Source organism: Aulonocara stuartgranti (genome assembly GCF_965226115.1).
Source record: "Aulonocara stuartgranti genome assembly, chromosome: 9".
NCBI lineage: Eukaryota > Metazoa > Chordata > Actinopteri > Cichliformes > Cichlidae > Aulonocara > Aulonocara stuartgranti.
Window position 1 is genome coordinate 4,096,053 of NC_138960.1, and position 72,089 is coordinate 4,168,141.

The 72,089-nt window shown below is 42.2% G+C and overlaps 2 protein-coding genes and 2 long non-coding RNA genes across 4 annotated transcripts; 3 read left to right on the plus strand and 1 right to left on the minus strand.

The window, feature by feature from the left end:
* Window positions 1-22,242: 22,242 nt before the first annotated feature.
* LOC309714890 (histone-lysine N-methyltransferase set-1-like) lies at window positions 22,243-25,458 on the plus strand. The gene is made up of 6 exons (XM_082547618.1): window positions 22,243-22,788; window positions 23,482-23,602; window positions 23,686-23,848; window positions 23,967-24,159; window positions 24,312-24,365; window positions 24,455-25,458. The coding sequence occupies exons 1-6, from the start codon at window positions 22,750-22,752 to the stop codon at window positions 24,563-24,565; spliced, it is 681 nt and encodes a 226-aa protein (XP_082403744.1). The 5' UTR covers window positions 22,243-22,749; the 3' UTR covers window positions 24,566-25,458.
* A 3,736-nt stretch (window positions 25,459-29,194) lies between these two features.
* On the plus strand, window positions 29,195-31,699 carry LOC309714550 (uncharacterized protein; the record flags this gene model as incomplete). Its single annotated transcript, XM_082547094.1, has 5 exons — window positions 29,195-29,224; window positions 30,106-30,177; window positions 30,346-30,447; window positions 31,331-31,402; window positions 31,571-31,699. Exons 2-5 carry the CDS (start codon window positions 30,121-30,123, stop codon window positions 31,697-31,699), a joined length of 360 nt encoding a protein of 119 aa, XP_082403220.1. The 5' UTR covers window positions 29,195-29,224; window positions 30,106-30,120.
* Window positions 31,700-31,776: 77 nt separating this feature from the next.
* Window positions 31,777-37,807, plus strand: LOC309714050. The gene is made up of 6 exons (XR_014278790.1): window positions 31,777-31,987; window positions 33,677-33,747; window positions 33,848-35,811; window positions 36,110-36,268; window positions 36,347-36,403; window positions 36,833-37,807. It is a non-coding gene; the product is annotated as an uncharacterized lncRNA (long non-coding RNA).
* A 30,277-nt stretch (window positions 37,808-68,084) lies between these two features.
* Window positions 68,085-71,790, minus strand: LOC309714312. The gene is made up of 4 exons (XR_014278898.1): window positions 71,708-71,790; window positions 69,539-71,588; window positions 69,267-69,455; window positions 68,085-68,510 (listed from the first exon to the last, which is right to left on the minus strand). It is a non-coding gene; the product is annotated as an uncharacterized lncRNA (long non-coding RNA).
* Between the last annotated feature and the right edge of the window lie 299 nt (window positions 71,791-72,089).

Here is a 72,089-nt window from a genome sequence, read left to right on the forward strand (position 1 = left end):
TGCTAACTTTTAATCTCGCGACACTGCAGTTGGAACTTCAGTGTCTCTATCTGCAGAGCACATGGTGGTCAGACTAGGAGGAGTGGGGGAATAACAGATAGCTGAGATTTTGCCGTTTTGTGTTGCTGGTGAAATTGTGCATAAAGTTACACAGAGGAAGAAAATTGTCAATGAACTTGTAATTCTATAGTGCTTTCCCTACTTGAGCACTCAAAGCATATCGCATTTAATTTTTCTACCTACTTACCTATGCTTTCTATCTAACATTAACACTATAATTATTTCATGGTGCAACTTTGGGTTCAGTATCTTCCCATCCATCCATCTTCTTCTGCTTATCCAGGGTCGGGTCATGCGGGCAGCAACCTAAGCAGAGAAACCCAGACCTCTCTCTCCCCGGCCACCTCCTCCAGTTTATCTGGACACCAAGGGATTCCCAGGTTACCCAAGAGATATAATCTCTCCAGCATGTCCTGGGTCTGCCACTCCTCCCAGTGGGACATTCCCAGAACCACCTCAACTGCCTCCTTTCAATGTAGAGGAGCAGCAGCTCTACTCCGAGCCCCTCCCGGATGGCCTGAGTGGTGGGATGTAGATGCACCATAAACTGAGAGCTTCGCTTTTACACTCAGCTCCCTCTTCATAACTGTTACGACCCCCTCTGCTAGGCGTCAGGGAGGGAGTAACATACACGAGCCCCCCAACACAAAACTGAGTAAAGCAAAAGGTTTTAATTCCAAACTTTAAACAGAAAACCGACAGGGCTGTGCAACAGACCACTGGGCAGACAATTATTACATAAAGAAAGAACAGTCACGAGTAAAAGTTAAAGGGTAACTAAGGCAGGCTGGCCGCACACAAAATAAAAGCTAGGGTTTTAACTAAGGCAAGCCAGCTTCACGCAATCCTACTCACAGCCAGCTAGCAGCTCAAAACTCTAATCAGGCTAGGTTTAAAGCATGCACCAAGGTTCGACAAAGGTCAGCAATATGAATAAGTTCAACAAAGATCGACGAGGGAGGCATGAAGGGCAAACTGCATGTTCAGTCCTAAGCAGCCGCCACTGAGTGAAGGACCTCCAGCCTTTTGTAGCCACAGGTGGGTACGATCAGCCACTGATTGCCTCTTGGAGCATCATGGGATCCCGGGGCAGCCAATCGTCCGTGTGGTCTGGCACACTTCATTCTGCATAAGTGAGGGTTGGCACGGGTCTCCCAGTAACCAATCACACACGAGTCCTGGAACACATTGATTTAGCTAGAGGAAGGCGGGGCCACCTGAGGCCGGAGGCCGTAACAATAACGACGGACCAGTACAGCGTGGGCATCACTGCAGCCGCAGCACCAATCCATCTGTTGAGCTCCTGACAGGGGATTTCTTTAAATCACCCCGTAGTTCTTCAGCTAAGACACCTGAGTTAGAAAACACAAACACTGCAGTTGTCTTTACACGCGTGGGCAGTGACGCACACTCTGCGACCTGCGTCTCATCACTGCCTGCGTTCTTTATTTATACTTGTCTTATGTCTCTGTGTGTGTGTGTGTGTGTGTGTGTGTGTGTGTGTAAAAATAACAACGTCACTCAGAGCAACGAGTTTTTTCCCTTTCTACATCTGCATATTCTTGGAAAGAGCTGAGGTTTCTCTTCTCTACATCTAACTGTTCTCTGAAAACAGGAAGTGGTTTAGTAGCTGAATAAGTTCATCACAAAAAGTTATTAGGTGAAAAGTCACATAGACATGTAGATTGCTTAGTGATCAATAAAAAGCACATTTCATGAAGCTGATCACATTACAGTATATAAAAACAATTTCCCCTTGACAGCTCCCAATCCCTTATCCACTCACACGTGAACAAGACCCTGAGACACTTAAACTCCTCCACTTAGGGATGAGATTCTGAGACCACCTAAGCCTTCCGCAACTTGGCTACGCCTAGAAATTCTGTCCTTAAATATTAAGAACAGAATCGGTGACAAAGGACAGCTCTGGCAGAGTCCATCACCCACTGGAAACAAGTCAGACTTATTGCCAGCTATGTGGAACAAGCTCTTGCAACAATTGTATAAGGATTGAATGGTCTGTAGCAATGGGCTATGGGCTAGCCACCCCATACTCCCGAAGTACCTCCCACAGCGCAGTCCGAGGGACACGGTCGAACGCCTTCTCCAAGGCCACAAAACACATGTAGGCTGGTTGGGCAAACTCCCATGCACCCTCAAGTATCCTCAAAAGGGTAAAGAGCTGGTCCAGTGTTCTGCACCCAGGACGAAAACTACATTGTTCCTCCTGTATCTGAGGTTTGACTAACGGACGGACTTTCCTTTCCAGCGCCCTGCATAGCTTTTCCCAGGGAGGCTGAGGAGTGTGACCCTCCTATAGCTGGAACACACCAGGACCAATTCTCTTTACATTATACAGCCTTCCCTTAGGCAGTATAATTTGAAGGCATAGCATACATTTGATGATGCTATGCAGATGATACCCAAATTTATCTATCCATGAAGTGCAGACCAATTAGTTAAACTGCAGGGATTTCTTAAAACATAAAGACCTGGATGATCTCTGATTTTCTTTTAAAGTCAGATAAAACTGATGTTATTGTATACTGTGGGGAATCCTGAAGTCAGTATGTCTAACATTAGAAACATTCTGTTTCGTTACTATCAGGATGTTCTAAGAAGTCCCTGAAAAACCTTCGGTTGATCTGAAATGCTGCAGCAAGAATACTTACAAGGACTAGAACGAGAGCGCATATTTCTCATATACTGGTGTTTCTTCATTCCCTGTTGAATCCAGAATTGAATTTAAAATCCTTGTCCTCACATACAAGGTCTTATATAATCAGATCCTATCTTTTCTTAAATAGAGCGCTTTACTCTCAGACTTCAAGCTTATTTGTGGTTTTTGGGGTATTTAAAAATAGAATGGGAGGCAGAACCTTCAGCTTCCAGGGACTGGAACGGGCTCCCAAGATAAATTCAGAACACAGACACCCTCTCTATTAGATTATGCTTAAAATATTCTTATATGACAAAGCACATTGTTAAGGCTGGATTAGGCGGATCAGATCCTGAACCCTCTCTTTGTTAAGCTGCAATAGATCCGAGTGTTTCTTTTTCACTCAATATGTGTTTATACACCACTCTGCATTTAAGCATCCATTATTATTAATCTCTGGCTCTCTGTCTTTGTCCTGTCTTCTTACCCTCACCCCCCTCCAACTGTGACAGATGGCTGCCCCGCCCTAAGCCTGGTTTTGCCAGAGGTTTCTTCCAGTTAAAAGGGAGCTTTTCTTTCCCACTGTCGCCAAAGCACGGTTGTCTGGTCATTAGGGGTCATATGATTATTGGGGTTTTTTTGTATTATGGTCTTTACCTTACAATATAAAGTGCATTGAGAGAACTATTTTTTATTTGGCGCTATATGCATACAATGTAATTGAATTAGATGGAATTTTATGATTAGATCATCATCAAATCTATGACCATGGGAGGGATTTGACTTATGTGGGACACTAGCTTGTCTACAAAGCGAAGGTCAGTGTATTGTTCCTCGACTCCATTGGGATGTGTGTGAATGTGCAAATGTTAAATAAAAGCTCTATATAAAGGTTACTGGATGAATGAGATTTGCTGTATAAAGTGAGACAATAAGTTCTCATGGAACAACTGTATCTCCTGGCCAAAGGTCGTTGCTTTTTGTATGATCCTTTGGAGTCGTTCACTTCCTAGGCTTCTGTCTCAGTATCTACTCCATGCTTAGTATGTTGTTAATGTCCCCAGTTGCTTAGGGGTTCACTCATGGGATCATCCATGCTAACGGCCCTTCTGGCTTCTTTCAATCTTCTGGGACATGTCAAGCTCTTGACATATAAGCTTCATATACCACTTATTCCTTGATAGAAAGTCAATACAACATGGGCATAGCTTTGCCATGCGTTTATTTCTGTGATTTTGGAGGCTGTAAATAGCAGAGCTCTTAGCAAACCTCATTATATTACCCTGAAGCATTTTTATTTTATATTAAATTTCAACTCAAAGAACATGCAGTGAACTTAACAGAACCTGGAGTTTTAGTATGACATATCATTGTTAGATCAAAAAGACACTGAAAAAACAGCCTAATTGCCAGACCTGGTTTAACTGTGATTGATTAGATCTATTTTTGAAACGCTGAGGCAATCCTGAAGTCACAGCCAAGGTCAATAACTAACAGCTGTGCTTGTTCTGAATATTTATTTTATGTCAAGAGCTACTCACTGTCATAATTTGTCTGTAATTTGAGTGTTATTTATTATTATTTATTTATTCATAATTGCACTATCCAAATGAAACAAATTCGCAATTCCCAATTTAACACCTTCTATGTCCTTTTTAATCCTTTTTTATTTTATTTGTTCTACATGCTGCTGTGAAAAAGACTGCAGTCGAAAAGAGCTCAGTTGTACAAAAATGCGCAATGGGAATAAATGAATCCATCTAGCTAAATTAGACTCTTATGCAGCAACACATACTAACAGTGATGTGAATAAAAACATTCCTTTAAAGTCTGACTGTGAGCTGATCAAGTGCCAGTACTGATGTGGGATATATAATCTTGTTTATAAAATTACTTTCACAGTTATTTTATACCTGGTGAAAGTACATCACAAAGCAGGAATACCAATACCAGTCCTAATGATGTTCACTGAATCCAAGGTCCACTATTGACGATGTGTCCCAAATTTTAAAATGATAAGCTAGATCAGATCTCTAATCCCTAAACCTAACCAAGGAAGGAAAATGGCATATACCTTGGATAAAAGACCGAAAGTTGAGGCACACAACGATGCATGCTGCCGACAAAGTTTCTGGGCTGCCATTCCTCATAACAGCCATCCCTCAAGAGTCTCTCCATCTAAAGCAATGCACAATGCATTATCGGGGACTGTAACATCTAGTCCTTCTTACTGAGTACTCAAAATGGAGCTGAGTGACATTCAGCTGAAGCACTGTTAACTCTTCATAACAATCCAGAAAGAAAAAGAACATTTTGAAGACCTGGATACATACATTGGTATTTGAATACATGTAAAGTGTGCTGCAGCATTAGAACGGAATGAAAGGGGAAAAAAATGAATGGGAACAACTTTGAGAAGTGTATATACTGATAATCCAGTTACAGTACGTGATAAGCCCGTTAGTTACAATGAAAGCTCAACCATTATTCATGTTACTTTGAGACACACTACCCGAAGACGAAGACGTGCCAGAAACTACAGAACAGCTACCAAAATCTCAGTCCTGCCTAGGGATGGGTATCGAAAACCGGTTCTTGTTGAGAACCCGTTCCCACTGTTTCAATTCCTTGGAATCGTTTGCCATATTCAAAAACGATTCCCTTATCGATTCCAGTTGCCCCGAATGACATCATCACGTTGAGTAGCGTCTTTTACCCAGTAGGAAACATGGCGCCTAAGCAGCTCAAAGGCTCAAAAGTTTGGTTATACTTTATGAGACAGGATGACAACAGGGCAATACTTGCAAAGTACAGATTTCATCAAAGGGAGGAAACACTACGAATATGCAAAAGTATTTGCTCAAAAAACATGCGATTGCTTTTAACGAATGTTGTGTTTTTGATCCGCTCCGGACTAGCGAAGCTCAACGCAACAGCAGCGGTAGCGTTTCCACGTCCTCTCCCGTTAATACTGCAGGTAACTAATCAACTAGCATTGCATATTATGTTAGCGCGATTTACCTTATTACAAAACCTGCTATTCCCATATGGAAAAGATATATATAAATCTTATAAAGTTTTTATCTGTCTTGTATGAAACTTGTATGAAAAGCATACAAGAGTGAAAACACATATAATATCCCTTGAAAAATTATATAATGAAACTTGTATGTTTACTTATCATAGTTATCATAGTTCTATTTCTCTCTCTTCGAGGAGTTCTCAGACAGCTCTCGATCTGATAATGTGTAGCTTGCTCATCAGCTCAGAAAAAAAAAAAACGCAACGCAACCTCACAGTGGTCGCATGCTTTGCCACACAGTGGCAAAGTCTTGCACTTTCATATTCAAGTCAGCTTCTCCATCATGTACTTTTAGATGTTTCATACAGGGTTCAGCATATTAGTTGTTTTCACAGGTGTGCTCTATATCTCAACAATGGCTCATAATAAGACGACAGGCTTTCACACAGGTCAAGTGCCTCTATGCACATTATTAGTTTAAATATTTGCCTATATCGCTTCACCTCATATGTCATTATACTGAATTTGAGCAACCCCTAAGCTTAATGCAGATTACTTTTAGCAATTATCCACCTCAATTAAATCTATGGTCTGGCACACAGGCTGTTGTCGATCAGGGCAAGCTAAAGAATAAACATTGTGTCAGCAAGGGGTGGGGGGAAAGCCATTCACCAAAGCACATCTCAAGTGCTGCTGATGTGGGCTGGCCTTCTCCGCACGCTCTTCAAGGCTGGTGTGTTTTCTGAAAACTTCTAACATTTGAATCTCTTCCATTTATAAGCCTGCGATTAACCGCACGGCTCAGGTCCGCGTGAAACCCGCGCGACCGTGCTCGCGTGAACGCGCGCAGCTAAGGAGCCGTCGCTCTCTTTCGTTTTTATTTAAATACTTTGTGCTGCCAGGAGCAAAGTCCAGCAACGTCTGTCTCCCTCCGACTCACTCTTGGTTGCTTAGGAACCCATGATAACAACAGACAACAACAACAGCTGCTGACGTCACAGACCACGTGTTCTGCTCCGCACACACTCACACAACAACAACAACAACGACAACAACAACGACAACGACAACAACACAAAATAGGCCTAATCCGGACTCGCACCGGACCGCTCGGGACACTAACCCAATCTTTCGGAACCCTCACCCAATTCTGGGACCCTCACCCAGTTCTGAGACCCTCACCCAATTTTGGGACCCTCACCCAATTTTGGGACCCTCACCCAGTTCTGAGACCCTCACCCAATTTTGGGACCCTCACCCAATTTTGGGACCCTCACCCAGTCGCGCGACAAAACCCAATGAAGGGACGCTCGGGACACACACCCAGGGTGATTTCAAAACCGGACACACACCGGACGCTTAGGCCTTTGGGCGATTTTACCAAAAACTCTTTTTCGGGACACTAACCCAGTTCTGCGGTTATAGATTCGCTCTCTCAACTTACTTGGTGTTGCTTAGCGTGTAATATCAGCCTCGGATCCCGCCGATCGTCACTTATCGAGGAGAAAAGACAGACAGTTAATCCACAGGAACTTCCTGGCTGACGTCAGTCTTTCGACGTGTCCCTCCTCCCCTCGGTGAATGCCGATTCCAGGGCTCCGGCATCGAAGGACCAATTAATGATAGGTTTGTAGCTTGAACCTATTCGCTGGAACGTTGAAGACAATATAATTACACCGCAAGCAAGACACGAAGTAGGCAAAGTTCTTCATGTTTCTCGTGCACGGGAGAGAACCGGACAGACGCCGTTCCTTCGCTTGACCCCAGTTGCTCTCGACCGTTCTCCCGTAACACCGCTCTTTTATTGAGGTTACATGAATATGCATAGGTTCATTAACATATGACGTCTACATACACACAAAGAGTACCGTGTGTGTGTGTGTGTGTGTGTGTGTGTGTGTGTGTGTGTGTGTGTGTGTGTACTGCTGATCAAAGGGTCCTATAACATAAAAGCACAAACGCAAACATCCTTGGTCAGGAAGAGGGTAGCCTCCCCCTCACCCTAGATGGTTCACCCTAGATAACATGGTGAGGAAGTCCAGCAGTTAAAGCACTTAGACTAGAACAGACGTAGCTACGTTAATCCTACCATAAAACAATAAGACAAGGTACGACCTCTCTCGTGCTCCCAGAGTGCTCTCTAATACACACAAAGTTTGCAGACTATCACTACACAATTGATTATACACCTCTAAGCATATATGGTTAAATATTTCTGACAATGACAATCAACAATACAAAACCTAAGAGTATACTTACTAAAAAAATATATGAATGTAATGAGAAAGTGGCCACTTTTATGAGTAAATCATGTAAGCCTTATGTGATTTATATATGATTTACTCATGAAAGTGGCCACTTTCATGAGTAAATCATGTAAGCCTTATATGATTTATATATGATTTACTCATGAAAGTGGCCACTTTCATGAGTAAATCATATATGTTTTTACTATTTCTTTTCCATATGGGTTACTTTGCGTTGCATTTAGATAACCATGACGAGTCTGTCTGGCTCAGATGCTGGCAGTTCTCGCTGCAGTCTACGGGTGGCTTCTCCTTTCACAGAGGCAGGGAAAAGTAAAATGACACAGGCCAGGATAGACGAATGTCACCGAGCAGTGACTAAGTTTGTTGTAAAAGGCTTGCACCCTTTTGCCACAGTAGATGCCCCCGAGTTTCGGTAAGTGAATGTGTTTAATTGTAGGCTAAGTCAGGGAATGTCAAAGTTGCATTTTATCCTCTTACCAGATGTTTCATCCGTTTCCATTTCTATATCTTTTAGAGAAATGATAAAGACTCTGAACCCTAAGTACAAAACCCCAAACAGAGACAGTTTAACCAACCACTTGATCCCTGCTTGGTATGCAGTCAAAGAGGCAAATCTGATTTCTCTGCTGAAACACGTTGAAGGCAGCCATCACTGCAGATGGATGGACAAGTTTTTGTCAAGATCATTACCTCACAGTAACGCTGCATTATGTCAGGAATGGCCAGACTCATGAAAAAGTCCTCAAAACCAAACCACCGGGCACAGACAGGGACAGCTGTAGCAGAGGAGATTGATGAGATCTTGGAGGAGTATGGTATCAAAGACAAGGTTGTGGCAGCCACTGTTGATAATGCGGCCAACATGGATGTAGCTGTCAAAAAGCTACAAATTCTCAAGTTTCCATACTTTGCACACACCCTGAACCTTGGAGCTCAGAAGCTCTACAACTGTCCTGCCATTTCCAACTGGGCGGCAAGAATTCGCTCTGTGATTGTATGGATGAAGAGGTCCCACATGGCAAAAGTGGTCCTGAAGGAGAAGCAAGAGTTGCTCAGTAAGCATAATGAATATTTTTTTTAAGATTGTGTATATTATAATCATTAGATCATGATCAAATTAAATTTATAAACTAAGATATGTGGGACCATATGGGACTTTACATTAGCATTTAAGTTGAGAACGCGTTACCCCTCAGAGCTGCCCAAGCATATGCTGCTCCTAGATGTAAAGACCAGATGGAACTCTTTGTATTTGATGATGGAGAGATTCTGCGAGCAGTTTCCTGCCATCCAGGCTGGAGCCATCGATCCACGGATAAGAAAGTCCATAGAAAAGGAAAGGTGAGTGGTATTGAAAAATAATCATAATATGGCTTAATTTGGACTCAGGTTTTATTTTTGTTTGTTTTATGCAACATATCTGTTGTATTTTTGCTTTGTTGATATTGCAGACTGGCTACAATGGGCAATGATGACTTAAGAAAATCAGAGGAGTTTGTGGTACTCTTGCGGAAGCACTACACCTCCACACTAGCAGTGTCCAGTGACAAAAGTCCGACCTGTGGTGAGATGTTGCCCATCCTGCAAAAGCTACAGCAACACTACACCGTACAAGAAGATGACTCTGCCTTCACAAGGAGCATAAAGTACAACATTTGGAAAGATCTTTCCAAACGATACCAGGTACAATTGATGATTTATTTATCATAAATAAAATAACAGTTATAAATACTGAAGGATTGTCATGATGTCACATTTTCCTCCCTCTTAAAAATTTAAGAATGCTGATATCAAGAGCTTCCTGGAGGAGGCCACAATCTTGGACCCCCGATTTAAATCCAAAGTGGATAAGGATGAAGTCTGGTACAGGATCAGGGAAGCAGCAACTGCAGCAAAGACAGAGGCAGGAGCAGATGAGGTATTTCAATATGACGGTGTCTGTCACTGTAGCACATTTCCATTGTGAGAGTGAGACCTTTCATCTATGGATCTGTGGTACTTAGTTTGATTTGTTTGTTTATTTGCCACTTTCTACTCAAGCACCTGGAGCAAGGAGACACACAGGGAGAGCTGTTCAAAGACGAGGATGAAGAAGACTGTGTAAGTTTAGTTCATTGTGATGATAATTTAAATGTCATCATCATCATCAACTTTTATTCGCCACATGCAGTGAAATGAACCCGGCCCCAACCTTACACACACAACACAGACATCACATGTGGATACAAGTCAGAGAGTGGTTGCATTACAGAAAAACCACTGAAATGTACACTACAATGGGAAAGTACAAGAGGAAAAAACAGAGACCTCTACTCATGCTGGGCTACAGGAGGACAGCATGAGAACAGGAAACAAAAAAACTCCTCTGCACAAAAAAAGCACATAAATGGCCACAGCACAACATTATAGAGCACGTGACCAGCAACAGGGTTGGGTAGGGAAAAGGAGTAATCCCAGGCAACACAGCAGCCATCCTGCCACTGCGCTGACTCACCAGCACGGGCTCAGACCCGCTGTGTTCCCAGGAGGCAACAAGCATCGAAGGCATTGGAAGGGGAGGGGGGATGTGTGAGTGCTTATCAGTGTAAGTGTATGTGTGTGCGTGTCCATAGTTCAGCTGAGACAGTGTCCTTCGCCCTATCAGGCTAAGTAAACAGTCTGCTAGCCAACCCAGGTGGCGTTGCATGGAATGGGAAGAATAGTCATCACACAGTCGTTATCAGGGAGTTTTTGTTCGGCTCCAGCCTTGGGCCGTGCAGCTGGCGCCGTGGTGTTCGCATGTTGATGTTGTTGATTTTTCTTTTATGTGAGCAGCTCAGGAGAATTTCAAAGCTGATCTTTAACACTCCGACACTGGTCTCTCAATTTCCCGTTGTAGAGCCGCGAGCCTCCCCATGATGGCATCAAACTTCTGGTCCGTGGTGTTGTCATTCTTCTGATTCTGAGACCCCACAACTGCAGTGAGCCGTTCGGTGATGTGATCCAACTTTCGCTCAAGGGTCTCATTTTGAGCAGGCCTCTCTCTGATGTATCCCATCATATGCTCAATGGTGTTATTTTGAGTCTTCACGGCAGCTGTAAGCGTCTCCAAGGTGTTAACCATGCTGCGTTCGTTGTGAGAGGTCGCGCCTCGTCCCATCGCTTCAATTCCAGCGGGCAGCCTTGGGGGGGTTTGAACAGCCGGTTCCGCTCTCTTAATTCTCCGATAAGCCAGGGCCAAGCCAGCTCCGATCAGCAAGAACCCTGTTATCATGGTTCCGAATAGATAGATATCTTCAGCGTCCTCAATCGACAATCCCGCCAGGCACATGATCCTCCAGTTCTGCCACCCGTCCATCGTGTATCCAGCAGGGAAAGTCCCTCCAGGGCACTCGGGCTCTCCCGAACCCAGACTTCTCGTTGAGAAAAGGGTGTCAATAGCATTCAGAGACCAGTTGATCAAATCCATAATTCTCTTTTAGGTTTTAGAGAACGACAGTGAGAGACTGTTCGAGGGAAAGTAATACACACGAGACAAGACAAGGACACAAGAGGCTAAGCAGGGAAGATAAGGGGAAGGAGGAGGAGAAAAGTGCGACCGCCTTCGCCAAGAGCCAAACGGATTGCTCATTTTTTGCTTAATTTTTTATCATGTCCATTTAATTTCAGGCGCCACCAGTAAAGCAAAAAAAAAAAAAAAAACGGCCTTGGAGGAACTCTTTGAAGAAGAGGACAATGAGCTGCAGTCATTCCAACAACGACAGCCCGTTCTTTCCCTGGCCCAGAGAGTGGATCAGGAGATCCAGCTGTATAGAAGCCTAACCCCCATCCCCTGCAAGGATAACGCCGCCCTATGGTGGTGGAGCAAGAGAAAGACTCTGCCCCTGCTGTCAGCACTGGCTGGAAGGTTTCCGTGTGTGCAGGCATCCTCCACCCCATCTGAGAGGGTGTTCTCCACAGCTGGAGAGACCATAAGTCCAGAAAGATCACGTATCCTTCCTGAAAAAGCAGATATGCTTATATTTCTGCAAAATAATTTTTAATTCTCCATAGTTGATGGATGCAGAATTGCACAGTGCACAGTTCCATTGGACTTGAGTTGATTGTATTTTTTGCTGGCTGATATAGTTTTATTTTTGAGTGCCCAGCTCATATATACTTTTAAAAAGGAGAGTGTGAATGTTACTGGACTTTCTTGTGTAATTGCCACTGAATAATTTATGTTATACTTTGTTATTGCTATAACAGAATATTTATTTCATTATTATTTGCAACTTCTTTTTTTCTGGGGTCCTTGTGGCCCCCCATCGAGGAGCAGTAGGCTGTGGATCGCTTAAGATCTCACTGTTGGGTTTGTAAGGTCATGCTACTCCTACATTTCTGTCTTGTTCAAAGATAAGATATAAAACAAAGTTCAAAGCTAATCGACCTGTGTGTTCTCCTCTTTTTAAAAATAAGAATCGATAAGAGAATCGATAAAGAATCGAATCGTTAAACAGAATCGAAAATGGAATCGGAATTGTGAAAATCTTATCAATACCCATCCCTAGTCCTGCCCCAGTGGCTCAGAGCTGCTTTCAGGGGGTACTTATAAAATAACACGTGGTTATAAAATGTCTCATAATCTGTGTTTATTAAGGATAACCTGTACTGTGAGGGAAGGGTTGTATGTTGTTTTTAGTTTGCTGGAACTTTTTTGCATCCTTTAGTGCATCCTCATGACCTACTTCATGTTTAGGCAGTGTGTTAACCACTACACTATGGAGTCTATGGCTGAAATGTTTTTCATTGTTCATGTCAACTATGACCATCGTCCCATAACATTTATGCACTATCCGATAAGTGTCACAGCCAAAAACATCACAGCATTAACTTATCGATACTGAGTGCTTACATTTTTCACACAGCACCAGAGTTTTCGAAAGAATCATCCAATTAATTTTGCAGCTGTTAGCCTTTAATGATCCAAACACATATTGTCAGAAAGAGCTGTGAGAAACAGAAGTGACAGAAGTGACGGGAAAAGGTAAGCAACCCATGTTGTAGGTGACGTCAGACGCCGGAGATTTGGCGGAAAAAAAAGCCAATGGTAGCGTAGAATTTAACAAAGTTTCTTTAAGCTTCAGTATTACCAAATATATTAACCAATTGTCATATAACTAACAACATCTGTCCTATCATCTCTAACACCCTGGAAGACAACGGGGAGAGTTTAGACCCTCTCCAAGATTACATCAACCGCTGTTTTCAAGATTTAGTAATGAAGAAGGTTCAGAGTGCATCTTCCCCGGCCAAAATTGAGACACCGTCATCGAAGAGATGTCGCCCGGCAGACTCCCCCGGCACAACATCGCCTGCCGGCAAAGATATTGCAGACATCCTGGAGTCAATCGACAAGTGATTGTCCAGTTTCGATGCGAGGCTGTCCCTGGGAATTTAAATCCTTGCGAGAATCCCTAGAGTTCAGCCAGCAGCAGGTGGAAACGCTCGCTGCTGAAAATGCCATGCTTACGGGAGTCGGTCAAATCTCTCACCGATAACGTGACCCAGTTAAACATAGAAAATAAAAAAAATAAAAGAATCCGTTATCGATCTACAAGCCCGTAGCATGCGAGACAACCTTGTGTTTTCTGGTATTCCAGAATCTGCCGGAGAGGACGCAGAGGCAACGGTGAAAAGCTTCATTAAAACCCACCTGGAGCTGCCGGAGGACACCATAAAGCACATCGCCTTCGAAAGAGTGCATCGCTTGGGAGCCATGAGGTCACGTCCAATTGTGGCCAAATTTGGCCAATTCAAACAGAAGGAACAGGTGAAGAGTCGCAGCAGGGAGCTGAAAGGAACGGACTTCAGCGTGAACGACCAGTTCCCCAAAGAGATCCTGAAACGACACAAGGTCCTGTTCCCAGTTCGACGTAGCATCATCCAGAGAGGCTCCCGCGCTGTCGTCGCCGCTCTACATGGACGGACAGCTCTACCACGACCCCGGCACCACACCGTGGTTATGTTGACTGCACTCCAGACAAGAACCCGCTACACTCTTTTCTTATTAATTCCCACTCTCTAAATAAAAATAATCTTAATTTTAGCCAATATAGAAACCATCTAATAGATCTCGTTATTCTCGAGACAGCCTCTGCCACCACATTAGATCAATCCCTCTGGGCTCCTTTGATCGGCTCCATCACCTAGCGGGGGTGGGGGGTTGTGGTTTGGTCCCGCCTTCGCCATTGTGGTTGATGTGGAGGTAGGGACAGGCTTAGGGCGTCTGGAGAATCCCTAGGGACGTTATCCCTGGAGGGCTTAATCCAGGGGTTGTGGTCATAACCTGGTTAGTGGCTCTGGTTGCTCTTAGAGGGTGTTCTCCTTGTGGCTGCATGCAGCAGGGCTGGGGGAAAGTCTGTGCTGGCGGATATAGGTTACTGGCCTGGTAGCCTGGCTGCCCCTGAGTGGATCTGGGGCAGGTGTGGGGGCTTGGGGTTCGGGGGTGCTTCGCCTCCGCGCCTTCCACATTACTCACACTCTCATAACACATACATATAGGGCCTTGAGGGTGGGCACGTTAACGGTGTCCAGTGGACGGTCTGTGTATTCAACTCCACCTCTGGCGCCGGTGCCCACCTCTGAATTTTAAATCCATGTAGACATTGAGGGTTCTTGGGAGGGGCCGTGCTAACACCTGCTGCTCTCTGGCAGCAGCACCATGCTCTCCCGTGTTTTAAATGCACCTTAGAATAACACGCAGCAACACTACACATGAGCGAGAGGAGGGAGGTCTGCTGGCCATCGGGGCGGGGGGGCTGGGAGGAGAGTTCGGCCGTCCAATTGGGGTCCGGGATCCGGGGCCTCCCTGCTGCTGTGGAGCCTGGGGCGGTCTGCTTGCCTCCACCCCGGGGGAAAGGGTAACATCTCCTGGGTCTAGGTGCTGTTTCCCCCTCCAGGGGCAAGGGTACCTGGACCTGGGGTATAGAGTTTGTTTGGGGAGTGTGATTTTGTGTCCATCATCCATATATGTCCATCCCTACATTTGTATATGTGTGCATGAGGGTGGGAATGCATGTTTGTGTCTGTGTGTGCCTGTTTGTCTGTGTTTATATGTCAGGTCGGGTCTTAGACTCCACCTCTCTGGGAACTCCCAGGCCCTCCAAGGCCTGTCTCCCTTCACCACACTCCCTGCCGGTAACTGATGCCCTCAGGGGTTGTTGCATTGGTGGTTCTTGGTGTCCGGGGCTGGGCGCTCAGGTATGTACCAGCTCACTCCCGGTGACTACTTGGCGGGGCCTGGTGCCTGTTGCCTGGTCAGGCCTCTTCCGGGGCAAAGGGGGCCCTCAGGCCTCTGGGCCTCTGGGCCTGCAGCTTGGTTCACTCTGGCACAGCTGGCTGCCGGCAGAGCCAGCGGGCACACCACTGCAGCCCCCTCTGGCTTCTGCTCCGTGGCTACTGGGTGACCCCTCATCTGTGGCTCTCCTCAGCTCTTCCCAGGAGGGTGGCACAGATGCCCCTCTGGTGGTCTTCCTTGGGCTCTCGCACTCTGGGGGCCTCTGGATGTCTGGAGCCTGGATCTCCTCCATGCCTGCTTCATGCCCTGGGGGACGGGGCTATGGCTCTCTACATCCTCTTGCAGACCATTACATGGGGAAACCTTTTGAATACAAGCGCGCTGATCCACACAGATGTGCACATGGGTGTTCACTGTTCATAGACGTAAACTACACCTTTATTGGCTGCTATTTCCAAGCACATTGTGCGCTGTTGGTCCTGCTTGCTACACAAAAACATTCAATATTTAGTAATTACTGCTGTTTACACTTAGCTAGATTAATGTGATGGTGTTGTGTTTAGTATGTTGCTCTGGGTTTTTTTTTTGTTGCTTGTTTTCTTTTCTTTTTCTCTCAACAGGCGATCCAGGATATTTTTTTTCTCTTCTTTCTCTTTTTAAGTTTCCTTTCTCACTGTCCCTCTTCCCTTCTGTTTTTCCCTTCCTCTTTCTTTCTCCCTTTCCTATCCCTCAGTCATGTCTGTCCCGTCTGTAACAACTGAAAATAAAATAAAATAAATAATAACAACAAAGGTTGATCAAATGGACCAATACGGCAAGGCCGTGATGATCCATTTGGCAAAGTAAATCCATTGTGTATCCTTGTTGGTCTTCAGACAACAATTCTGATGGCTAAAGAACCAAATTGGACAGGCAAAAAACAAAAAAAGAAAAGAAAAAAGAAAGAGCTGTTACGACCCGTGCACGGATGTGGGTCGGGAGGGGGGACACATTGAGCATTTGTCAGCATTGTAAGTTTTGTATGTGAAACTTAAATTTAAATTGTGTAGTTTAAAATTTCAAACGGGCAAATATGGATACATCCTGTACATTCAACATCTATTTAGACAAGTGTTTTGGGATGGATTAGGGAGAACCCACACCTGTCAAAAATGAATTGAAAACGATTAACTATGAATTACATCACAGTTTCTGACATCACCAATTGATTTTAATGACATTGTTTTACACACATACACTCTCATTTTGTCTGATGTTGTGCGTGTACTTATTTCTGAAACCTGTAGAGGCCGCTAGCAGAATTTAACGAATCATTTTAAACAAATCTCTTGTTAAAGTCTTGAGTCGAACAACAAACAAGGCTCTTGGCTATTGTTTGGGAACATCAGCAGCCCCTGAGATATTTTTTGTCGTATCCCTGTCCAGGTCCATCTCTAATATGGTTAACAATGACAGAAAGTTGTTTAGTATTCACTTTACAGCCTTGTCAGACAATCGCTCACTGATTGCAATCCAAACCTAGAGAGATGTTTCTTAGCTTGAAACTGAAGATGAAAAGTTTCCTTCTAAGTAATCAAGATTTCCATCAAAACACCACCTTAAGTACATACAAAGTAGTGTGGTGACAGGAGGAAATGGAACAGAAGTGAGAGAAAATGAGCATAGAGCTTCTATAAGTGTTTGTAGAGTGCAGCTTTCCTTCAGCTTTCACCTTAATGAAAACGGTTTTAATTTAATTTTCTAATCATCCATACTATCTCGTTTCATTTTCACCTTGTCATGTCTTGATTTGCACATCTTATACCTATTAAGCAAAGATTAACAAGCAAGCAGCAGTTACCACAACTAAATGTTGCTGTCAGTGCCCAAAGGCATTAGCCCAATCTACACAGCACTTAGAAGAGCATGCTATCAAAACATGGAACATTTCAGCTTCCTACAATATATTTCCAAAGGTATTCATCCGCCCATCCAAATCATTGGCCACAACCACAGCATCTTAGCCATGAAAAAGTAGGCTGCATAAAATCACAGAGTGGAGTGAATAGTGTGCAGAAATCCCCAACTTTCTGGCAAACATTGCCATTGGACACAAACTGGTAACTAGAAAAAGGCCCATAAGACACAGAATGAATGGAAGGAATAGAGGCAGGAGAAAACACGCTAGCCACTAATTCAGAGCCCTCCAAACAGCAGAGTTTCTAAACACAATTTATAACCATGACAGTCCTGATTTTTTTTTCTAAAGTGTTTTTCATTAATTCTTTCTTCACCCAAGAAAATCCTCAAGGTTGGGGAATTCAATTAGAGCACAGATCCTAAATTAGACTGATCATCTAAAATGGACCTTTCTCACACTCAGAGCAGGAAGAAACTGTTACAATATGTAAAGCATTTAAACCTATTCAAGGATTCAAGGAGCTTTATTGTCATTCACATCACATGTTAACATGAGGTGGAACGAAATTATGTACACATGGTCGTGGAGCAAAAAGAAACAAAATAATGAAGACACAGATGTTTTTTTTAAAGTAATAAGTAATTTGAGAATTGTTTTTGATTTGGTTTTTTTTGTGAATTATCATAAGTTCTTTTTTTTTGTGATATATTGATTAACTTATCCTAACAAAATTGTTTGCTATGTGAAGAAGCTTTCTGACATGGTTATCACTCACAATCATAAAGGTTGTTTCACTACGTAATAGTTACTAAGATTATTGCTTCCTTGCGAGAAGACTGTATCCTGTCCTTCTGGCAATGATGAATCTAGATCAGGACGGTTTTGTAAAAATGTGCCTCATCATGTTAGATGATTATTGAGTGTTTGAAGACACTGAAGTTTCAGATGTTGAAAAGCCATTTGAGGGCTACAGATAATTTACACAACCCCATAAGCCAGGTTTCCACTAATAATCTGATGTCACTAGCATTGATGCTTTTGAGCGACACATGCCAGGGGTGCCCACTTTCACCACTGCTCTTTGTGCTAGCTGTATAGCTGTATAATAGCATATGATCTCATTAGTGAATTTCTAGTGAAGAAATAGGGAACGTAGAAAACCTTATCATAATTTATGCCGAGAGTAAACTTTTACTTCTGTCAGTATTTATCAAATCAATCCTCCATCAAACCAAGCTAACTGACACAGCTGCAGGATTTTCATGTTTTAAACTAAATGAGACAAAATATTCTTTAATTTCTTCTGAAAAAGACAATCAAAACTACCTGTTTTAATGTACAATGCAGTGCGTGGATTTGAATTTTTATGTATGAATATTACTTAGGTGATACAAGATGTAGTCCCCTGTAACTATTTGCTTCTAATGACCTCATCAAATTTACTACAAGAGGTGGTCACGGTCTGGACTGAAGCATATCCTATCACATCATTAATCACACATCTGTTTTCTGGGTTGTAAGCAAATAATTATGTTTTGAGTGTCAAGAACAGAGTTTATACACATGATCAATACAGAGTTTATCAGCGGCCATGCTCAGGAGATAGAGTAGGTCATTTATTAATTGGAAGATTGGTGGTTCGATTGCTTGCTGGTCCAGTCTGCATGCCAAATATCATGTGAATGTGTCTGGATGTTAGACATAAAGTACATAAGCATAGAAAAAAGTGCTTGAATGAATGGGTGAATGGGGCATGTTGTATAAAGCACTTTGAGTGCTGAGGTAGAGTAGAAAAGTGCTATATAAGAGTTCATTTACCATTTAGTCCAGGCGTCACTGGAGCTATTATGGGTGCTTTCTAACTCCTAACTATATAAAGGTGGTATAATGGCAAGCGGTCATATTTAAATTCATGATTTCGACCACTGACCTAACCTAACAGTAAGCATGGACGCCACAGCCTGCTCTGCATCAGCAAAACATAGTTCATTAATGTGAAATCTGCAAGAATATCGTTAAGTTTACTTATGCGAATAACACAAAACTATTAGAAATTAATTTGTTTTTAAAGATATTGCATAATTTTGAATTCGGAACAAAGGCATCCTCTGTACTCTTAAAAACAGCCTTAAAACTTTTCTTGTTGGTAAAGGTCATAGTTAGAGCCCTTAGTTATGCTGCAATAGGCTTAGGCTGCTTGGGGGCTTCCCATGATGCACTTAGTACGTCTCCAGTTTTTCCACTCAGCTCTTTTTACTCCCCAGGTGTTTATATACCAATAAACTCCATCTCTCTCTCTCCCATGGTGTGTCTTTTGTGTTGTTTCCATTTTCACCCTTTCCCTTCACCCCATCTGGTCATGACAGGCTGTCAATCCCTGAACCTGGCTCTGCTAGATGTTTCTACATGTTCAAGTCTTTTCCTTACAAAGATTGCCAAGTGCTTGCTCATAGAGGACTGTATAATTGTTATGGTTTTCTCACTATGGTAGTGCATTTACCTTACAATGTAAAGTGCTACATAAACAAAGCTGAACAGAGGACTTTGGTATAGCTTACCAAGTTGTCCGGAGGACCCATATACTGTATTATTATATTATTATATTAAACTATGTCTAGGACTTAATTACTCATTCATTTAAGGTTGCTGTTATGCATCATTTTGCCCACTATACACCCTGCAAGTCATTACCTGATTAATCCACACACGAACACACAGTCACACACATTTACAACCATCCCTACAACATGTATGACATCACACTACAGGAGACACTCACACAGGTATTTGTTCATTCCACTCAGAGAGGCCCGAGGAGACCGACGACGCTGTTCAAACCAGGAACATTGCTGTTAGTTAAGTGCTAACCACAGTGCTAACCACTGTCACTGTGCCACTTGTAATCCTATTTTTAATGTTGTTTAGTACATAATGCATTTTTCTTGTCACAGCAAATGTAGAACATACTGACCCCAAACCAGCCTTTGTGTTTAAGCTGAAAAGCTGAATAAAGCTTTAGAGATCAACCAGAGAGGTAATGATAGTTGCATCAGCCTTGCTGCCTCGTCGTGACACTAATCAGCTCTGTGAAGTTGCTGAACAGCGTGACGTGATGCAGAGCGCAGCTTTCTGCAACTGAAAATGAGTGTGCGACTAAATCGCTGCTTCCTATTCTGCTCCAATACTGAAGCTGCATTGTTTTCTCAGCCATGGTTAATGTCTTTGACAGTGAGGCAAATAATTACAACGTCTACCTGTTTCCTCCCAATTTCCCATCCTCTAATTCTCTGTGTGGAAGAGGAGATGGGGGGGGGAATGAAAGCTGATTATCTTCACTCCAGCAAATCTAAAATCAACCAGAAACTGCAAGCATGCTCACTCTGTCATGTTCACTCTCTCTACATCTTTCTCTCTGTGAGACAATCAGTGCTTTTTGTTGACAAAGATAGGAATCTGTGCTATGCTGCCTTTGGCTGGAGTTGCAGAATGCCGTTCAGGCTAAGTGCTAAATGACTGAGTTACATAGAAAAGAATGGAATTCTGGTTGCTGTCACTCCACCTCAATTAGTTAGAATAATTGCAGGCTACAATATATGTGTGGACACTACACAAGCACAAACACAAGTTGATAACACAATTCATACTGTGTATGTAAGATAAGGAGAGACAGCCTGGAAGGTATGGTTCCACTGGCTCGTGCTCAAATCACACTCTGGTAGAGGTGAAGGAAGACGGAGAGAGAGAAGTGAACCTGTGAGTGGAAACAGAGTCCGAGCTAGAAACGGGTAGGTCTCTGTATGAGTGTGCTTCTCAAACCCTCTGACAAATGTGAATCTTAAATCTTAACGCCTTAATTCCCACTGTGTCATATTTGAGACATTGAGACATATCCTACTTTGACAGTAAGACTTCCAGGCCACTATAAGGTGCACTTAAAATCCTTTAATTTTCTCAAAAATCGACAGTGTGCCTTATGATGAATTCTGGTTGTGCTTACTGACCTCAAACCGATTTTATGTTTTAGTACGACTTTGGTAAGCTAGGAAGCCGCACCGCTTGATGGATTGTCTGAGGATTACGACTGCCATAGTCAGGAGCCTCACGGAATAATCTGGGTCCTTAACTCCGTCCGCTTCAGGTCCCAAAGTCAAACTGTCTAAATTCTTTCATCTAATAAAATGAACAGTGTTGCTGCTTTACCAGGTGTAACAATTAAGTTTAACATCCAGGCATCCATGAAAACAGAATTTATTAAATTTAACAGAGTTAGAAGTTAGCAGGAAGTTAGCTCGCTAGTTTCCACCTAAGCATGATGTAGCATGTTCTGACTGAGAGATTTCTGAACAATTCAAACGTACAGCTCTGCTATCACTTCCAACATAAATGAAGACAGAAAACTAAACAGCAGTGACGTTTGTAGGGTTACTGAAGTTGGGCTAGCTGCTATATAATGATGTGCTATGTGATCGCTAGCGACACAGCTATGTTTGCATAACATAAACACAGTGAAGCAGGAGGATGAATGCTAAATTTTTTCACTCACTAATGTGAGGGTTCCCGATGGTTAGGGACAAATGCAATCGCATGGCAGGATGCTGTAAACGGACCAAACTCCAGTCAGGAGAACAACTGAGATAATCCATCCACAATACGAGGTTAGTCATTAATGTACTGCAACAACGTGGAAATAGAGCAGCAGGGGGAGAATTCATAAAGAAAGCAGAATGAGTTGAGTAAAGTTTGACTTATCTGACTGTTTTGTTTCACAAAATGCGCCTTATAATCCGGTGCACCTTATGGTCTGAAAAATAAAGTACTTCAACGTATGCTTTTAATCATTCTCAGGGAAACAGTTTATGCACCCACAAAGAACTCAAGAAAAAAACTGATAGAGTCAGGCAGCTGCCCGAGTAAGGTGTGTAGGGGCCACGCCAAGCACACATTTGCTGGCACAATTAGACAAGGTACTGACAAAGTAAAACCACTAAAACGTTCAATTTGACTGTGCCATATATTTGTGTTCTTACATTCACCTCTAATGGTTGGGTATGTTGAGAAAAGTTCACGGCTGCCGTGTGTGTGTGTGTGTGTGTGTGTGTGTGTGTGTGTGTGTGTGTGAGTGCGTCTATGTGGTATGGATTGACATTTGACCTGCGCTGTACCTGGGCTCCGGGGACATTTCGACTTTTTGCTGTGTATTCATGTGTCCCCCTAAAACATGACTTGTAAATGCATTTTTAAGTGTCTAAATAATAATTTTTTCTACTTCTTATGAGGTCATTATTTATCTTTTGACCTGTATTTGCTTAAACTGTAGTGTAAATTCATTTATTAAACTATAATTAAAAGATTTTCTGATTTTCTTAAAAGTCCACCTATACCCCTCACCTGATTTTTGTGTATTCCAGTGTATTGCACAGCGACGTTTCGAGTTAGAGTGGATGTGTGTAGGTACTGCAATTTAATACACATTTTCAATACACACGGCCGGAAGTCATTGTGATTGGTAGGCTATATATATAGGCGGTACCTACAGGAAACGGCGCCACAACTTTCGCGCGCGTGCCCTTTAACAAGTGTATGTCGACGGCAATACGAAGACGGATTAAAAACACAAAGGTAAGCCTTTTTTAATGTAAAATGCACCATGACTTTAATACTATATGAAATTATAGGTGCACAGGCCTATATTAAACTGGTTTAATTTATGCTTTATGGACTGTTAGTGAGTCTTTGAAGAAGTAAAACGGCCCCAGCGTTTGTCATTGAGTAAATAAAATAGGGCTGACGACTAACCGCGTCAACGCGATAAAGCGGGCTAACCCGTGTTAGGATTTACTCGGTGTTAAAGCATTATTGTGGCTTAAACGTGTTAATGCCGACATCGCGACTAACGCGATTAACAATTAAACCAGCGCAGTCTGAGTCAAAATCCCTGATGTCGCTGTTAGCTAATTTCGGGCAGTTTGTCCAATGTCTGTCATTCTGCTGACAGCCCTAAAATAAAAGCAAGGGTATAAGTGTATTTAGTCGTGTATTTATTTATATGCCTGAAGAAAAAACTTCTTACAGTTTTGATCCCTGAGCTTTCTCAGTACTTGTATCACTCTCTGCAGTCGCCATTACAGAAATGTCACATGTCGCCATTTTGAGTACTAGGCCTTTAACATTTTAAAAGAAGGCATAAATTAGCACTATGAATAAGTCAGCTGTGTTTATGCTGTAAACTACACTACTGCTAGTTCTGCTACTACTGATGATGATGACAATGATGACGATAATCGTAATACTTTATATGCTTTGGTAATACAGCCAATCGTACAGGAGAACATGCGAAGGAGACGCATTCCTCCACGGGAGGATGCAGTCTGTCATGTTTCTGCTGGAAGGGACAAACTGGGACTTGATATCCACTACATAAATGCCTTCAAAGGTAAGTTGGTCTTTAGTTTGGATTAGATTTGGAGTTTGCCACTTTGTCTTTTGTCACTCACTTGGTATGCCTCTGCAATTCAGGTCGGGGCATTTTCACGACTGTTCCATTCCAAAAAGGAGACTTTCTTTTGGAATACAGAGGTAAACTCATAACAAAAGAAGAATGTGAGCGGAGACACAGAGTTTATCATGACAGCCTGAAGGTGTTCATGTTTGAATTCAAGTTTGATGGAAAACTCTGGTGGTGCGTATTATATCAGTGTAGTTTGATTAAGATTAAATGACACATTGCTTTTGATTTATGAAAAAAAAAGCTTCCTAACTAACTAGTTAAGCTAATACTTTTTTGCCTAACCCCACAGTGTGGATGCATCTCAAGAAGATGGGTCATTAGGCAGACTTGTCAACGACAACCACATCAGTCCAAGTGCTAAGATGAAAATATTAAATATCAATGGAAAGCCCCATCTATGCTTATTTGCAAGCAGAGACATAAGTCCAGGCGAAGAAATAGACTATAATTATGGTGACTCGGATTGGCTCTGGAGATGCAAGGTATTTCTACAATTGTACTTTTTGGAACTGATAAATTGCATACCCTAAGCCATTTTTACATTTGTACCTACTCAAATTGGCTTAACGTGACTTAGGGCATCTAGTTTTTCACTGAAATTGAGTATCACCTACTGTGCCTGGGGTAACTATAGCAATGCAGCCGAGCATCCAGTGATATAAATGCCACAGCAAGCATGGACGTCAAGGTGACAAAATGCCTGCTGCTCAGTCTATACTTTAGTGTTCAATTCAGGGATCACGCTGTTAATTTTGGTCGCTATTTCAAACATTTCAGAGTTTCAAAAATGATGGCTTGGATTTTCACGAAGGAGGCGCACTCATAACTTATCGAGTGACACCATTGACCAGCCACCTGGTGGCATTCAGTCTATGTCAAATTTTCTGATCACTTTGGATCACTTGGAACCTTGGTGCAGTAGTTACTGAAAAACTACATGGTACTATAACCTACTGGAAAAACAGGGGTAGGTACTAATGGAAAACAGGCAATTGTGATGGCTGCCACATCAAAGCCCTCTAAAAGCACTAAAAAAATATCAGCAGGTATGCAGAAATAAAAAATGGCTTTCGGTTTCTAAATTTTAACAGTGATTGATGTTTAATGTGATTCTACACAGCAAAATCTCCAGTGTTAAATTAACACTGGAGAGTGTCTATAAGGGTCCACACCTCTGAGTGTTAAATACAACACTGTTGAGTGTTAAATTAACACTTTTGACAGTGTTATATGTTTAAAAGTAACCTAGTCAGTTTTGAAGATTAACAATGGCTAACACTGAGCAGTGCTGATTTTCTAACACTGGAAAATAACTCAAAATGTTAGAAATATTCCAGTGTTAGAAAATCAGCACTGCTCAGTGTTAGTCTTTGTTAATCTTCAAAACTGACTAGGTTACTTTTAAACATATAACACTGTCAAAAGTGTTAATTCAACACTCAACAGTGTTGTGTGGACCCATATAGACACTCTCTAGTGTTAATTTAACACTGGAGATTTTGCTGTGTAGCCTCTTTAGTTAGATTCATTTTAAATTTTGTCCCTTGAAGATAAATGGGCCCTAGTGACAGTTCGTTGCTGCTACAGGTGATTGTTTTACTCCTTTAGCAATGGCTTAAAAAATAAAGAAATCACACTGACTATTTGTCTCTTAATCATAGGGCCTTAAATTCTCTATACATGACAGTGAATATTTTAAAGACAATAGCTTGAAACTTATCTTTCTCATACAGTTTATTTAATGTTTCAAAAGCCTCTTCAAAAATGCACTGTATATTCATTCTCTATCTGTTACACACGAAGACTGAGACCAGCCAGATTCAGAAGACTGTGAGCTGCCTAAAGCCGCAACCAAACAGCTTTCCAAACAATGATCTGGACCTGAAACATCCAGAGCCTGAAAGGGTAAATATAATCCAATGTACCACTTAATGAACTAATAATTTAATCTATCATCATTCTTTATGGATGCTGTGTGTGTGTGTGTTTGGCAGTCACCTGGGTGTGATGTGATTTACATGGACCGTGGCTTGTAGGTCCTTTTCATTGTTTCAAAGTGCAAGTCTGGATAACATCTGAGTGTGTGTGTGTGTGTGTGTGTTAACCACCCAAATGTGACTTAGGAGGACCACACTGTTATTGGGGGACTCCGTCAAAGTTTGCTTCATGGTGACATCACTCTGGTTTTAGGAGGGGTCTTCTCGTATGTCTTGACAGTTTGACCTACAGCATGCAGAGCTGACTGCATGTGCTTTGTTTCTATGTTGAAATTTTTTGAAACTCAGGCTTGAACATTAAGATAGATAGTACTATACAACTTCTTAACTTGTTTTAGGCACTTTTTACTGCTGTAATGCATGGGCTCTCTCTGGCTGTGTACTCTGGCTTCTTCCCACAGTCCAAAGATGTAGCTTATGGGGTTAGGTTAACTGGTGATTCAAAACTGCCCTTTGGTGTGAATGCAAATGCTTGTCCTTCCATGTTAGACTGGCGATCTGTCCAGGTTGTACTGCCCTATGGTAGCTGGTATAGGCCCCAAAACTGCTACCCCACAATCCTGATAAGGATAAGTGGAAGAGGATGGATGATTGCAAAGGAATCAGTTGTTAATTATTGTAGCCAGTATTTTTTTCAGAAGAAAACATTTCTTGAGTGGAAAGCCCCCCCCCCCCCCCCCCCCCCACACACACACACACACACACATGCAAATTAAAGACAGAAGCACAGGACTGCCCAGTACAGTTGCAAGAAGAGCACTTGGTCTAATCTTTGTGCCATCTTTTCTTTGTTGCAGGATCTTGATGAAGAAATGCCTCAGCAAGGCTCAGAAGCCATGCATTCTTCTTCAGTGCAAGATTTTGAAGAGGTAACATTGACCTAGGACAGATTTTAATGAATGTTTCTCATGCACGATGTGTACCTTACGCTATTTGCCGATAGTGAAATGGTCTATTCATCCTCTTGAGTGATGCATTTTTAGTAACTGTCAGATTACTGTTCTTTTGTCTTCATTCTCTATCTGTTACACACGAAGACTGAGACCAGCCAGATTCAGAAGACTGTGAGCTGCCTAAAGCCGCAACCAAACAGCTTTCCAAACAATGATCTGGACCTGAAACATCCAGAGCCTGAAAGGGTAAATATAATCCAGTGTACCACTTAATGAACTAATAATTTAATCTATCATCATTCTTTATGGATGCCGTGTGTGTGTGTGTTTGGCAGTCACCTGGGTGTGATGTGATTTACATGGACCGTGGCTTGTAGGTCCTTTTCATTGTTTCAAAGTGCAAGTCTGGATAACATCTGAGTGTGTGTGTGTGTGTGTGTGTTAACCACCCAAATGTGACTTAGGAGGACCACACTGTTATTGGGGGACTCCGTCAAAGTTTGCTTCATGGTGACATCACTCTGGTTTTAGGAGGGGTCTTCTCGTATGTCTTGACAGTTTGACCTACAGCATGCAGAGCTGACTGCATGTGCTTTGTTTCTATGTTGAAATTTTTTGAAACTCAGGCTTGAACATTAAGATAGATAGTACTATACAACTTCTTAACTTGTTTTAGGCACTTTTTACTGCTGTAATGCATGGGCTCTCTCTGGCTGTGTACTCTGGCTTCTTCCCACAGTCCAAAGATGTAGCTTATGGGGTTAGGTTAACTGGTGATTCAAAACTGCCCTTTGGTGTGAATGCAAATGCTTGTCCTTCCATGTTAGACTGGCGATCTGTCCAGGTTGTACTGCCCTATGGTAGCTGGTATAGGCCCCAAAACTGCTACCCCACAATCCTGATAAGGATAAGTGGAAGAGGATGGATGATTGCAAAGGAATCAGTTGTTAATTATTGTAGCCAGTATTTTTTTCAGAAGAAAACATTTCTTGAGTGGAAAGCCCCCCCCCCCACACACACACACACACACATGCAAATTAAAGACAGAAGCACAGGACTGCCCAGTACAGTTGCAAGAAGAGCACTTGGTCTAACCTTTTCTTTGTTGCAGGATCTTGATGAAGAAATGCCTCAGCAAGGCTCAGAAGCCATGCATTCTTCTTCAGTGCAAGATTTTGAAGAGGTAACATTGACCTAGGACAGATTTTAATGAATGTTTCTCATGCACGATGTGTACCTTACGCTATTTGCCGATAGTGAAATGGTCTATTCATCCTCTTGAGTGATGCATTTTTAGTAACTGTCAGATTACTGTTCTTTTGTCTTCATTCTCTATCTGTTACACACGAAGACTGAGACCAGCCAGATTCAGAAGACTGTGAGCTGCCTAAAGCCACAACCAAACAGCTTTCCAAACAATGATCTGGACCTGAAACATCCAGAGCCTGAAAGGGTAAATATAATCCAGTGTACCACTTAATGAACTAATAATTTAATCTATCATCATTCTTTATGGATGCCGTGTGTGTGTGTGTTTGGCAGTCACCTGGGTGTGATGTGATTTACATGGACCGTGGCTTGTAGGTCCTTTTCATTGTTTCAAAGTGCAAGTCTGGATAACATCTGAGTGTGTGTGTGTGTGTGTGTTAACCACCCAAATGTGACTTAGGAGGACCACACTGTTATTGGGGGACTCCGTCAAAGTTTGCTTCATGGTGACATCACTCTGGTTTTAGGAGGGGTCTTCTCGTATGTCTTGACAGTTTGACCTACAGCATGCAGAGCTGACTGCATGTGCTTTGTTTCTATGTTGAAATTTTTTGAAACTCAGGCTTGAACATTAAGATAGATAGTACTATACAACTTCTTAACTTGTTTTAGGCACTTTTTACTGCTGTAATGCATGGGCTCTCTCTGGCTGTGTACTCTGGCTTCTTCCCACAGTCCAAAGATGTAGCTTATGGGGTTAGGTTAACTGGTGATTCAAAACTGCCCTTTGGTGTGAATGCAAATGCTTGTCCTTCCATGTTAGACTGGCGATCTGTCCAGGTTGTACTGCCCTATGGTAGCTGGTATAGGCCCCAAAACTGCTACCCCACAATCCTGATAAGGATAAGTGGAAGAGGATGGATGATTGCAAAGGAATCAGTTGTTAATTATTGTAGCCAGTATTTTTTTCAGAAGAAAACATTTCTTGAGTGGAAAGCCCCCCCCCCCCACACACACACACACACATGCAAATTAAAGACAGAAGCACAGGACTGCCCAGTACAGTTGCAAGAAGAGCACTTGGTCTAATCTTTTCTTTGTTGCAGGATCTTGATGAAGAAATGCCTCAGCAAGGCTCAGAAGCCATGCATTCTTCTTCAGTGCAAGATTTTGAAGAGGTAACATTGACCTAGGACAGATTTTAATGAATGTTTCTCATGCACGATGTGTACCTTACGCTATTTGCCGATAGTGAAATGGTCTATTCATCCTCTTGAGTGATGCATTTTTAGTAACTGTCAGATTACTGTTCTTTTGTCTTCATTCTCTATCTGTTACACACGAAGACTGAGACCAGCCAGATTCAGAAGACTGTGAGCTGCCTAAAGCCACAACCAAACAGCTTTCCAAACAATGATCTGGACCTGAAACATCCAGAGCCTGAAAGGGTAAATATAATCCAGTGTACCACTTAATGAACTAATAATTTAATCTATCATCATTCTTTATGGATGCTGTGTGTGTGTGTGTTTGGCAGTCACCTGGGTGTGATGTGATTTACATGGACCGTGGCTTGTAGGTCCTTTTCATTGTTTCAAAGTGCAAGTCTGGATAACATCTGAGTGTGTGTGTGTGTGTGTGTGTGTTAACCACCCAAATGTGACTTAGGAGGACCACACTGTTATTGGGGGACTCCGTCAAAGTTTGCTTCATGGTGACATCACTCTGGTTTTAGGAGGGGTCTTCTCGTATGTCTTGACAGTTTGACCTACAGCATGCAGAGCTGACTGCATGTGCTTTGTTTCTATGTTGAAATTTTTTGAAACTCAGGCTTGAACATTAAGATAGATAGTACTATACAACTTCTTAACTTGTTTTAGGCACTTTTTACTGCTGTAATGCATGGGCTCTCTCTGGCTGTGTACTCTGGCTTCTTCCCACAGTCCAAAGATGTAGCTTATGGGGTTAGGTTAACTGGTGATTCAAAACTGCCCTTTGGTGTGAATGCAAATGCTTGTCCTTCCATGTTAGACTGGCGATCTGTCCAGGTTGTACTGCCCTATGGTAGCTGGTATAGGCCCCAAAACTGCTACCCCACAATCCTGATAAGGATAAGTGGAAGAGGATGGATGATTGCAAAGGAATCAGTTGTTAATTATTGTAGCCAGTATTTTTTTCAGAAGAAAACATTTCTTGAGTGGAAAGCCCCCCCCCCCCACACACACACACACACACACATGCAAATTAAAGACAGAAGCACAGGACTGCCCAGTACAGTTGCAAGAAGAGCACTTGGTCTAATCTTTGTGCCATCTTTTCTTTGTTGCAGGATCTTGATGAAGAAATGCCTCAGCAAGGCTCAGAAGCCATGCATTCTTCTTCAGTGCAAGATTTTGAAGAGGTAACATTGACCTAGGACAGATTTTAATGAATGTTTCTCATGCACGATGTGTACCTTACGCTATTTGCCGATAGTGAAATGGTCTATTCATCCTCTTGAGTGATGCATTTTTAGTAACTGTCAGATTACTGTTCTTTTGTCTTCATTCTCTATCTGTTACACACGAAGACTGAGACCAGCCAGATTCAGAAGACTGTGAGCTGCCTAAAGCCGCAACCAAACAGCTTTCCAAACAATGATCTGGACCTGAAACATCCAGAGCCTGAAAGGGTAAATATAATCCAGTGTACCACTTAATGAACTAATAATTTAATCTATCATCATTCTTTATGGATGCTGTGTGTGTGTTTGTGTTTGGCAGTCACCTGGGTGTGATGTGATTTACATGGACTGTGGCTTGTAGGTCCTTTTCATTGTTTCAAAGTGCAAGTCTGGATAACATCTGAGTGTGTGTGTGTGTGTGTGTGTGTTAACCACCCAAATGTGACTTAGGAGGACCACACTGTTATTGGGAGACTCTGTCAAAGTTTGCTTCATGGTGACATCACTCTGGTTTTAGGAGGGGTCTTCTCGTATTTCTTGACAGTTTGACCTACAGCATGCAGAACTGACTACATGTGCTTTGTTTCTATGTGGTTTGAAACTCAGGCTTGAACATTAAGATAGATAGTACTATACAACTTAACTTGTTTTAGGCACTTTTTACTGCTGGTAGTGCATGGGCTCTCTCGCTGTGTACTCTGGCTTCTTCCCACAGTCCAAAGATGTAGCTTATGGGGTTAGGTTAACTGGTGATTCAAAACTGCCCTTTGGTGTGAATGCAAATGCTTGTCCTTCCATGTTAGACTGGTGATCTGTCCAGGTTGTACTGCCCTATGGTAGCTGGTATAGGCCCCAAAACTGCTACCCCACAATCCTGATAAGGATAAGTGGAAGAGGATGGATGATTGCAAAGGAATCAGTTGTTAATTATTGTAGCCAGTATTTTTTTCAGAAGAAAACATTTCTTGAGTGGAAAGCCCCCCCCCCCCCCCCCCCCACACACACACACACACACACACATGCAAATTAAAGACAGAAGCACAGGACTGCCCAGTACAGTTGCAAGAAGAGCACTTGGTCTAATCTTTGTGCCATCTTTTCTTTGTTGCAGGATCTTGATGAAGAAATGCCTCAGCAAGGCTCAGAAGCCATGCATTCTTCTTCAGTGCAAGATTTTGAAGAGGTAACATTGACCTAGGACAGATTTTAATGAATGTTTCTCATGCACGATGTGTACCTTACGCTATTTGCCAATAGTGAAATGGTCTATTCATCCTCTTGAGTGATGCATTTTTAGTAACTGTCAGATTACTGTTCTTTTGTCTTCATTCTCTATCTGTTACACACGAAGACTGAGACCAGCCAGATTCAGAAGACTGTGAGCTGCCTAAAGCCGCAACCAAACAGCTTTCCAAACAATGATCTGGACCTGAAACATCCAGAGCCTGAAAGGGTAAATATAATCCAGTGTACCACTTAATGAACTAATAATTTAATCTATCATCATTCTTTATGGATGCTGTGTGTGTGTGTGTTTGGCAGTCACCTGGGTGTGATGTGATTTACATGGACGAAGTTTATTAGTTGATATCTGCAACTGAATTGAAAACACACCTTTCCAACTGTCCAAAACAAATAAATGTTGCAATATTTTGCTAACAGTGTCACAATCATCGTCTGGTGTGCACAACAATATCATCTTTGGACAAGTGCATTCAGTGTGTGGGACCGGTTTCCTCCCTCAAGTGGCTTGGCTTTAAGTGCAAAGGTGAGACATTTAGTGAATAGGTACAGTGTATAGTAAAAAGCATTAATAGAGTTCAACAAGTTAAGACGTGCTGAAATGAACACTGCTCCCTTTTTAATTAATGGGTGGTCACGTCTAATTAAAGAAATGCAGTATTACCTCATTGGTGCAGGACCTTGTAAAAATGGTATACTTGGGATTGTCCTCAATTCCCCATTCCATAACATAAACTGCTCAAAATAATAAAGGGAACACTTAAACAATGCGATGTTACTCCAAGTCAGTCACACTTCTGTGAAATCAAACTGTTCACTTAGGAAGTAACACTGACAACCAGTTTCACATGCTGTTTTGCAAATAGAGTAGACAACAAGTGGAAATTATAGTCAATTCACCATAATAAAGGACTGGTTCTGCAGGTGGTGACCACAGACCACTTCTCAGCACCTATGCTTTCTGGCTGATGTTATGGTCACTTTTGAATGCTGGCGGTGATTTCATTTTAGTGGTAGCATGAGACAGTCTACAACCCACACAAGGGGCTCAGGTAGTGCAGCTCATCTAGCGTAGCACATCAATGTGAGCTGTGGCAAGAAGGTTTGCTGTGTCTGTTAGTGTAGTGTCCAGAGCATGGAGGTGCTACCTGGATGTGGAGTAGGCCATAGGAGGGCAACAACCCAGCAGCAGGACCGCTACCTCCACCTTTGTGCAAGGAGGAACAAGAGGAGACCTGCAAAATGACCTCAAACAGGCCACAAATGTGCATCTGTCTGCTCAAATGGTCAGAAACTGACTTCATGAGGGTGACTTGAGGGTCCAGCATCCACAGGTGGGGATTGAGCTTGCAGTCCAACACCATGCAGGATGTTTGGCATTTGCCAGAAAACACAAAGTTTGCCAACTTCAGCACGGGCACCCTATGCTCCTCACAGCTGAAAGGAGGTTCAAACTGAGCACGTGACAGTCTGGAGATGCCGTGGGGAATGTTCTGCTGCCTGCAACATCCTCCAGCATGATCATATTGGCAGTGGGTCAGTAATGGTGAGGGGTGGCATTTCTGTGCCTGCCAGAGAGCCTGACTGTCATTGGGTAACAAGATGAGGTCCTCGGACCCTTTGTGAGACCACATGCTGGTGCATTTGGCCCTGGGGTCCACCTAATGCGAGACGACACTGGGCCTCATGTGGCTGGAGTATGTCAGCAGTTCCTCCATGACAAAGGCATTGATGCTATGGACTGGCCCGCCTGTTCCCCAGACCTGAATCCAATTGAGCACATCTGGGACATCATGTCTCACTCCATCCACCACAAACTGTCCAGGGGTTGGCAGATGCTTTAGTCCAGGTCTTGGAGGAGATCCTTCAGGAGACCATCCGCCACCTCATCCCGAGCATGCCCAGGCATTGTAGGGAAGTCGTACAGGCATCTGGAGGCCACACACATTCAACTACACACTTTCATGCCACTCAACTACCTAAAGAACAAAGTATTTAATAAGAATAATTCCTTCATTCACATCTGGGATGTCCTTTTTTGGGGGGGGGAGGGGGATTAGCAGTGTATGTGTAGTCATTAAAATATCCTTAATGTGAACAGTTTTGTTTTTTTTTGTTTTTTCAGCATTTGACATTACTGCAATGCTTTGACAAAAAACTACTTCACTTAAATAGAACTGCAAAGCTAAATTAAGTCTATCAAAATGTGTTTCAGTTTGTTTAGGGGTCTGGCACAAATCTTGCCTTGCAAAATTGGCAAATCAGAATTGCCACCAGTCAACACAGGTGTGTATCCCATTCATATTTGGCTTGACTTTTTTTCAGTTTATTTTTTACCTGTCTAAAGTATTGATCAATTAAAAAAACTTTTGTTCTTACATTCCAGAAAGAAGAAATTTCTGAATATTCAGGGGAGGATGGATTGCCACATTCAGTTCTGGATCAAATATCAAGCGATGATGATGGCAACCACAGCATATCAGAAGAAGAATATGTGCCAGATTCAGAGTCATATGATGAAGATTCAGATGAAGACATCTCATTATTGCCAAGCACATCAAAAGGTCTGCTATGCCAAGATGACATCTCCAAAGCGCATGAACAATCAGATTCAACGAATTTAATCCACAACTTGACAAAGGACAAGCCACAAGATAAAAGTGAGCTTTGCGAAACTGAATCAGAAAAAATGACTTTAAGTAAAAGAAATTACTGCTATTTTTGTGGCAAACCACAAGCTAAAATTTCCCGCCACCTGAAAACGCACAAAACGGCTCCTGATGTTGTGCATGCATTTTCCCTGCCTAGAGACTCAAACGAGCGTAAAAGTCTGTTAGAGAAATTGAGAAATAAGGGAAATTTTAAGCATAATGCTGCAGTTTTGCATGGTGGAGTGGGACCACTGAAAGTGAAGAGAAGACCCAAGATTAAAGCAGTAGAGGGAAAGTTTGCTCATTGCTTTTATTGTCAAGGGATGTATGTTCGCAAGGATCTTTGGAGACATGTCCGCAGATGTCCTAACAAACCAAAAGATGACACGGATAAAGAACCTGGAAGAACCAAAGTACTCGGCCTGGCTTTAACTCTGGAGTCTCAGTGTTATCCGCAGGTGTCAAGTGGAGTCTGGAAGGTTCTTGCTGTTATGAAACAAGATGAGATTGCCTCAGCTGTGCGAAATGACTTTACTGTTATTCAGTTTGCCCAGTCCCTCTACAATAAACATGGACAAGACCCTACAAAGTATGATTATATACGACAGAAGCTTCGTGAAGCGGGACGTTTGTTGTTGTGTCTGCGCACAGAATTCTCAGTGCATAACATGGAAGAAGCTATTAAGCCTGCTAATTTCCAGAGAGTTGTGCAAGCAGTAAAGAAAGTTTCAGGTTTTGATGAAGAGACACTGTCATACAAAACTCCAAGCCTTGCGCTGAAACTGGGACATACACTGCATAAAATGTCTGACATTATCCATTGTCGTGCCCTCATGACAGAGGATGAAGCCCTAATCAAGTCCACTGATGCGTTCAAGAAGTTGTATGTCTCCAAATGGTCTGAGATGGTGTCTCACCGTGCCTTGAACACATTGAGTGAGGCAAAGTTTAACAAGCCATCAACATTGCCCTTTACAGAAGATGTTCGGATTCTCCATCACTACCTTCAAAAATCTGCAGAAAGTGCCTTTTGCAGCTTGGAGAACGAAGCCACAGCTCAGAATTATGCCCAACTTGCACAAGTTACACTCTCACAAATCATTGTGTTCAACCGAAGACGTTCTGGAGAGGTTTCAAAGATGCGCCTCAAAAGTTTTCTTGAAAGAGACAAAACAGCACTCCACACAGATGTTGCCATGGGGCTCTCAGAAATGGAACAGAGACTCTGTAACTATTTCTGTAGAATAGAAATAATGGGAAAAAGGGACAAATGTTCCAGTTCTGCTAACACCAAGCATGCTGGATGCTCTGTCACTACTGGTTAGTAGGAGGCCTGACTGTGGTATTTGTGCCACTAATATCTACCTCTTTGCAAGACCCCGATCAATGAGTCATTACAGAGGAATGGACTCCTTGCGTGTTCATGCACACCAGTGTGGAGCAAAGCAGCCTGAGTATCTAAGATCGACACAGCTCAGAAAACATGTTGCCACACTCTCACAAGTCCTTAATTTGAAAAACAACGAACTTGATCAGGTTGCAGATTTCCTGGGTCATGATATCCGCGTTCACCGCGAATTCTACAGATTACCAGTTCCCACAACACAGCTGGCCAAGATTTCCAAACTGCTTTTAACACTGGAAAAAGGACAACTTTCCCAGATCCAGGGGAAATCACTGGATGAGATCAAAATAGAAGGTTTGTATTGAAAGGAGCAAATATTAGGGCAGTAGTTGAATATTATGCTTTATCAACCGAATTAAAACCTAAAAGCACAGACCATTCTGTTAAATGTCCATGATTTAAGGTTCTTGAAGTCTATTGTTTCATCACTTTGCAACATTTGGCAAACTGCAGAGTGGTGGCCTTAAATAGTAAAACTATGTACTATAATTTCCAGTATTTGTTCTGTATTTTGTCATATCTCGTTGTTAATGTGAGGTTTTTGGGGGGTTTGTGTTTGGTTTTTTGGGGGGGTTTTCCCACAATTTCTCAGATGAAATTGCATTAAGTGATGCTGAAACAAAGGACAGTGAGAGTGAATCAGATGATGATGACACAGCACTCACAATGTTGGCGTGTGGCACCAGTGAGCCTGTACATGCAGTAGCTGATTCCACAAACACAGCGCAGCTCCAAGACACTGTAGATTGTGGTAAGTTACCACTAGCTTGGTTTCTGTGGATAAAATGTTTGTTACAAATATTAAAACTTAATCAAATTGTGTAATCAGCAGATGAAGGACCACTCACAATGCCTGCAGCAAGTGAGACTGCTGCTCCCTCTGAAGGTAAGGGGTGCAGTTGGTTCTCTAAGCTTATTATTGTTTCATCACTTTGCAACATATGGCAAACTGCAGAGTGGTGGCAAAAAGTCACTTGGATGAGTGACAAAATGTTTCTCCCACTGAAAACGCTACGTCCAGATTAACAGAATCAACGTTTTGGGATTTACTTACCTGGATGATTGAGCATGCATCAAGAGACTTTTATTCAACTTTTTATTCAGTCTTTTATTCACAGCGGAACACTAAATGTCTCATTTTAGAAATTTGATAAATTTTCAAAGAGAATTTTAGCTCGTTTTGATATTGATGGTAGCAACACATTTCAGAAGTTAGTACAGGGTAGCATCCATTCTTTTAACCACCAAATGTTTTTTGTTTTTTTTGTTTGGTTTTTTGTTTGTTTTAACTACTACTACTTTATATATCTTCCAGAGAAAAATGCTGCTCAATCCCACAATTCCCGAAGAGCTCCCAAAAACATGTGGTCCAAGGCTGAGGTTGCTGCAGTGATGAGGCATTTTAAAGACCACATAAACGAAGGGAAACTAGCCACCAAAAATGAATGCAGTCATTGCAAATTGGTAGAAGATCCGGTGTTGGCAGGAAGAACAGTTCAAAACATAAGAGATTTTGTAAGAAACAGAGGATTAACTGCAAAAAGGCAGAAAAAAATGAACTAAAATAACTGTTTAGAGAGCTGTGGTTTTACATCTTGGTCAGATTGCCAATTGTTGTTAACACTGATGTTCTGTTTAAAGAAAAAAAAGTTCTTGTTAAATACAGAAGTAGTTTGTATTTCATAATTTTTACATTTAATTTATTTAGGGTTTTTTTTGACGGGTTATATTTAAAATAAAAAATTATAAATGCATATTTTCTCCCCTTAATATTTACCTTTAAACTATTAAAATTCATTTTAAATGTTTTTAATTTTTCTGTTTTCTATATTTTTATATTTCTGTGGGAAGCGTGGGCATTTTTGTCCATAGATTTCTTTTTTTATTTATGGTTAAAATTAATGTTCAGATCCAAGAACACTAATAAAATGATGTTCCAGTAATCCTGTGTCCTGTCAGATGTGTATTCATGGTAATGATGAGCTATTTACATATTACATCATTGTCCCTTTAAAGACCCAATATTGTTTTTTTTGGACCTCATAAAACACATTGTTGTCAAGTGGACAATGTCTCCAGAAAACACAATAGAGTCTGGTTGGTGTGTATCAGTGTATCTAGACTTCTATAGGGAGTGTATGAGGTCTGAAGTGACCCAAATTTTTTTCAGATTTTTTCGAACACTTTAACCTCGCTCCCTTGGCTCTAAGTCCTTTCAAAAGGGTAGTCCACTTAAACCACCACCGGGCGGATTGACGTAGTATAGTCCCGCCATACCACATAGACCCGTATGTGTGTGTGTGTGTGTGTGTGTGTGTGTGTGTGTGTGTGTGTGTGTGTGTGTGTGTGTGTGTATGTTAAAATGGCTAAAGCCTGCTCTCAGCTGGCAGTGATGCAGTATGAGTAAGGTCGTCTGAAACTGACTGAAGGTGCTGGCCCACTTTAATCTAAGCGACAGGCCGAAGAAAAACATTTGGCATTGACAGAACACATGAACTTCCCTCCCACCCAGGCAGAGACTTGCAGTGGCTGTCTCCAAGCTTTAACACAGCCTGTTCCCTACGCTGGCACTCAAAAACCACACGGTGAGCGAAGCAAAAGATTTCCTGTCAGAGAGAAGAAAGTGTGTGTGTGTGTGTGTATGTGTGTGTGTGTGCAAGCATGCATTTCTCTGCACCTTTTTCTCACCTCACGCTTCCCTCTCCATCCACTCCAGCTTCTCTGGGATCTCTTAATGACATTCCACTTTCAGCTTTGCTGTGTCTCGTCAATCATGAAAGTTAAAACAAAAGCTCTGCGTACTTGTCGTTTAACAGCAGGGCTCTTCAGTTAATGTTTTTCTCTCCCCTTGCAGAAACAATTTCCCAACAGATAAATTTCTCTTTCAACTGAGCAGAAGCATTCTGCAGAAATCACTTATCTGTCATTCTTAAATGGTTATCCCACTCTCATATTGAGCATTTGGCATCTAGCTCTTATTTTTTTTTCTCCTCCCCTCCTTCTTTGCCCCCTGTGGACCAGCAAAGGCTGCGACAAATGTCTTAATGGCTGCGTTTGTTCATTTTTCCCCTCCACAATGTTATGAATTTTAAATGGCTCCTGTTTAATTTACCGCTCTAGAATATCTGGCATTTTGCAAAAAATGCTGAGGGCAAGCAGTCTGTCTCTGCGGAAGGTGAGAGGCACCGCTTGATTTGGAACGCACTTTATCACTCGGCACATGCAAAAGTCTCTTCTGTTCAACAGGTAATCAGAAATGCTAAGAATACCAGAGGCGGGTGGCTATATCTCAGAGGCAAAGTCACCTTGGGACCTCCATCTGTTGGAGCATATGTTCAGAGTGCAGCTGTCTGCATAGAAAACAGGCAAAGCCCCGAGTGCTGCTGCTGCTGCTATCGTTTCCTTGGAGTTTTTCATTCCTTCTTGCACTCGTCTCTCTTCTACACCTGCTCTCTGGACTCTTGTGATACAGTTCACTGTATCACTGCTCTGAAACCTAGAGGACAATTCAGTTTTGTTGTATTTATAAGACTCTTTAGCAAACATATGGTCAGCATCTAACTTAATTAATTAGTTAATTTAATTCATATTTCAGTTCGCTGTACAATACAGAGCACACCTAGTCTCCTTGGGGTTCACATTCACCCATATATTTAAGAATTTATCACAAAAAACCCTGGAACTGTGACATAACTTTCACTCTATTAGTATGCTTGCATGAATAGCAGAACACTTGTTTTAGTTTATCATCCACTGAATTAAGAACTAATCGGGCTTCTTCTTCTGCATAACTTGACATTTTTTATTTGTATTTTTTCTAAGTGTTGTTTTTTAAGATCATTTTATGCAGCACATATCAAATGATCGTGCAGGACTCCAGATGTGACAGAACAAGCGAGAAAGCATCAGTCAAAACTGAAGTAGGAACATATGCGGAGCATTTCCTTAAAACAGCCGTTGCCCTTTGCCATCTTAAAGACAGTGTAATCAGTAATAATGTGACAATCTCCATTTCTGGTTCATGGTTTCTTGCTCTATTATGTTAGCTTTCCTTTGTTTCTACACTGTGTTCCTTATTAGGTTGTGTCTTCATTCTCTGTCCTTCCCCTTTTGTGTGTGTGTATGTGTGTGGACATATGCTGATTGATTCGGAGGAGTTCCCTGCCTTGCGAAGCAAACACACCCAATGCAACGGGTGATCGACTCTAGCTGCTTCGCAGGATTATTGTACTAGTAGCAGTTAGTGAAGCTCCTCTCCAACTCTTTGGATGTTCTGCAAAGTTTATTCACCTTTTTGTTCCTTTGTGCAGGACGCCGAGTGGTGAGCAGACAGGGCAGTGTGTTCTGGGAGAATAGTGTCACTGTTTGGATCCAGACTCGAGGAGACTGGACCCTCAAACTGCTCTGACCATCAGAATTATGTTTCACTGTAGTTCACTGTAAATAAATGCACCGTATTCACTTGGAGCCCTGCGTATGAGTCCTCCCTGTTAACAGGTCACCTTGACAATGCAAGTCAAATGATCAGAATACATAATTACTGAAACCACAACTCCATAGTGAAGCACAAAAAGTTATTTTTATATTCTCAGAAAAGCTACCATTAAAAACATTATAATCTGCCATAAAGATAAAGATAGCTCCTGTCTCGATGAAAAGTTACGTCTGTGAAACCATAAGGTCTGAGGTGTACAATTTACTATTTAAAAAAATCAGGGTTTTTTTTGCCTTTTTAGGTAAAGCTATAATTTTAGACACGTTTCAAAACACTGCCAGGTAAACATCTGTTAAAAATGTGTCCAGGTGAATAGCAGATAATCTGTGTGAAAGTAATCATCCACTGATAGGCAAAATTCACTCAACTATATCTTCTTTAACCTTTTCAAACACAAACGAACGTGTTTATTGTCTGTAATCCCATCAGTGATATTGCCAGTAATGTTAACAACTACTGCTTGCAAACAAGATCTTAAACGTTTAGCATCGTTGCTGATGCTACAGTCACATTATCCAAAACGGTGTGTGAACGACCACGACAGACCTGATGACATTTTACTGCTTTTCGGCATCTTTCTTCCACACACTACTTGTTCGGTTGCTGCTATACGTGAACAAAATACACGCTAACAACAACCACAGGCAAGAACAGCTTTTTATGCCGGCGAGGCGTGATTGCAGGTGCCGCGCAGGTGCATCCATCTCACCTGCAGCAGCATCACAGACCACGCCCTGCCACATGGTGGTTGGAGACAATTGCCCGACCAACATCACTGAGAGTGTGTTCAATGAATTTGCAGTTTAGTTGTCTTTGATCTGCAACCACTTGAAATCAGTTGCTGTCTTCAAAGCAACATCAGGACTGTTAGACACTAATACGATCGAGTCTGCTGTTAGTTCAAGTTTGCAGTTACATGTATTATGTCTGGGATAATGTGCCAATTAATTGTGATAATCTGCAAACCAGTTGTTGTTTAATTGCACAGATATTAAACCAAAATTCAAGTATTCAAGTTTACATTAAAGAGAAACATTATTTACATTCAGAGTCCACCCAAAACCTCTTAGATGTGAAACAGAATTTTTCAAATTCCTCCACAAATAGTGATGTAGTTGCTACAGGATGGCAGTTTACCTCAAAATGATAAAGGCACTCAACTTTGCATTTATATAGGTATAAAACTAGAAGACTACCAGTTTGCAGCTGGTCAAGTAATTAGATTGCTAATCACACTTTTATCAATATGTGATCAATTAGAAATGACTGTATATATATATCATGTCCACACACACACTGTCTTCAGTATTTAATACTGTTGGAGACAGTATCCCTCACAAACTTCTTTCTTTTTCTGGATGGAGAGATAGATTCGACAGTAATTGTTTTCTTGTGCTGTTGTACACCATTTTGGAATAGTTGATTGATTTTGGTTTTCACACTTCTGAGAGCACAACTTGCTTGGCTCCACTCACAGAGGCTTGGCATTAAATACCCTTTCTACCAGTTAGGCTGAAAAAGAAACTTTGGAGGCTGCTTATAAATTCTCCCTGCGTGTGTGGAGTTCGGTGTGATGAATGGTGTCTCAGATGTACCACCTATCTGTGTTCACCCCGCACAACGGGGGAGCATTATCACTCTGTTCCTAGCTGGTCGAACACAGTCCCAGTTTGTTCCAGACATCATTTTGCAAGCTGAACACACACTGTTCCATCACATCTTGTTGTGGCCGATAATGGGGCTTTTGTGTGAATCGTAATAGAATTGCAATATCAAGGTGGATCATTACTTTCACATGGATAGAATATTCCAAACCTATTTGGTGTGAGAAACATTGAGAACCTGCATGGGATGGGTTTTTGTTTGTTTTATAATAGCATGTTGCCTTTAGTGTCTTTACTAATATTATGATATCATTGGGGAAAAACACTCTATAGTGAAACCAACAATTCAAACCATCCAATAAAAGTTAAAGGTGAATATCTCCATTTGCAGTAGAAGGTCATAATATTGAGATTAAGCAAAAACCAAATTCCCCTTGTGACAAACATAGTTGTGGTTATGCACAGCTTTTTATGTGAAATGTTACTTTACACATAAACTGCTGTGAGCGAGTGAATGCTGGCCCGTCTCCCTCTGTTAGCACTGCAATGGACCAGCAGCCTTATGGATGGATGCATGTATATCAACAGAAGGGTAGCTTAAAGGGAGAACAGCTAAAACAGCTACTTTCACACAGTGGATAAAAATGAACTAATCTGTAATTACTTGTTGTGTTTGCTACCAAATATAGCACAAAAATTAGCAACATTTTACTAAAGCACAGTGTTAAAAATGTCCAAAAGTATGTATAACTAACATGCCAGGACATCGAGTCAGGATTCAGTTTGTGCAGATTTACCAATCAAAGCAGTGCAGTGGGATAAGAAGCAGTGTATCAGTCTGTACGTCATGATTAGTTCAAGAACTCTCTTCAGTTTACCGCTTTTTGAAAATGATCCGATTCAACTATACACATCTTTCTTGTAATATATCGTTTTAGGTTTTATGGTGTAAATTAAATTACAGTGGGATACTGGAGAATGTTGGAAGCAAATCTTAGAAAACACGAGAACCAAACAACTGACTATACCTTTAAAATACACCAGACTTGATCACTTCATTCAGTACAGGTGCAGAAAGGTTGGCCTGAGCAAGAAGACTGCCTGCGAGCGGCAGATCCAACCCAATAACTCCACTTGACAAGAGTTGGAGAGGAGAGAGAAATAAAGGAAAAGAAAACCCAAACCCAACCCTGCTGGGCTAAACACGCTATTGTGGTACAGAAAGAACGTTCAGACCACCATCTTGTTCTTTTCAATTTCCCAGTGTTTTTTTTTGTTTTATTTTTAAGTTATAAAAACTTTTATTTGATTATAAATTACTGTGTTGTTGTTTTTAATTCACCAGATACTTTTCAAGATAAATCCCAGCAAAAGATGAAAAGAAAGACAAGAATGTTACCAGCCAGCAGCTGACAAAAAGAAATTGTGAACCCGCCCTCATCTGTGCAGAGAACGGGGCGCCAGCGGTGGGCCTGCCAGTTCTGCTGTTCTCTGGAAAGTGCCAGTCGATCAGTTTTGGGTAAGTTACTTCAAAAAAGTAATTCATAACTAATTACTAATTACTTAGTCAATATTGTATTTAAAATACTTATCTAATTACTGTGTCAGAAAAGTAACTTAATTACTCAATAAGTAATTTAACTAAATACTTTTTAAAATCCCTATAAACCTAGAGTGGGCAAACAATAGAAATTAAACTCTTTAGATAATAAATCATTTTTTTAAAAGACGGAGACTCTACAGTATGCAGAGGTAGCATCTCTTCCACATTGTAGCCTGCAATCATTCTTTAAGCTCACCTTCAGACACTTTCTGTGCTGCTGAAGTAAAATCAGGTTTTGCCTGCTTAGCAGGAGTTGCCGCGGTGTTATCCATGGATGATGAACAAGGATCGCTCAGAAGTGTTTGTCTATGCTCTCGTGTCAGGCGCTTCAGTAGATTACTCGTGCTATTAACAGCGGCCGATAGTTTTTTCTCCCCAGGACATAGCTTACATATTACTGTAATGTTCTTGTCTGCTTGTTTCAGAAAAGTGAAGAGACGGGAATATTTCCACTTCATAAAACAGCCACTCGCTTCAGCCGAGTCCGACATCTTCCGCTGTAGAATACGACTGTGCTGAAAACTCATGCGAAATGATGCGCAGCTGCACTACAGCGATGTTAAAGCGGCAGAGTTTACTTCTACGTTTAGAAGACAAATTGTTGAAATTAAATAATGATATTCAGCGAGTTTAATTATTTTACAATGTAACGCAAGTACAACAGGGGCAATTGTTTTCTGTCATGGTCTGTTTGTTAACAGAATTAAATGTTGAGAAGAGGAAGCAAATGTCTCCAAAGTGTTTAAGAGTTGTCAATGTAAAACTAATTTTATTTATTTTTTATTTCAAAATATAAACATTGTAAATCAAAATCTTGAAATCCTGTGTTACAGCAGTATTATAAGCCTTCTTCAGTATATAATTTTAGTTTATATGAAGTTAAAGTAAAAGTCATACTATAGATTATATCATCAAAAACGAACAATTGATAAAACATGATGATCTGAACATTTCATATTTTTTTTTTTTTAAATTTGGGTTTTCTATTTCTATTCTATTTTATTTCCTTAATCAACAGGATGCATTATAAACGAACTGTATCCTTAGAAAATCAAACAACAACATTTAGAATAAATGAAAATCGTTTTTTTCTCATTTATCCAAATGGTGGATTTGGATATCAATCCTTTATTTGTAATAACAGCATAAAGTAGGGCTGTTCGATATAACGATTCAATATGAAAATGTCTATTATTACACTGTCGTTTGTTTCGTGGTGTTGCAAATAACAATGTTTACGGCAATATTTTTTCAGTGTTTTGATGGTCACTGTAGTGGCTATATTACTTTCTTAAAGTTCGGTTTTTACTCGTTGTCGTTAGTGACAACGGTGGTAAACCAGCCACCGTCCGCTTGTTTATTTCCCACATAAACCGTTCACAATAAAGCTGAAGATCCTGTTGAAATTTTTCAAAATAAACTGAAATGATGACAAACAGAAGGACCAGTCAAAACAAATCGAGGACCTTATTTCTAAATGACGGGCATGGACATGGTTTGGTTATGAAAAGTCTGACACGGACCAGAAAACTGTGGAAATTATGCAGGAAACCGGTCCCCACCCCAGACTCAAACACGACAAACCTCTTCTACCACCTACGCAAGGATCACGTGAAAGAGTAATCAAAGAGAGTTTAGGGAGGAGAAGCAAAAAAAGAGTCAGCAAGGGCTCAAAATCAACCTTAGACTCAAACATTAGAACGCCATGTAATAAATACTCACAAAGAAAATGGCGGCTGTTACAACTTATGTCTGAAAATGTATAGTTTCATGCATCGGTCAAAAAACTCTATTCCAGGTACACGACGCCCAGCTAAGAACACTTCACGCAAGTTGAGTTTCCCGAGATTTGCAGAATTTACAGAAAATATAAGATTTTTTTTATATATATTGTTATATCATTGTCGGGACAATAAACGTCTTATATCGGGATATAAGAATTTTGGTCATATCGCACAGCCCTATCATAAACTTGGGATTCCTGAGCACAGCTAGCTAAGCATACCTCGATACTTTGCATTGCTGTCAGCAAGTCATGTTCTTCACTTTTGTTTTTGGCACTCGGGGGTCCATCGGCACAGAATTCAGTATTCCAGCTTTCACTAGGGTTTTAAACAGTTGCCCTTCAAAATGCAAACCATAAATGGACGTGCTGCACTTTGATGAAAAAAAAAAAGCACTGTTTATTTTCCATACATCTAGAGCAGTTTGTGAGCATTTGCATAAATCCAGTTGGAACGTTCCTTTGCTTTAGCAGTTTTAAAGAAAACTTAAAGAAGCTGTACCATACATACTGAATTGTGCATACAAATCTAAAACCCTGCTGTGGCACCCTGTGACAGTCTGAATATACAAAAGATACATTTACACTTTAATTTGTGCAGCCGACAGAGGCCCTCTGCCTGCTGTCTGTATACCAAAAGGCTCCTCACATCATGAAAGACAGAGTGAAACATGATGAGCCTGTGACTAAAAAATTCATTGGTGTTGATGCATAATTTAAGTTTGGAGTATGCAGATGGATCTTTTAAAGTCCTGATGTACTTCAGATTTCTGTGGAGGAGTTGGAGGAGCCTCTGCTAATCAGCCCAAAAGATCAAAGTTCAGAAGACATTTAGGTCACATTAATCACAACCTTTGGCAGATGCACTGGCAATTTAGGTAGGTAGGTGATATGCCGCTGGATTTTTAGTATCATGGAGTATATACATGCTAAGAAAAAAGCAATGAAAGTCACACTTCGGAAATGCTTTACAAATCATTGTGCACGTTGTTGCAAAATCAGAGAAATTGATTATAAATCTGACACTACAGGTACATTGGTCATATTGGTCTGACCCATGTTGTTGACCCAGTAAAGCTTAGTCATTGGAAATGAGATAAAAATTCAACCCTGATTAAAATTAGACCAAAATAAAAGTGATCTCTTTTCAGCTTAAACAGCATAAAATAATCACATATTGTATGTTTGTGCCCATCCTGTACATTACCTAAGCAATATTAATCAAACAATACTATATATGGAAATGTGGCTGAATGTACCTTTTTGCTGGTGATAGTCAAAGAGAAATGGATTAAGATTGGCACATGAGGTTCATCAACACATTCCTGATTCCTAAATTATCAGTTGGCCATTTAGGGCATGCCAAAATGACCCCAGGATCAGTGGCATATGTGCTGCAGTGCTCCTGGGTGTAAGTCTGCAGGACTAACATTAAAATAACATCCATCCATCCATTCGCTTCCGCTTATCCTTTTCAGGGTCGCGGGGGGCGCTGGAGCCTATCCCAGCTGTCATAGGGCGAAAGGCGGGGTACACCCTGGACAGGTCGCCAGTCTGTCGCAGGGCTAACACACAGGGACAGACAACCATTCACACTCACATTCACACCTAGTGACAATTTGGATTAATCAATTAATGCACTTCACAGCAGCAGGATTCTGTTGGCTTTGAAATATAGTGGCGTCAGAGCTGGAGTTGACTTATGAATGAATAACTGCACAGGACAGAAATAATCTTCTAGATTCCCTGGGTCTTTGTGTGCATTATGTGCCCCCAGTGAAGCAGCACTACTGTGAGTGTTATTAGTGGCTTGGCTCAGCTTAGGTTCCTTATTCTCTAGAGGCTGCTTATATGTCCTCGAAACAAAGCCCACACTTCTGTATTCAGTCCCACCAAAAGTCATCCTGTGATAATATTAAAGTATTAGTAAAATGTATCCCATTACATTGTCACGTGTATGTAGTAGGGGTGCAACGATACTCGTATCGATATTGTACCGTTCGATACAGTGCTTTCGGTTTGGTATGCATATGTATCGAACAATACAAATTTTTTAATTTATTTTATCAACTTTCCTTCTGACGATGCTGTCTGTGTTGAGAGCTCAGCGGATCTGCGTTCGACTACTCCGCCTAGGCTGCACTGTCGAGCGCAGATCCACTGAGCGCAGCGCAAGCTAGCAAGACAGAAGCTAAGCTCATTGCAACATGGCAAACATGGCAAATTGCAACATGGGTGTGTGAAGACCCCATACCTCCCTCCTCCCACATGAGCAGGAGGAGGGAGGTATGGGGTGTTCACACACCCCCGTTCTCTGCTAGCCATCGGGGCGGGGGGGCTGTGAGGAGATGTTGGCTGTCCGATTGGCCTCCCTGCTGCTGCGGAGCCTGGGACGGTCTGCTTGCCTCCACCCCGGGGGGAAGGGTAACATCTCTTGGGTCTGGGTTCTGTTTCCCCCTCTGGGGGCGAGGGTACCTGGACCCGGGGTTTAGAGTATGTTTGGGGAGTGTGATTGTGTGTACATGTCCATTTATGTCAATCCTTACGTTGGGTGAGTGCTGAGTGTTTGTATATGTGTGCATGAGGGTGGGAATGCATGTTTGTGTCTGTGTGTGCCTGTTTGTCTGTGTCTATATGTCAGGTCGGGTCTTAGACTCCACCTCTCTGGGAACTCCCAGGCCCTCCAAGGCCTATCTCCCCTCACCACACTCCCTGCCGGTGACTGATGCCCTTAGGGGTCGGTGCATTGGTGGTTCTTGGTGTCCGGGGCTGGGCACTCAGGTATGTACCGGCTCACTCCCGGTGGCTACCTGGTGGGGCCTGGCGCCTGTTGCTCGGTCAGGCCTCCTCCGGGGTGCAGGGGGCCCTCGGGCCTCCGGCCTCTGGGCCTGCGGCTCGGTTCACTCTGCCACAGCTGGCTGCCGGCAGAGCCGGTGGGCATGCCGGTGCAGCCCCCTCTAGCTTCTGCTCGGTGGCTACTGGGTGACGCCTCGTCTAGGGATCCTCAGCCCTTCCCATGCGGGTGGCACGATGCCCCTCCGGTGGTCCTCTTTGGGCTCTCGCACTCTGGGGCCTCTGGATGTCTGGGGCCTGGATCTCCTCCATGCCTGCTTCATACCCTGGGGGACGGGGTTATGGCTCGCTACATCCTCTTGCAGACCATTACATGGGGAAACCATTTGAATACAAGCGCGCTGATCCACACAGGTGTGCACACGGGTGTTCACTGCTCATAGACTTAAATTACACCTTTCTTTGCTGCTACTTCAAAGCACATTGTGCGCTGTCTGTCCTGCGTGCCGCACAACAACATTGAATATTTAGTATTTACTCCTGTTTACACTTAGCTAGATTAATGCGATGGTGTTGTGTTTAGTATGTTGCTTTGGTTTTTTTTTTTTTTTGCTTGTTTTCTATTCTTCTTCTCTCAACAGGTGATCCAGGAGGTTTTTTTTTTCTCCCCCCTTTCTCACTGTCCCTCTCCCCTTCTGTTTTTCTTTTCCTTCCTCTTTCTTTCTCCCTTTCCTATCCCTCACTCATGTCTGTCCCGTCTGTAACATCTGAAAATAAAATATAATAAATAATAAAAACAAAGATCGATCAAATGGTAATGGTAAATGGCCTGTATTTATATAGCGCTTTACTAGTCTCTAAGGACCCCAAAGCGCTTTACATATCCAGTCATCCACCCATTCACATTGTAGCCACAGCCACCCTGGGGCGCACTGACAGAGGCGAGGCTGCCCGACACTGGCGCCACCAGGCCCTCTGACCACCACCAGTAGGCAACGGGTGAAGTGTCTTGCCCAAGGACACAACAACCGAGACTGCCCGAGCTGGGGCTTGAACCGGCAACCTTCCGATTACAAGGCGAACGCCCAACTCTTGAGCCACGATCGCTCGTGGACCAATACGGCAATGCCACGATGATCCATTTGGCAAAGTAAATCCATTGGGTATCCTTGTTGGTCTTCAGACAACAATTCTGATGGCTAAAGAACCAAATGGGACAGGCCAAAAAAAAAAAGAAAAAGGAAAAAAAGATGGCAAATTGAACCCCCCCCACCCTCATTCAGATCTGGCGTTTGGAACTATTTTGGTTTTCATGTGAAGTATGACTCTGAAGGTAAGCGCGTCATGGACTAAAGTAAAACAGTATGTTGGATGTGCCACGCAATGCTCAATTACATGGGTGGGAGCTAGTGTGTTAGCACAGTTAGCTCGTTAACGTGTTGACGCCGTCCAGCCCCACGCACGGGGCGATCCACGGTAGCTCGTTAACGGAGATTTGCCGTGTTGTGGCGTTAACGTCATTTCAGATTAACCTGAAAGCACTAGTGGGAACACAACAAATATGACTGCACATTTACTCCGACAGCATCCTAGTGCAAAGACAAGTGGAAGCAGACAAAAACAACAAGCACGCATGCTACAAACTTTACCCGAGTCATTTAGACAGCCGTTAGCACAGGATTCTCCTTATGGGGACCTGATATGTTTAATATGCTGCTGAGAATATAGCCCAGAAGAAGCGTATAGTAGAGCTTTTATTTTGGAAAGAGACATTTCTCTGTAATAAACTCTCTTTTCCAAAGATGAGTGATTTCTCCATCAGATATATTTATTTTTTTATTACTTTGTTGTTTCAGCAACATTAAATTTAAAAACTGTACTTTTGAGTTAAAATATATATTTATAATTTTAATAAATGACAAATTAAAAAACCATGAACATTTTTTGTATCGAAAAACTATCGAACCGTGACACCAAAGTATCGAACCGAACCGTGAATTTTGTGTATCGTTGCTCCCCTAGTACGTAGATCTTGGAATGATGCTCGTCCATCAAAACATGTTTGTCTTCATATCGTTAAGACATGGTGTCACCATTAATTTCCATCCAATTCTTTACACAAGACAAAATAGTCACACATGTAAGCACCAAAGATTGCAAAATGAGCTCTGCAGTTCGGTGTTGTAAGTCACATCTATTGCAGTGGATAGTAACACCTTTTATTTTTTTAATTTTTCTCTCTGTAAACCATCACAGTGGACAAACAAATGCATTTGATTAAATTTGGAGAAATTAGGGACATTTTTTCACATAGTCCCCATTTTGACCTTTTCCTTGTTATTTCATAACAAATTAAGCAGATAAAAGAATCCCAAGTTTTGCATTTGGTAACTGAACTCTCAATATGTAATCCAGAAATATCTACAGCCAGCTGCCGGACATTTATTAAAGGACTTTCTCTGTATAAAGCATGAACTGTTTTTAATGGATAATTACAAGACCAAGCAATATGACAAAAGTGTACTTAGACAGTGTTTGGGCGATCGTGGCTCAAGAGTTGGCATTTTGTCTTGTAATCGGAAGGTTCCCGGTTCGAGCCCCGGCTCCGACAGTCTCAGTTGTTGTGTCCTTGGGCAAGACACTTCACCCGTTGCCTACTGGTGGTGGTCAGAGGGCCCGGTGGCACCAGTGTCCGGCAGCCTCGCCTCTGTCAGTGCGCCCCAGAGCAGCTGTGGCTACAATGTAGCTACAATGTAGCTGCCATCACCAGTGTGTGAATGTGTGTGTGAATGGGTGGATGACTGAATGTAGTGTAAAGCGCTTTGGGGTCCTTAGGGACTAAGTAAAGCGCTATATAAATACAGGCCATTTACCATGCAAGTGAAGGAGGCCAACATGAGACTGAAAGACAGCTAGCACTTTGGCAGCGTTCAGATTAACACCATGGGGAATTGTTAAAAAGGAGGACTGCACTGGTCCTCTGCACAAGATCAGTACCCAAAAAAAACCACACTGGCCTTGGTGTGCTTTTTCAGGATGTCCGTGTTGAATGATCAGTCATAGAGGTGTACAAGTCTTTTATCAAGCACAGCAAATTGAAACTCTGAAGCACTCACGCTGAAGCCCTGACCATGCCATGGTAATGACAGATAAAAGCCTTTTTTTTTAATGTTACAAATAACTGACCACGCTGCTGTGCGAAGAATTCACAGCGTGGTGTTCACAGCTGATTCAGTCGATTTTGTCATTGGTTTATCCTGATCAACAGAGATGAGTCAAAGTATATGATTCACCTCATTTTGTATCATGTACATGTGAAAATACAGTACATGATACAAAAAGATGAAAATGTATATATACACATATGCATGCGTGCCATTCTTATAGGTATTCTGTACAAGTGAATTGGCTGGGTTGCCGTGTTGATTAATTTACTTCTGCTGAAACAATCTAAATGTAAATTGGACCTCTCTATCTGTGTCTCCCAGACTATAATGAGAGGAGAATTTAAATGACCTGGTTGCTTTTCATCCGTTCTGATGCAAAGTTAGAATTTACAGAGATGACATGTGCGTAAACAAAAAGAAATTGTGTATAGGAAAAGGAAAACATCTGAAAGGCTTTACTGCAGGCGTATATATTCTAAAGTTGTATTAAAGTTAGATATTTTAAAGTCATTCATAAAGCACCCTAGCAACATTGTAAGTCGTGACTGCAGTTTTACTGGGTCAGACCTGGCAACATTTGAGGATAAATTAAAACACAAGTCCAAACGCATGCACAGACATGAAACATCACACAGACTGCCTCTCGTGCTTCTTTGTAGTGTCCCCCCAAGAGGGATGTGAACCTCCTATTGATCCTCAACCTAATCATACGAGCCAACGTGTGAAAACGGGTGTAGGTCACGATCACCTAAGGTTTTGGGTGAACCTGCTGTGAAACCTAGCCCCACTCTATCAGTGATTTCCTGAGGTCAGATGGCCCAAGATATGAGTGGGCGTTAAGGCGTCTGTGAAGGATCTCAGAACTGTTCAAAGATGGTTGTTCACAGTGGACATAGATTGCTTCTTTCACACCTCTTTCAAACCATCTTTCGGTTCCAGCTTGTTTAGGTTTAACCAACAAAACTAATATGGCCAGTGTACTTGAACAATGCTAACAACATCGTAGAGAAGCTGTACAACAGGAAGCCTTAAATACAGTCTTGTTAAGTCTCTTCAACACCATTCCACGCTGTAGTTATTATTTGGGACATATGTATTGAATGTGGCAAAATTGGGCATTGCTTGAAAAGCTTTTGTTTTAGAGAGGATACAGATTTTCTCTAGTTGAACTTTGTCAGTTCAAGGACAGCTTTATCTTACTACATGTGGGTACTGTGTGGCCAAAGGTGTTTAATACATCCAAACTCCCCTGATCACTTCTTATGTCAGGTTCAACCAAGTAGCCAAGTATTATCTTGAGTTAACAGAGTAATGGAGATGAAATGGGATCTGGGAATGAGATTTAAACACTTTATCTCTTGCATGTTTCTGGTATTGCCTCGTGGATATATAACAAAATGACCAAAATGATCTCTAATGCATTGTATGTTTTCTTTCTCATTTCTGGTGGTTGTTTTTTGGTACTTTGTTATCAACTACACTACATGGGTAATTCAATAAGGAGAGATCATTAGAGGTAACTGATTTATTGAGATACAGAATTCTGCTATTTGGAGATTACACTGCGATGGCCCATCACAGCAGAATAAAATCCCAGCGGTGTTAGGAATTAGGGCACGATACACGGAATCCAAAGTACCATCAGGGTGTACACCCCACCCCTGGCGTCGTTGCCCACCTCTCAATGTTAAATACACGTAGACATTGAGGGCCAGCAGGAGGGACCATGCGCTTACCTGCTGCTCTCTGGCAGGTAGCTCCATGCCCTCCTGGGTTTTAAATGCACCTTAGAACACACATGCATCAACACTACAATGAGCGGGTGGAGGGAGGTTTGGAGTCTTCTCTCACCCCCATTCTCTGCGACCTGCTGGACCGGGGGGGCTAGGAGGAGGAGTTGGCCGTCCGACTGCGGTCTGGAGTGTGGGGCCTCCCTGCTGCTGCGGAGTCGGGGCGGTCTGCCTCCCCCCACCGCAGGGAAAAGGGTAACACCACCTGGGTCTGGGTGCAGTTCCCCCCCTCCAGGGGCAAGGGTACCTAGACCCGGGGCTTAGAGTACGCTTGGGGAGTGTGATCGTGTGTACAGCGTCTCTTCATGTCTGTCTCCACGTTGGTTGAGTGTGGAGTAAGTGCATATGAGAGCATGAGGGTGGGAATGGATGTTTGTATATGTGTGTGCCTGTATTTCTGTGTCTATATGTCAGGTTGGGTGTCAGGCGCCACCTCTCTGGGGACATCTTAGGCCCTCCAAGGTATGGAGGCCTATCTCCCCCTACCACCACTTCCCCTGCCAGTGGCGGACTCCCTCAGGTGTCGGTGCGTTGATGGTTCTTTGTGTCCGGGGATGGGCGTCCGGGTACACACCGGCTCACTCCTTGGCGGCCGCTTATCGGGGCCTGGAGCCTGGGGCTTGCTCGGGCCACTTCGGAGGTGGGGTGCCCCCGGCCTCTCGGCCTGGGGCTCGGTCACTCAGGCACGGCTGGCTGCCGGCGGAGCTCACGGGCGCGTCACTGCAACTCCCCCTGGCTTCTGCTCCGCGGCTGCTGAGTGAGCCCTCATCTGGGACTCTCCTCAGCTCTTTCTGGGACAGTGGTGCGGCTGCCCCTCTGTTGGTCTTCCTTGGTCTCTTGTGTTCTGGGGGCCTCTGGATGTCTGGAGTTTTGATCTCCTCCATACCTGCTTCATGCCCTGGAGGACGGGGCTGTGCCCCCCCCCACACCCTCTAGCAGATCATTACATGAAGGAACCTTTTAAAAAACAAAAAACAAACGCGTCCATGCTCACAGGTGTACACACGGGTGATCACACCCACAAACTACACCCTTTTTGGCTCCTACCTCAAAGCACACTGTGTTCTGTTGATCTTATGTGCTGCACAATAATGTTTAACATTTAGTATTTACTGTCATATTCCCATATATCATTGTGATGTTGTTTATTCTATTACTCTTGTTCTCTTCTGCTTGTTTTCTTTTTTCTTTCTCAGCAGGTGACCCAGGTGATTGATATATGCATTTTTTTTCTTTTTTGTTTTCTTTTTCTGCTCATTCTGTTGGTTTTTGTCTTTTGCCCTTCTCCCCCGTCCCTCTTCTCAGCTGTTTCTCTTTCCCTCTTTCTTTCTCCCCTTCTTTCCCCCAGTCAAGTCTGTCCCGTATTCAGTAAGTGAAAATAAAATAAACAATAAAAGGTGAATCAAATGGACCATTATGGCAAGGCTGGGATGGTCAATTTGGTAAAATAAATCCATTGGGCATCTTTCTTTGCCTTTAGACAACAATTCTGATGGCAAAAGAGCCAAATGGGACAGGCAAAAAAAAAAAAAAAAAAAAAAGGAATTAGGGCAGGATCCCCTGGAGTCTTGCTGCTGGTGGAGGTGAAGAAAAAAATGGCAGCTCAGATGAAGAAGATGCAGAGGAGATGGGTTACATGAAAGAATGCTGCAAGGGGAATGAAAAATGAGCTTTGCGATTTAAAGTATGCAGAGTTGAGGCTGATTGGGTTCAAGAAGGTGGGCAGAAATGACTGGACTTAGCATTTATGTAGGCATTGAGTTGTTTAGTGTTGGAAAGTGGAAGTGATGTGTTACGGGCCCCAGGAATGGTGCCACAATAACAAAGAAGAAATCCCTGCAAATACAGGTAAAGTTCAGGAGCAATGAAGACAGTGCACTCGGTTTGCCTCTCAGATTGCGTCTCTTATTCAAGTTTCAATAAACATGAACAGCATTAACAATATCCATGTGTGCATGACTCTTCCAGTCCCAGTGTCCATATCTGTCCATTTTTCCAAAGTCACAAGTAGAAAAATAAATGGATTCACACTCTACACTTTCCACTATTTTACATGTGCTTCATGTGATCGCTCAGTCAAAGCAAAACAAAAGTACACACCTGCTCTTGCTTAAGCAATTGAAAGCCACTGTAATCTACAATGAATTTACAGCAATATACAACTGTATTTAAAGCAAACCACACTCTTATCTGGTTGAAATTAAAGTGGACAACTGTACCGGTTCTGAATACTGAAATTGAGCAAAAATAAACACACATCATTTACAGCACACTGAAGATGAAACTCACTTTTGCATAACATGGGCAACTTCTTTCTATTTCACATGTCATTAACACTCACATATTAAACAGCTTTATACTTTCCAAACCCTCAATGACACTTTAACAATAAAACATCTTTGTATCATAAACTTTATATAAAATAGTAGTGTGCGGGAGTACCAACCTTCATAATGAAAAGAAAATAAATCTATATGATGTAAGGTAATGACCACTCAACAAAGAAAGCAACAATAAGGCTTCAACAGAAAGAGACAGCAACGCTGCTAACAAACAATATCCAGGCAGGCCACACAAACTAATGAAGGCCGCCGTCACTCATGGGCAATCACTGCTCAGTTAAGCACTACTCACACACCAGAGCCACACACCAGAAGGCTGGTCACACGCAGCTGGCTGTTCCACACCTAAGTCAGTAGCACACTCTGACCAGCACAGAGGAAAACCACCAGAAACCTCTCCCTTCCTCTTCCACACTGCTCTTCTCCAGCTTATATCACCCCTGAGGGTAATTGGTTGTAACGAGAGCAGATGAGCAGCAGGTGTGACCTAAAGGAGAGGGCAGGGGCAGAGAGAGACAAGGGGAGGGGCCAGAATGAAGGAGGAGGAGAGAGAGAAGACAACACCACGCCCACACACTCCCACAGCCTCCCAGGATGTAACAATGACCTTCCTACAAGACAATGCTCTGGGTGCTACGACCCACAATAGGCAAGGCAAGGCAAGTTTATTTGTATAGCACAATTCAACAACAAGGTGATTCAAAGTGCTTTACAGAGACATTAGAAACAAGAACAAATAAAAAGCATGATTTAAAATTGATTAAAACAAGCAAATAAACTAACTAACTAATTAACAAACAAACAAACAAACAACAGTATATAAAATCAAAACAGATAAAATCAGAACAGTAGATAAAATCAGTAGTTAAATGTAAGTTTTGAAATTGAAGCTTAAAGTGTGGATTTGGTGCTTTATTCAAATGCAGCTGAGAACAGGTGAGTCTTCAACCTGGATTTAAATAAACTGAGTGTTTCAGCTGATCTGAGGCTTTCTGGGAGTTTGTTCCAGATATAGGGAGCATAAAAGCTGAATGCAGCTTCTCCGTGTCTGGTTCTGATTCTGGGAACTGATAAAAGACCGGATCCAGATGACCTGAGGGATCTGGATGGTTCATACTGGGTCAGGAGGTCATTGATGTATTTTGGTCCTAAACCATTCAGAGCTTTATAGGCCAGCATCAGAACTTTAAAGTCTATCCTCTGACGGACAGGCAGCCAGTGTAAGGACCTCAGAGCTGGACTGATGTGGTCCACTTTTTTGGTCTTAGTGAGGACTCGAGCAGCAGAGTTCTGAATGAGCTGTAGTTGTCTGACTGATTTTTTAGGTAGACCTGTAAAGATGCTGTTACAGTAATCAAGCCTACTAAAGATGAATGCATGGACTAGTTTTTCCAGGTCCTGTTGAGACATCAGATCTTTTATCCTTGATATATTCTTGAGGTGATAGTAAGCTGACTTTGTTATTGTCTTAATGTGTTTTTCTAAGTTTAGGTCTGCATCCATCACTACACCCAAATTTCTCGCCTGGTTTGTGGTTTTTAGATGTATAGATTGAAGTTCTCTGGTGACCTGTAATCGTTTTTCTTTGGCGCCAAAGACTATTACCTCAGTTTTGTTTTTGTTTAGCTGGAGAAAATTGTGGCACAACCAGTCATTGATTTCCTCAATGCATTTACCAAGAGCCTGTACAGGGCCTCGGTCTCCTGGTGACATTGTGATATATATTTGTGTGTCATCTGCATAGCTGTGATAGTTTATTTTGTTGTTGTTTATAATCTGTGCCAGTGGGAGCATGTAGATGTTAAACAGAAGGGGTCCCAAGATGGAACCTTGGGGAACTCCACATGTGATACTTGTCTGCTCAGATGTGAAGTTACCTATTGATACAAAGTATTTCCTGTTTTCTACGTATGTTTTGAACCAGTTTAGTACAGTTCCTGAAAGACCTGTCCAGTTCTCCAGTCGTTTGAGTAATATGTTGTGGTCAACTGTATCAAATGCTGCACTGAGATCCAGTAAAACTAAGACTGACATTTTTCCACTGTCTGTATTCAGACATATGTCATTGAACACTTTGGTCAGAGCGGTTTCAGTGCTGTGATTCTGTCTAAAACCTGACTGGAAGGCATCGTAGCAATTATTCTGTTTTAAGAAGTAACTGAGCTGTTGAGAAACTGCTTTTTCAATGATCTTACTTAAAAACGGGAGATTTGAGATCGGCCTGTAGTTGTTCATTTGTGTCTTGTCAAGATTGTCCTTTTTCAGTATAGGTTTGATTACAGCAGTTTTTAGTGATTCTGGAAACACACCTGATAATAAAGAAAAGTTGACGATCTGTAACAGGTCTGACTCTAAAGTCTTTGAGACCTTTTTGAAAAAACTTGTTGGCAGGACATCTAAACAGCAGGAGGAGGAGTTCAGTTGACCTAAGATGTCCTCCAGGTCTTTGCTGTTAATAGGTTGAAACTGTTTCATGGTGTTTAAACAGTTTTTTGGTGGACACAGTACATATCCTGGATTTGCTGTTGATGTACCAATTGCTTGTCTAATTTTTTGGATTTTTTCAGTGAAGAATTTGGCAAAGTCATTGCAGGCCATGGTTGAATGAAGTTCAGCTGCCACTGACACAGGAGGGTTTGTTAGCCTGTCAACTGTAGAAAATAAGACCCGAGCATTATGGCTGTTTTTAGTGATGATGTCAGAGAAGTAGGACCTCCTTGCATTCCTCAGTTGTAAATTATAATTGTGAAGTTTCTCTTTATAAATGTCATAATGAACCTGGAGGTTTGTTTTTCTCCATCTGCGCTCAGCTTTCCTACACTCTCTTTTTTCATTTTTCACCAGTGTGGAGTTTCTCCATGGAGACTTTTTCCTTCCAGAGATAACCTTCACCTTAATGGGAGCAATAGTGTCCATTACATTTAACATGTTAGCATTGAAGCTATTGACGAGCTCATTGACTGACCCTCTGGACAGGTCAGGTGTTAATGGGAAGACCTGGTTAAAAATTGCACTACTGTGTTCAGTTATACACCGTTTTGTGATCACTGTTGTTGATATATTTGTGTGGGCTGAGATTTTACTTTCAAAGAAAACACAGTAATGATCAGACACGCCCACATCAGACACAGTAACCTTTGAAATGCTCAGGCCTTTGGAGATCAGTAGGTCAAGAGTGTGTCCTCTATTATGTGTGGCCTCTGTTACATGCTGAGTCAGCCCAAAGTTGCCCAGAGTGTTACTCAGGTCTTTAGTCCCTTTGTCCTGAGGGTTGTCCACATGAATGTTAAAATCCCCAGCAATAATTACACAGTCAAAATCAACACAGATCACAGACAGCAGTTCACTGAGGTCATTAAAAAAGTCTGTGCAGTATTTGGGAGGCCTGTAAACATTAAGAAACACAACTTTGGATGGGGCCTTCAGCTGTAAAGCCACATATTCAAAAGACTGAAAACTTCCAGGAGATAGCTGCTTACATTGAAATGATTCATTAAATAAGACAGCAACCCCTCCTCCTCTCCTGCTCGCCCTGACCTCACTGATAAAACTGTAGTTAGGAGGGGTCGTCTCGATGAGAACAGCTCCACTGTTACTTTGGTCCAACCAAGTTTCAGTTAAAAACATAAAATCAAGGCTGTGCTCAGTGATTAAATCATTAATTAAAAATGTTTTCCCAGCTAGAGAGCTAATGTTTAATAAAGCCAACTTAAGTGTTTTAGAGGTATTACTTGTCCCCTCGTGTTTGGGAGCAGTCTGTGGCACACAAGGTATGTTTACTATGTTTAAAGATCTTTTAGAGTGCAGCTCTCTGTGTTTTGACCAGGCCACATGTCTCCTTCTGTCACCTAAAAGTACAGAAATTTTAAAACCTTCTAGTAAACAGGGTCCCAGCTTCTCCTGGGAAAAGTCATCACTGCCATAATCCTCACAGCCCGGACCCTTCACACATCACACATCAGACTGCGGAGACAGGGCATGAAGAGGAACTAAGGGGGGCGAGGCTGGGCAATGTGACTTCGATTGCTCTGTTGAGGGTGGGGCTCGATGGCGAACCTTTGGCCGCTCTGGTGGGGGGTTTATGGGGGACAAAAAGGGATTGGGACGGGGGGTAGATCTGAGCCCAGCATTGACCCGCTCCATCATCTCCTCAGTGAATTTCAGGTGTGGGGAGGAGGGAGAAAGGGAGGGGGAGGAGGGTGATGGCCTGTCAGGGGTTTGGGGGACTGGGGAAGGTCGTGGTCCCTTGTCCTGGTCGTTGGTGTTGTTGAGAGAGTTGGAGGCAAATAGGGACCCCTCTTCTTGCCTTAGATGTCTCTCCTTTCTGAGGCTCTTCCTCAGATGCCATGGATGTCTCTCCTTTCTGAGGCTCTTCCCGGGTGGGGGCAAATGGAGCTCCTCCTCAAGGTTTCTGCTGGGCTTTGTCTGTTCTTGGAGTACTGTTTGTTCCTCTTTATGAGATAACTCCTCATTTATCTCAGCCTTGGCACCAAGCACAGATGGATGACGTATGGAATAAAACAAGTTGGAGGTGAACAGTTTCACCCCTGACTTGTTAAAATTAAATCCATTTGCTTTGAACAGATGCCTGCGTTCCCAAAAAATATTAAAGTTGTCGATAAAGTGCACTGAGTGGTCAGCACATGCTGATATAAGCCATTTATTCAGTGTAAACAACCTGCTGAATCTCTCGTCTCCTCCTCTGACCGGCGGTACAGGTCCACTGATGAATACAGCTGCATTCAGAGAGTTTACAGTATTTAATATTCCAGTAAAGTCCCGTTTCAGAACCTCCGACTGTTGTTTGGACACATCGTTTGACCCTGTATGCAGAACAATGTTTGTCACAGTTGGATATTCATCTGCAATTTGAAGAATTCTCTCCTTCAGGTTGTTGACCATATCGTTAGGAAAGCAGAGGACTTTAGTGTTCTTACCGCACATCCTTTGTACATCCTTTACGGCAGAGTCACCCACAATCAGAGTTTCAGGCCTAGCCTTTAGCTTTCCCTGTGGCCTTTCACTTTTCAACAGATTTTCAGACCTTATTTCACTGCTTTTAGATGGATGGTTGTCCGATATAGATCCAGGGTCCTTTGATAGTGGAGCAAATCTGTTCTGCAGTTTCACATTCAGTTGTTTTGGAGGTTTGTTGTTAACCTTCCTATTCACGGTTGTCCAGTCCTGTTTCCTCCCGTATACAGGGGTAGAAGAGCTTCTCTGTCTCGTAGGAAGTGAAGGCCAGTCGGTTTCAGAGATTTCAGCTCGCTGTGCCCTGCCTGTGATACGTCCTCCCCCTTCCAGGAGACATGATTTATGTCTTGGTTTTGCACCAAGACAGTCTAAGGGGGGATTATCACTTGAGGATTTATAATAATGCACAGAGTCTACTTTCTTGGTCATGTTATCTGTGCTCCTTAGCTGTGTACTAGCTTGCTCATCGCCATTGTTTTGAATCAAAGGCAAGGTTGTTTCATTTCCACACAGTCCATTTACCTCCACGTTTACTTCTAAGCGATGAATTTTTGTCTCCAGTACTGCAATCTTCTGCAGGAGGCTGTGGTAGTCATCTGTGGAGAGGGAAGGCATCTTGTTGCTAGTTAGCCTAGCGGTTAGCACCTTTCCAGGCTATTGAGGCTGCTCGGTGCCCAGACGCTGTAATCAGGCTTCAGCTGTGTCTAGGCCACAGACACACGGAGCGCTGAGGACAAGGTAACCATAAAATGTTGCTGTTTCTGTTAAGAACACTCTAGTCCTAATGATCTACAAGTGTCCAGAAGTTATCGCAGGTAAGCTCACACGGGAAAAAGGGAAAAAAGGGAAAAAATCAGCATAAAAATCAATAAAAATCAATATAAGAAGCAAAGCATTCAAGAGCAAAGAGATGAAGCGTCCACACTCACAAAGGGGAGGAGCAAAACATTACCGCGGCGTTTCTGCTAGCGGCCTGCGCAGCCTGACCCCGCTGTCTCAGACTGATGCGGGTCAAACGTGCGGCTGTGCCCATAAGTGTTACAGGTACTGTCTTACTTCTTTACAACTTAGCATGGAGATGAAACATTGCTATGTAACAAACAGTGGTAGTATTTTTTACCAGGTACTAACCTGCAAATACAGGTAAAGTTCAGGAGCAATGAAGACAGTGCACTCGGTTTGCCTCTCAGATTGCATCTGAATAGTGGGCGGAAGTCCATCCCCCTAAAGCAACTGGGTTGCACCTGCCTTGAAATAATAGTTCCACCTGAGGTGTTGCACCATTTTTTGTACCTTCTGTACAGTTCATGCAACAAAATAATATACTGGTTAAATTGGTCATGTTACCAAAGTCATTTTGAATATTAATAGCCACAGAAAATAACTGATAAACAAATTAAATAAATTAAATTAAATGATTAACACAAAAGTGGCCATGCATTTTGGGTGTGCCACAGATGCAATTAATAGACTAGCAACCAAACACCTGGGGAAGCAGACAGATGACTGATGGCAGATCTTCCTGACTGAACTTTTTCACAAGCTTCATTAAAAGATGGAAAGCTATTAATCAGAATCAGAATCAGAATACTTTATTGATCCCTGGGGAAATTATTTTTTGTTATAGTGCTCCATTATAAACCAACATAAACCAACATTAAGACAAGACAGACAATACGCTAACTACGAATAGTACAATATATACATATATATACATACATAAGTCACTCATTAATAAATAGCTGGAAAAGAAACGTGTAGTTGTAGCAGTAACCAGTGTGTTAAGTGGATGCGTTGTACAGGGAGCCACAGGCAGGAAAGATTTCCTGTGTCGTTCAGTGGTGCTTTTCGGTGATCTCAGTCTCTCACTGAACGTGCTCCTGTGACTGACCAGCATGTCATGGAGTGGGTGGGAGGTGTTATCCAACATTATCTTTATCTTGGACAGCATCCGCCTCTCCGACACCACCTTGAGGGAGTCCAGCTCCATCCCCACAACATTACTGGCCTTACGGATTAGTTTATTAAGTCTGTTGGCATCTGCGACCCTCAGCCTGCTCCCCCAGCATGCAACAGCATAGAGGATCGCACTGGCCACAACAGACTCATAGAAAATCCTCAGCATTTTCTGGCAGATGTTGAAGGACCTCAGTCGCCTCAAAAAATAGAGACGACTCTGGCCCTTCCTGTAAAGTGCTGTGGTGTTTTTAGCCCAGTCCAGTTTATTGTCAATGTGTACTCCAAGGTATTTATAGTCCTCCACAATGTCAACACTGACCCCCTGAATTGAAACAGGGGTCAAGTGTTTCCTGGTCTTCCTGAAGTCCACGATCAGTTCCTTGGTCTTTGCCACGTTGAGCTGCAGATGATTCTGCTCACACCACGTGACAAAGGAGTCAACCACAGCCCGGTACTCTGTCTCATCATCCCTGCTGATGCATCCAACCACCGCAGAGTCATCAGAGAACTTCTGAAGATGGAGGTCTCTGTGCAGTGGCTGAAGTCTGTGGTGTAGAGGGTGAAGAGGAAGGGGGAGAGGACAGTCCCATGTGGTGCCCCTGTGTTGCTGATCACCTTGTCAGACACACACTGTGGGAGATGTACATATTGTGGTCTTCCTGTCAGGTAATCAACAATCCAGGACACCAGAGAAGCATCCACCTGCATCGCTGCTAACTTATCACCCAGGAGGGTCGGCCTGATGGTGTTGAAAGCACTGGAAAAGTCAAAAAACATGACCCTCACAGTGCTCGCCGGCTGGTCCAGATGGGTGTAGACACGATTGAGCAGGTAGATGATGGCGTCCTCAGTTCCAAGACGAGGCTGATAAGCGAACTGAAGGGGATCCAGGTGTGGTCTTACTATGGGTCGCAGCTGGTTCAGGATGAGCCTTTCCAGGGTCTTCATGATGTGGGAGGTCAGTGCCACGGGCCTGTAATCCTGGGGGCCACTGGGACGTGGCGTCTTTGGTACAGGGACGAGGCATGATGTCTTCCACATCACTGGGACCCTCTGCAGACTCGGACTCAGCATAAACAGTTTATGAAAGACTCCACACAGCTGAGGACGAGGGGACTCACTCCGTCTGGTCCAGAAGACTTGCCTGAGTGAAGTCTCCTCATTTGCATCTCAACCTGGTATAGAGATTGACAGACCACGTAACTTTCACGCATTGCATGCCGGTAACTCGTGGCAAAACAATCCAAGTACCTGCATCAAATGCAAGCATTTTCAGCACCGCAAAACGTTCATTCTTCAGTTCCAATAAATTCTTGCTTTTTCTTTGCCCCCCAAAAAGGTATGTACAAAACGAAGGAGAACAATGCCGGTCCGTACAAAGACAGACTTAATGAAAAGTCAAACCAGTGAAAGTGTTAGATCCTTACGAGCACACAGAGGGACAAAATACGTTAGCGTGCTGCCCAACTTCACCACGCTCATATTTATAACCATACGGTTCTTGGAGTGAGTGCATACACTCGTGAAGTTTGGTAACTTCAGGTCACTGCAACAAGCCCAGGTACAGTTTACCGACGGATGGGTACAGGACCTTGAAATGCACCGTGTAGAAAGTAAAGACCATCGTACGTATCATAAGTTTACCAGTCTCACAAATCGTCTTCATAAATACACATTCGTTAACCGTTTATTAATAGGACCTTTAAGCTCAACGGTAATTAATTAGTAGTGGAAATAATTTCTGGTAGCATCACAGAAATGTAGCAGTGACAATAATATTGTATGCTGTAATCGTACTGGGCAATTAGTGATAGAAAACAACTGTTTTATCCTGTGAATAAAAGTATATGTTTTTGTCAGTGTACCATGGTAATAACAGAAGCGAAACACAATATTGTGTCAGGACAATTCACTATTTATGCACAATAAACAAAGGAGCATAGCGTGACAATTTCTGTTCAGCGCCAGACTTGCTTGTAACCTATTTCACCAATTATGTTAAGAAAAATGACGCATTAACTACAACAGCAGACTGATCTTCATGTAAATGCTTGGAGCAGACTAACCTGTGAGCTGGAGTGTTCTGGGACATTATATTTTGTCTTTGAATGGCTGCAATCCAGGCCACCCGTCGCCTCTTTGTTACTTCGGAAACATGGCTCGAACAATTTCTCTTCAACGATGTAATCCGGTTGTTATCGGATTACGTCTTTACCCGTCGGCTTTCCGTGGCTGTCATGCGACCGGCTATTGCAGTTAATAATACAACAGCTTCTTGCCATTTTTTGGGTTTCTTTTTATCGCTGTATAACTGATTTCAATTGAAAGCCTGCGTGCGCTAGTACTAGGGCTGGGTATCGTCACTGATTTCTAGAATCGATTTAATTCCGATTCACAAGGTCCCGAATCGATTCGATCCACGATTCGATTTAATTCGATTCGATTCGATTTAAATCTGGGAAATTTTGACAGTCAGAGATATAATTCAGATCAGGACATTTACATATTTTTGTATCTATAAAAAGGAAGCTGACACTCTCAAGACTTTATCCAAGGTGTGAGCATCACAGCAGATGCCTTTGTGTCAAAGTAGCTGAAGATAAAACACAGAAAAACATGTAGGTGATTTTCCTGGCCTGGGATTTTATAAAAATATTCTGCAGTACATCAAAAACGAAAGAAAACCATTAATTAATCAACATTACCTCTGACGTTACAGCGGTTTTATTAGAGACATGGCTAAGCATTTTGCATTTTGAATAATTTTAAAAAGTTTCAATTTGTTCAGTATTGAACAGCAGAAATGAGGTTTTCTTTTCGGAAGAATGTAAAAGGGGAAAAAACAGCGGCCGACAGCGCTGTAAGCAACAGTAGACTTGTGTAACAAGCAAGCGAATAATGAAGAAAGCGAAACTGTTCGAGAGAGGGGGGGGGGGGGGGGGAGGGAGAGAGGGAGAGAGAGAGAGCTGCGCATCGCAATGGAAGCAAAACAGTAAAAGAGTGAATTCATGACGATGTTTATGTGAAGCGTTTGGATCTTCTTTTGCTGCTGATTCGGTCAATATTGTTTGGAGAGAGATCAAACTAACAGCTTTAGAATCAGCGCATAAAGGGCGTGAACACAAAGCGCGGACCCGGATCAGCGAGCTGTCGGCTTTCAGCCCCGACTGTGAGAAAGGCGACATCTAACTGATTCTGATCCGCGGGTCGCGCTGTGTGTTTAAGTCTATGTGCAGAATCCCTGTACCTGCTCTCATTTACTGTTTGGTGGTTCTTGAAATTTTGTGAGATGTCACCAGAGATTCTGGCATTTCGGACAAAATAAATTTATATTAAAAAATCGATTCAGGATTTTAATGAATCGATTTTACGTTATCCAAGCCAGAATCGATTTTAATCAATGAATCGATTATAAAAACCCACCCCTAGCTAGTACCTCTTGCCACGAGTTCCCAGAATTCTTTGCGGTTTTACCCCTGAGTGACGTCACATTTTCAATCTCTATTGAGTGAAGGTGATGGGTGGGGGAGGGGTGTCAGGAATCTCACAGGAAGCAACAGCGCCAAGAGAAGAGAGAGGCTGGCACAGTGGTGTGGCTCTGGATTCCAGGCTGACTACAGGTGAGGTTGTGGGGGTGGGAGCAGACACTGTGGTGTCGAATCTATTGAAAAACAGATTCAACTCATTGGCTCTATTCTCACCTCCCTCAGCTCCCCTGCTGTTGGTTGGCCTGAATCCAGTGATGGTCTTCATGCCCCTCCACACCTCTCTCATGCTGTTCTGCTGGAGTTTCCACTCCAGCTTCCTCCTGTAATTGTCCTTAGCCTCTCTGATCTTGTCCTTTAGTAACACCTGGACCTTCCTCACCTCCTCTTTATTGCCCCCTCTGAAAGCCCTCTTCTTGTTGTTGAGGAGGGCTTTGATGTCCTTAGTCACCCACGGCTTGTTATTTGGGAAACAATGAACAGTCTGAGCTGGAACAATGGAGTCGGTGCAGAAAGTTATGTAGCCTGTGATACACTCAGTAAGCTCATTGATGTCCTCGGCGTGAGGCTCACAGAGTGTTTCCCAGTTGGTCACCTCGAAACAGCCCTGTAGTTCCGCTATTGCCTCCTCTGACCACCTCCTAACAGTCCTGGTGGTCACAGGTTCCCTCCTCACAATTACTGGTCTATAACTCCCTAATTTGATACAGTGAACATTATATCAGGTGATGATGATTTAGACTTTAATGGTAACTTTTCCATCACTTTGTATCATTAATTGGGTTGTCAGGCCTTAAGGTTTTCACTCTCCCAGTATTTTCAAGCCTCACAAGGCAACAAACCAAAAGAGTTTGTGAAAGTTTTCCTCCTCAATTACAACCAGTTGTAAAAAACAAACATGCTGCCATCTGTCTACTGCTTCTGGGGTGTATTTGAGATACTGCTCTATCTGCTGTACCTGCTGTTTATTGGACACAATTTGTCTACAATACAAACAAGTAGGAAATGTTTGGTTCAGTGTACATTATATGGATCATTAAAAAGAAAACTGGATTATTCTCATTCAACACCAAGTCTATACACATTTTCAGTACGAAATGATCAATGTGTTGTTGGGGGGTGTGATGGAGTCAGCATGTGGTAGGAGACCTCCTGAGCGCTGACTGGAAATCACTTTTGCTTCAGTTTCAGTATTCACTGCAGTGACCAAATGCCTAACCCCTCTCACTCTATTAATCTTTTCAACCCATTTACATTTGACCCTGTGTGTCAGTTTGTTACCATTTCTTTATCTTTCTGTTTTTTGAACTATGCTGCTTATACTTCTCCCAGATATATGTCTGGGCCACTTTCAGTCCTAACACACTCACTTTTGGCACAGGTGGGTAATAATATACTTCGTATTGTGTGCAAATATTTTAGGCTGGCAGAGTTGAGCCTTAGCACCTAATAAATGGGCCGTATTTTGTCAGACAAGCTTGTATAAAGTCCAAACGTGTGCAGGAGTGCTAGAGGAACTGGCTAGGGACACACACACACACACACACACACACACATACTCGCTTAAGTCCCGTTTGGGGTCGCATATCTTAACTCCCACCCTTTGGGGACACCACTTTCTGTATGGTTTAGAAGCAAGCTGGCAACTCAGTTTTACTCCTCCAAGACCACAGAAATAAAAAATCACTTGAGATTTTCATTTTAAGCAACATTTGTCCAGACAGTATTTTTACCTTCACATTGGGGACTGGGAATGTTTAATGTCCTCTTTGGGGTCTTCAGCGATACACAGATAAACAAACTATTTTATGCTACTTTTGGGGACCTTACTTCCATTTGGGGTCTTCAGCGACACACACATACACAAACTATTTTATGCTACTTTTGGGGACCTTACTTCCATTTGGGGTCTTCAGCAATACACACATACACAAGTTATTTTATGTCAGTTTTGGGGACCATACTTCCATTTGGGGTCTTCAGCAATACACACATACACAAACTATGTTATACCACTTTTGGGGACGTTACTCCCCTTGGGGTCTTCAGCAATACACACATACACAAATTATGTTATGCCACTTTTGGGGTCGTTACTTCCATTTGGGGTCTTCAGCAATACACACATAACTTCAGTTTTGGGGATATTACTTCATCAAAGTAAGTACAAGGTAATGTTATGATTTAACCATCTAGAAATGTTTTAGGATGCTGCTGCTGCTCAGTGTCACAATGTTAAAAGCCATCTTTTTCTACCCAACCTAACAATATTCATTGCAATTAGGTCTGCTAACTTGACAGAATCCAATGGATTTGCCAGAACTTCAAAGTCAGGTCATTACTTATTATGAAAGAAATCACAACTTATTGTGCCACAGAAACATTTAAATATTCTGCTTCTTTTATTTCTACCGTGTTGTTTTTAGCACTTTACATGCACTTCATGTATACACAGGAACTTGCAGCAACAAAGAAACAACAAAATATCTGCACAATTCATTAAGTGCTTCTACCTGCAAATGTAAAAAACTTTGATTCCAAATACATCTCATACAGTGTGAAGTGGACACAATGAAAACCATGTTAAGAAAAAAATGTCAACTTGAAAAGATTTGTTTTTTTCCTCTCAGAATGACAAAAGGTTTTAGGAAACAAACTTACACCTGCTTACTGAACCTGAAATTTTTGGAGTGCAACATCTTCAAAACATCTTCAGAACCATTTTACCAGAGAAACAGGAAATTTTAACTCACTGAAATCACAAACAGCCCTCAGTCCTTTGCACAAGCTTTTCTTTTTAAGGCAGTAATGCGATTTCTAACATAATTTTTTACCCCAGTCCAGTTTCTGTCTTTCAGTGCATAGGGTTCTGCATTGATGCATTGAGTGCAGTCCAGCTTCTGAGGCAACTTGCATGTGTTGATGAAACGCATCATGTGTTTTTCAACTGCACGTACCTCATGATCTTCCCACTTACATTTGGCGTTACTTCGGTTGCCTTTGAAGAAAAGAAAACAGACATCAATACACTGCTTAAAACTTTTTCAATATCAAATGTTTTCCTCCTCTACTCAATGAATAATGTCATGTATTTAATATATATATATATTATTAGTGCTTATTTGCTGATTATATTCTTTTACGTATAAGAGATGGCCAGCATTGAGTGTAAACTAGGTCGCAGGCTGATAGGAAACTGCATGCTTTTGCAAAGAATATGAGCTGCAGGCAGAAAGTGAAACTAAGTAGAGTGTTTGATCGAAACTTAAAAGTGTGCGTGACGTCTAGAGGAAGTATATAAATAACCAGACTGCCTGCTGCTGCTTCAGACTTGAGCTGATGTCTGTGTGCTCAGTCTCCATTTTCCGGAAAATGTAAAATTAAAGATCATTTTTTGAGTTAGACCACTTTGAGCCGTGTCTTTCTTCGCTGTTAAAAGAATACAAAGAAATGAATTTAATAATTGGTGCCATGACCTGGATTCTTTTGCGGCTGAGAGGTCTAATTTGGACCTTAAGGTACGATCTGATATGAGGCGGACAACTAAAAAGATTTAAAGGTAGGCACAAGCCTGTTCAAAGTAAAAGCAAAATTGTGCATATTGGATGAATTCTGAATTATTTGTTCGCCGAGTTGATGATCGTGACCGTCATTTATTTATCACCTTTTCACTTCATTAATTCACTGAACCATATTTATTTTTCTGTGCCAATGCATAAAGTTTATGTTTATGCAAAAACAAATTGGTCAGTACCCTTTTTCAAGGGAGGACTGAAAGAAGTCCTTGGAGATGAAGACGTCCCTGGAGATGAAGAAGTCCATGGCCCTCTGTCTCCATCCTGATCCGTTGTCTCATTCTCTGGTGTTTTTATTGCCTCCAGAGCCGATTGAAGAGGCTCACTCTCATCGCTTGAGTTATCTGAATTTTCCAGATCAACTTTTTCTAAAGGTTTCCAGAGCATTTAATAATTAAAAAAAAATCAATTATTATATTTTAGAGCATCCTAATAAAATTTACACTCTTACCTTCGGGGTCAATTTCAATATCATCAAGTGTTTGGCCTTTATAATGTGAAACAGTTCCGTTCTCCAGTGCCAAAAGTAATTTGCTCATCTTAGCAAGCTGAAGTGTTCCTTGAGGCAAGCGGTAATACTGCCTGTGCACACGTATGTCATGACCCAGAAAGTCTGCTAGTTGATCTGCTTCATTTTCTTGAAGATTAAGCACCTGCGACATTGTTGCGATATGTTTTCGGAGCCTTGTTGATGTTAAGATTTCAGGGTGTTTTGCTCCACTCTCCTTTGCCAACATTTGGATACAGTCTCTTCCTCGATAGGCAGATAAAGCTCCTGGTCTAGCAAACATGTAAATGTTCTCTTTGGGGACGCCACAAGATTCACGAGTTTCCACAAGGAGCTCCATTGCAGAGACCATTGATGGTTTTAGGAGAATAGGAACTCCTCTCCCTCGTTTTCCACGGATTTCTACTCTGGTGAAGAAATCACACATTTTTTTCTCAAGTGAGGTCAGACAAGCAGCCATGTCCATATTGATTTCTGACTTTTTTCTGTCTTTAAAGGTGGACACCTCCATTCTTGATACCTCTCCTTCTCTTCTTCTGTTAAAAATGATCACTTGAGCTAGTGTCACTTTGGCAAGCATTGCATAGCTGTATGGAGTTGGAGTCAACCTCAGCATTCTTTCAGCACCGCTTTTAACAGTCTCCATATGGCGATCCAAGCATTTGACATCAGCTGTTAAAGGTAAAATCTGTGGTGCATTCCACTTAGACTCCTTCATGGTTGTTGTTGCACCTCTGGTGATCAGTCCCTTCCATCTAAAATTTTTGATAGCCTTAAATTCTCTGGCAAATTGCACAAGGCTTGAGTCTCCGTCTTCTGAGGACAAATTGTCAGTCTCTACAAGCTCACAGATAATTCCCAGATTGTTGCCAATTTTTAGAGCTAAGGTAGGTTTCTGGAACGTATTTCTTTCAGGATCGTACCCAGCCACCTCTTTCACTGCAGATATCAAATGGTTGAAGTTTGCAGGATAAATCAGTTCCTCTGCCTTTTGAATGGGGGTATTCTTCTGAGCTATAAGCAGCAGTCGCCCAAGTTCCCTAAGCCTTTGCCTTATGTAGTCATGTCTGTTCTTTCTTGAACCATTTAGATCATAAAGGTGCTGTCCAAACTGAAGAAGAAGTTGGTCATTTTGGATTAATTGAGTTACCTCGTCATATTTCATGCAGGAAATCACAGTTTTCAAGCCCTCTCCAATGTCACGAACAACAGCAGTTTTCAGTGCACATTTGGATCGAACCCGCTGCTTCCCACTCTGGGAGTCTTCTTCACTTTCTTTCTTTGCTGGGCATATTCTCATGTGCTTCCACAGTGTTTTCTTAGAATAGAGTCCCTGGCAGTGATAACAATGAATGTAATCAATGCCCTCTGTGGATTTCTTTGGTCTATAGCAGGCCTGTAGCTCACCAGCCCCCCTCTTCACAACACTGGCATTATGGGCAAAATTTCCGCGTCTTCTAAGGATGTTCAACCTATTGCGCCTCTCTCTTGAATTTTTGGGATATTGAAATGCACGAGCAACCTCTTCCTTATTTTTATGTACAGTCTCCAGGTGTCGTGCAATTTTTGATGTAGGCTGGAGACAAAACAAACAATAGTTTCTCTTATCATATACACGGCGACTTCCAGACTTTGAAGGTGGTAACACTTTGATCGAGTCCAAAATCTGTTGAGTTCTGCTTTTCTTCGGTGTACTTTCATTACTATTTGTTGCACTGTGGGACGAGAGCTTTCTCTTTCTTGGAGTTTTTGAGATCCTCTTCTTAAAAGTTGTGGCACCATTGCCTTTATTTAAAATTTCTGAATAATTATCTAGTTTTTGTGGAGATAAATCGGGGTATTGCAGAGAAGGCAGAGACTTCTGTGCAGTTGGATAAAGAGGTTCATCTTCATCTAGCTGAGAGGAACTTCCTTCAGTGTCTGGAACATAATTAGCATCACTATAGTCTGTGTGATCGGATTCATCAGAAGATGTTTCTGTATATGTCGAGACCTTGGGGAAAAAATAACATCTCTTTAAGATTTAAGACATGATAGAAGTATTTTTTGTGACAGATTAAAAGTTAGAGCTATTTAAAGATAAATAAAACATGTATATTAAACATTTTCCACCTGTTTTTGTCTTGAGGACCTCTTTTTTGAGTATTCAACGAAGCAATTATCAGATGCTGGTTGAAGTAATGACGTTGTGGCAACTATAGGAGGAACTGCAGCCTTAAAGGATGGACAAAAAACAAAAACTGAGTTTCTAAAAGTATCATATTATTACAACATATTTTTGATATCTATAAAACCAAATAAGGAAATATTAAACTGTAAAAGTAATACTAGTTATAGCATAAAATTCAACACTGGAATCACTGGTTTGAGGATATACATTTGAAAAAAAATAATATGTCATTTAGAAAACAAGGTTGCATAGGGTATTTTTAAAGAGGGATATGAAAATTAATATTAAAACAAACCTAAACTGCACAGCAGTGTACTTGTGAAA

Bases quoted from the DNA above. Each gene is read 5' to 3' on its own strand.
- LOC309714890 (XM_082547618.1), top strand. From the start codon at position 22,750: ATGTCGACGGCAATACGAAGACGGATTAAAAACACAAAG. The intron at 23,603-23,685 runs GTAAGTTGGTCT...TCTGCAATTCAG, and splicing joins CTACATAAATGCCTTCAAAG to GTCGGGGCATTTTCACGACT. The intron at 24,366-24,454 runs GTGACAAAATGC...CAAACATTTCAG, and splicing joins CAGCAAGCATGGACGTCAAG to AGTTTCAAAAATGATGGCTT.